This window comes from Bubalus bubalis, chromosome 14, assembly GCF_019923935.1.
Source record: "Bubalus bubalis isolate 160015118507 breed Murrah chromosome 14, NDDB_SH_1, whole genome shotgun sequence".
Classification (NCBI taxonomy): Eukaryota; Metazoa; Chordata; class Mammalia; order Artiodactyla; family Bovidae; genus Bubalus; species Bubalus bubalis.
Genome location: NC_059170.1, coordinates 18,779,382 through 18,849,689, shown reverse-complemented (window position 1 = coordinate 18,849,689; position 70,308 = coordinate 18,779,382). Strand labels below are relative to the sequence as shown.

At 45.4% G+C, this 70,308-nt stretch overlaps 3 protein-coding genes across 22 annotated transcripts in view; 1 reads left to right on the top strand and 2 right to left on the bottom strand.

The window, feature by feature from the left end:
• LOC102394519 (fer-1-like protein 4) overlaps positions 1-20,593 on the bottom strand; it is a 45,655-nt gene extending 25,062 nt beyond the window's left edge. The window contains 29 exon segments of the mRNA XM_045162619.1: positions 552-713; positions 803-919; positions 1,365-1,538; positions 1,664-1,798; positions 2,013-2,137; positions 2,286-2,439; positions 3,620-3,772; positions 5,595-5,686; positions 5,689-5,710; positions 5,784-5,867; positions 11,940-12,044; positions 12,429-12,549; positions 12,645-12,819; positions 13,006-13,114; positions 13,495-13,856; positions 14,719-14,905; positions 15,022-15,205; positions 15,326-15,485; positions 15,745-15,890; positions 15,892-15,971; positions 16,249-16,380; positions 16,497-16,557; positions 17,103-17,261; positions 17,525-17,566; positions 17,735-17,826; positions 19,410-19,509; positions 19,606-19,694; positions 20,061-20,116; positions 20,397-20,593. Of these exon segments, the coding sequence (XP_045018554.1) occupies positions 552-713; positions 803-919; positions 1,365-1,538; positions 1,664-1,798; positions 2,013-2,137; positions 2,286-2,439; positions 3,620-3,772; positions 5,595-5,686; positions 5,689-5,710; positions 5,784-5,867; positions 11,940-12,044; positions 12,429-12,549; positions 12,645-12,819; positions 13,006-13,114; positions 13,495-13,856; positions 14,719-14,905; positions 15,022-15,205; positions 15,326-15,485; positions 15,745-15,890; positions 15,892-15,971; positions 16,249-16,380; positions 16,497-16,557; positions 17,103-17,261; positions 17,525-17,566; positions 17,735-17,826; positions 19,410-19,509; positions 19,606-19,694; positions 20,061-20,116; positions 20,397-20,475 (3,657 nt within the window). The 5' untranslated portion in view covers positions 20,476-20,593.
• Positions 20,594-23,881: 3,288 nt separating this feature from the next.
• Positions 23,882-29,113, top strand: SPAG4 (sperm associated antigen 4). Its single transcript, XM_025263567.3, has 12 exons — positions 23,882-24,804; positions 25,349-25,432; positions 25,761-25,827; positions 26,012-26,073; positions 26,308-26,351; positions 26,660-26,685; positions 26,814-26,922; positions 27,165-27,240; positions 27,386-27,501; positions 28,062-28,229; positions 28,730-28,819; positions 28,936-29,113. The coding sequence occupies exons 1-12, from the start codon at positions 24,495-24,497 to the stop codon at positions 29,083-29,085; spliced, it is 1,302 nt and encodes a 433-aa protein (XP_025119352.2). The 5' UTR covers positions 23,882-24,494; the 3' UTR covers positions 29,086-29,113.
• A 3,155-nt stretch (positions 29,114-32,268) lies between these two features.
• On the bottom strand, positions 32,269-68,481 carry LOC102411911 (copine-1). Of its 20 annotated transcripts, none has more exons than XM_025263561.3 (18): positions 68,232-68,412; positions 62,897-62,981; positions 57,423-60,294; positions 38,991-39,119; positions 38,712-38,891; positions 38,493-38,567; positions 38,337-38,408; positions 38,109-38,189; positions 37,852-37,941; positions 37,652-37,738; positions 37,434-37,520; positions 37,281-37,340; positions 37,067-37,200; positions 36,909-36,963; positions 36,599-36,650; positions 33,189-33,322; positions 32,805-33,041; positions 32,269-32,594 (listed from the first exon to the last, which is right to left on the bottom strand). In XM_025263561.3, the coding sequence occupies exons 3-18, from the start codon at positions 60,270-60,272 to the stop codon at positions 32,454-32,456; spliced, it is 4,464 nt and encodes a 1,487-aa protein (XP_025119346.3). In that variant the 5' UTR covers positions 60,273-60,294; positions 62,897-62,981; positions 68,232-68,412; the 3' UTR covers positions 32,269-32,453. The 20 variants fall into 20 exon arrangements, 19 of the variants coding, with proteins under 19 accessions (XP_025119346.3, XP_044783635.2, XP_025119340.3 ...); XM_044927700.2 differs by lacking the exon at positions 57,423-60,294 and adding an exon at positions 66,087-66,196 and having other exon boundaries at positions 68,232-68,406; XM_025263555.3 differs by lacking the exon at positions 57,423-60,294 and having other exon boundaries at positions 68,232-68,406.
• Positions 68,482-70,308: the final 1,827 nt, after the last annotated feature.

Below are 70,308 nucleotides of genomic sequence, written 5' to 3'. Positions count from 1 at the left end.
GTTCATGGATTAATCCAGGGATCGGCTAATCATTGCCTGTAAACCAAGTCTAGCCTGTTGCCAGTTTTTACAAGCAAAGTTTTCTTGCAACAGTCATACTCATTCATTTCCTTGTTTCTTAAGACTGTGTATAAAAGCAGAGTTGAGTAATTGCAACTGAGACTATAGCCCACAAAGCCTAAAATCTTCACTAACTTGCCGTTTATAGAGGAGCTTCCCTGGTGGCTCGGTGGTAAAGAATCCACCAGCAATGCAGGAGACACAGGAAATGTAGATTCAACCCCTGGGTTGGGAAGATCCCTTTGAGGAGGAAATGGCAAACCACTCCAGTATTCTTGCCCGAAAAATTCCATGGACAGAGGAGCCTGGCAGGCTGCAGTCCGTGGGGTCACAAAAGAGTCAAACACAACTGAGCAACTGAGTACACACACCCTTATAGAAAGTCTGGTGACCCCTGGGTTAATCTAGTATAACCAGCCAGGAATTCACCATCTCACTGCCCTATTCCATTTCCCAGCCCAGCACTTCTTGGCCCCAGCCCATGTCCTCACCACCGTCAGATGCTTGACGAGCTCGGTGAAATTGGGATTCTCACGGTAACTGGCCAGGACCTCGGACTCCACTCGCCGACCCGCCACCTCCAGCACAACCTGGGGCTGCTCCACCTCGAACAGATGCACGCGGCCAAGGCCCCTGAGACCCCAGAACAGTACCTGAAGTTGGGAAGGGGGAGATTCAGGGGCCTGTACCTCACTGAAGGACACCCAGACGGGGGGAAGGCAGGAGGATGTGAGTTCACTACCTCAACGCGGAACTCCCTGAGCACCGGGTGCACATGGGGTGGCAAAGACAGGCGTCCAGAGAAGGGCTCAGCCAGGAGGCTCAGGTCCTGGGGCTCCACATCACTGGGCACTGAGGGCTGCAGGGAGGCGAGATCAGACCTCAGAGAGGAATCGGGCAGGAGGAGGGGAAGTCTGGACTCAGGGTAAAGACATGGAGGACTGCTGGTGAGATAGAAATCCAGAGGAACCTGGCAAGGCTAGATTGGCAGGAGGGGGTTGTCTCGGGAACAGCAAGGTACAGGGAGAGGATGGGTGTCTGAGCAAGGGGATCGACCCATAGCCTGGGTCCTCTGGGGTTGGAGGCCTGGCAAGGTGAACCGAGGGAAGGTCTACTTCGAGTATTCCCTGGAGTCAGGAGGTCCAGTGAGGTGGCCCCAGGACAGACCTGCAGCCTGCATTCTCTGGGGGTACGGAAGTTGGAGGAGTAACCCTGGGACGTGCCCACATTCCCGCAGCGGGAGGACCTGGAGGAATTGCAGGAGTGGTCCACGGGGTGTCCCAACTAGACCCCAGCCCTCTGACCTCAAGCCCACCACTGTAGTCCAGTTCAATGAGCTCAAAGGTGGCGATGAGCTCCCCTGCTGCCTGGGGTCCCTTCCTCAGGGGGAAGAACTGCAGTTCGGGACGTTGGTAAGGGTCCTCCATCAACTTCACCCTCGGGGCGGCCAGGGCCCTGCCCAGAAACACATCGGGGCCCTGCGGGGAGCAGAGCAGTGAAGACAAAATTAGAAGAGGCTCAGGAACCCCGGGAGGGTGCATCGAGACGAGGAGAGGAGGGTCCTTGGGGGTGGGAACCCAGGTGGGGCCCAGGTCACACTCACGAACTTATTGTGGTCAAAGACATTGACAATCACTAGCGGGGGCTCATCCTGCAGGTGCTCCCTCCTCCCGTCCACTATCAGTTGATCAAATACCAAGAGCTCATTCCACAGAGGGCTCAGTGTCTGCTCCAGGACCTTGAGGGCCATGCAGGAAGGGAAGTAACAGCAGGTAGTATCAGGAGAACCCGTCACCCCTAAGACCCCCTGGTTCTACACCACCCCCTAAATCAGGGCAATCTGATCCAACATCCCATCCTGAAAATAGAGGGCAGAAGAGAGACTGGGAGCCTTGGAAGAAACTCAGTCTCCCAGTGCCCCTCCACCACCCACCTCCCAGCCCAGCCCTCACCCGCGTGGTCTGGCAGTGCGTAGAGATGAGGACTCGAGCAAAGGGGTCCGAGAGCCCACTGTCATCTGCCGCCAGCACCCCCCAGGCTTGGTACAAGTGGGCCCGGAGCTGGAAGTAGCTGAAGTCTAGGGTGGAGGGAAAGAAGGGGCAGTGTGAGCTCAGGGACCACTGGAGTCCCTGACCTCAGACCCCTCCGAATCCCCAGCTGAGCATGTAGTCCCACACCTGAGGCAGATGGAGAGCCAGCCCGCCCACCTCACAGCCTGCACTCACCATCCCGGTACAGGCTGTGGGGCAGCCCAGCTGAGGGCTCAGGCAGCAGGTCCACGGGGAACTCTGCAGTGCAGGCCTTGGCTTGCTTGCCCAGCCCCAGCCACAGGAAGAGCTCCAGCTTGGCACAGACCTCGCCAGGGGCTGCCCCTGGTGCCTGTTGTGGGAGGAGCCATGTTAGGGCCCCACCTCTTACTACCCCTGCGAGACCAATCCTCTTGCTCCTCCAAGGCAGGGCTCTGCTCTCTGTATCACCAGATCCCTAATCCAAAGAGCACTCCCTGGGGACCTGCCTGGTGGTCCAGGGTCAAGACTCCGCACTTCCAATGGAGGGGACATGGGTTCGATCCCTGGTCAGGAACCTAAGATCCTACTTGCCTGGCAGCATGGCCAAAATAAAAACCAAACAAAAAAACAAAGAGCACTCCCTGTACCTGACCCTCTTCATGCCCTCCACCTGAGGCTCCATTATCCTTAACTTCCATTCCCTGTCCCCCCTGTGCCAACACTGCCACCTCCTATGCCCCAAACCCCAGACCCCAAACCATGCTCTGAGTTCTGCACTCTGCTACCCCACACTCAGCCCTGTGTCCCCTCATTCCCAGCACATGAGATTCCCTGTCCCTTACCCAGAAGTCACAACTCACCACCAGGGACCCCTGCTGGTGTCTATCCCAAGGACGCCTCATTTAGAAATATTCTACCCCACATCAGCTGGACTTATCAGCAACTAGTCCCATTTTCAAAACCCAGCCCATCTGTCAGAGCCTAGTCTGGGCAAGTTCATGCTCAGAGCCAGGGCAAGTTCATGCTCAGAGATGACAAGATCTGCTGTTTATCGCACATCAAAACTCACCTGGGTAAAGGCACAATTTCCTTTTGGCATTTTAGATAATTAAGAGTTTGGTATCCTTTTTTAAATTTTTTTGCCAGTGGCACAACATATGATATACTTTTTTTAAATAATAATAAATTTCTAATTGAAACATTTTAATTTGTTAAAAGTTTAAAAATCAAATAAAAATTTTTAATTAAAATTTTTGACTAAAAAATTTTAATTAAAAAAATTTAAAAACTTAAGTAAAGAGTTTTAAGGGAATTCCCTGGCAGTTCAGTGGTTAGGCCTCAGCACTTTCACTGCCAAGGACACGAGTTGGATCACTGGTCGGGGAACTAAGATCCCACAGGCAACATGGTGAAGCCAACAATTATAAATAAAAAAATAAAGAGTTTGGGACTCCTACCGTGCATCGTGTGGCTCCGCCCCAATGCCTGTGCCACCCTAAGAGCCTCATCCCTCTCCAATCCCCAGCACCCTACCCCCCAGGACCCCTCACTGTGAGCAGCAGGCTCTGGATCTTCCCACAGTCCCAGCCCCGTTCCTCCTCCACCACAGAAAACAGCACATCCTGGGCAGGAATCCGGGCCCAGGCCACACGGCACCGCCCACTGAGCATCCAGACCAGCACATCCGGGAGGGGCGGCTGGGGCTGCAGGCAGAGAACTGGGTTACAGCAGTGAACTTGGAGTTGAGACCACCTGCTCCCACAGCTTCCACTGGATGGACGGGCCAGATGTCCATCTCCAGCCCTGACCTCTCCCCAAACTGCAGGTCCATCTGGCCACCTACGTCGTGGACATCTCTCCCCTTGATGCCCTACCCCTACAGGCCTGACTTTTTTTTTTCCTGTTCTATTTATTTTTTTTAATTATGTTAAAATACACAAAACATGGGCTTCCCTGGTGGCTCAGGCAGTAAAGAATCTTCCTGCAATGCAGGAGACCCAGGTTCAATCTCTGGGTTGGGCAGATCCCCTGGAGGAGGGAATGGCAACCCACTCCAGTATTCTCGCCTGGAGAATTCCATGGACAGAGGAGCCTGGTGAGCTACAGTCCATGGGGTTGCAAAGAGTCAGACACGACTGAGCAGCTAACACTGCCACACTTTCACTCACACATAATGTAAAATTTCCCATCTCAAGCACTGTTAAGTGTACAGTTAGGTAGGACATTGACATTGTCGTGAAACTATCACTGTTGCCCACCTCCAGAAGCTTCTTCAACTTTCTTCATCAGTAGGACTGACACTCTGTAGCCATTAAACACTAACTTCCCATTTTCCCCTCCCAGCCCTGACAATAACTATCTTACTATCTCTCTATGAATTTGACTATTCTAGGTACCTCATATCAGTGGAATCATATGTATTTGCCCTTTTCTGATTGGCTTTTTTCATTTATCATAAAGTCTTCAAGGTTCACCATGTTGGAGCATGTGTTAGCTTGATTTCCTTAGTTTTCCCTCCTCCCAACCTGATTTCTCTGCAGTGATCCCCACCTCTCCTTCCACCACTCTGCTTTCCAGCTGTCCCTTTGCACATGTTCTTTATTCTTTCCTACTTGCCAAACTCCAACATGCCCTTCGAGATCTGAGACCAAGGACTTCCCTGGTGGTCCAGTGGTTAAGCATCTGCCTGCCAATGCAGGAGATGTTGGTTTGATCCCTAGGTTGGGAAGATCCCACATGCCAAGGAGTAACTAAGCCCATGTGCCATGACTTCTGAGCCCACACTTCATGCTCCACAACAAGAGAAGCCACCGCAATGAGAAACCCATGCACTGCAACTAGAGAAAGCTGATATGCAGCAACAAAGATCCAGCCCAGCCATAAATAAATACATAAATATGATTTTTTGGAAAAAAAAAAAACAAACAAACAAAAAACCTGAGACCAATATCCAGCTCCTCACTCTTTGACCCTAAGGACATATTGGTTCTGGTGGTCAAAACTTTCTGTGCCTTTGGAATGACTGAGCTTCAGAGTGGAGCAGAAATGGCTTTGAAGTCTAACTCTGCCACTTAATCAGCCATGACACGGTGGATCCGTCACTTTCCTTCTCTAAGCCTTAGTGTCTGCACTTGTCAAATGAGGTACGTCTTCCCAAGGTTGTTGAATTACATAGGATAACACATGCAGATACTTAGCAAAGGAAACTTTCTGAAAATGTGAACTTCCTTTACCCTTCCCATGTGTTGTGTTTAGAGCTTCAGACCAGGGAAGTCATGCCAAGGAATGTACTCTCAAATTTTCTTCCGAAGAGATCCTGACTGTTCCCTGCATCCCTGCTGGGTCCTAGAATGTACAGTACCCTTAGCTGCTCCAAATGGAACTTGGTCCTCTATTCAGAGCAACGGATCCTATGGCCGGGCATGGATCCACAGGACTAATATTAGGTCAGTCCTACCCAAAGGCCCCTGGTAGGCTTAGGAGAAAGGGTATTCAGGGTGGAAAAATGGATGCATAAGGCATTACCTCCTGGGCCAGGAAGCGCAATTTCACCAGGAGCTTCTTGGCCAGCGCCACTTTCTCTGGCATGTTTCTCTGCCTCAGGCCCCGTAGGACCACAATCCTTGCTTTGCCAACAGGTTCTGAAAAGTCAGGAAGAGAACGTGAGTGGCGGGTCTCTGCTGGGTGCCCCTGATCCCCTTCCCCAGATCGTACCAGGCTATACACCAGCAGTTTCCCTCGGCATCAGTCCAGGGCGTTGGGCCGGGTCATCGTCCTGCGCTCAGCACCGTGGCAAAACTGTTTGCATGAGCAGGGGCAGGCGTGGCAGGTGGGAACGCCGTCCGTTAGGGGCCACCTTCCTCAGAGCGGGCCTCCCACACCAGCCTCCCTCACAGCTCCTCTCAGTCTTGTTCGCAAACAGGCATCCTTGGGGCTTCCCTGGTGGTCCAGCGGTTAAGAATCCGCCTTGTAATTTTAGGGACGTGGGTTCCATCCCTGGTCTGGGAAGATCCCACCACGTGCCGTGGAACAACTAAGCCCGTGAGCCACAACTACTACTGAACCAGTGCTCTAGAGCCCACAAGCCGCAACTACTGAGGCCCCCAGAACCCATGCTCTGCAGCAAGAGAAGCCACAACAGTGAGAAGCCTGCAGGCCGCAACCAGAGCCATGACCAGAACCCATGCTCTGCAGCAAAAGAAGCCGCAACAGTGAGAAGCCTGCACACCACAACTAGAGCCACTGAGGCCCCCAGAACCCATGCTCTGCAGCAAGAGAAGCCACAACAGTGAGAAGCCTGCACGCCGCAACCAGAGCCATGACCAGAACCCATGCTCTGCAGCAAGAGAAGCTGCAACAGTGAGAAGCCTGCACACTGCAACCAGAGCCATGACCAGAACCCATGCTCTGCAGCAAGAGAAGCCGCAACAGTGAGAAGCCTGCATGCCGCAACCAGAGCCATGATGATCCACCACAGCCAAAAAATAAAGTAATCTTTAAAAAAGAAAAATAACAGCCCTGGGACAACCCAGAGGGATGGGTGGGGAGGGAGGTGGGAGGGGGGTTCAGGATAGGGGGACTCGTGCACCTGAGGCTGATTCATGTGGATGTATGGCAAAAACCACCACAAGATTGTAAAGTAATTATCCTCCAATTAAAATAAATTAATTTTTTAAAAAGTAAAAAATAACAGGCATCCTTCCTTAGTTAAGGATGCCTTCTGTATTTGGACCATTTCCTAACTCATCAAGGCCAGCATCGCTCTGGAGCCCTAGAATGTACTAGAAATTAACTATTTACTGCCCTGGCTACTCAATGTAGCCCAGGCCCAACAGGACTGGTATGACTTAGTTAGAAACACAGAATCTTAGCCCCACCCTGACCTTCTCTGTCAGAAATCTGCATGTTTATACTCAGAGGATTCAAGTGCATATTAAAGGCTCACATGGGCTGTACTTGAAGTTCCAACATGGACTAAAGATAGTTCCAACAATGCATGCCCAAACCAAGGGCAGGAGTTCCAATGACTGCCCCGCCCTATCCGTCTAAAAGCAAACCCTGCTTCACTTCAAAACTTCCAAGTCTCCTTCACTGCTCTTTCTCTCACTCACATTCCACATCAACCCATCAGCATATCACTTCTTGTTGTTCAGTTACTGTCATGTCTGACTCTGAGACCTAATGAGCATGTCATATCACTTAGCATATCACTTAGGCTCTATTTTCAAAATACATTCAGAATCTGAACACTTTGCTCCTTTTCCAGGCCCACCCTGGTCTAAGCCACCATCACTTCTCACCAAGATTATTGCAATAGCCACCTAGCTGTTCTCAGTTCTTCCACTCTTACCCTCTGGCCTACAGAATGTTCTCAATACAGCATCCAAAATGAGTTATTCAATGCTTTTCAGACCATTTGACTCCTCCCCAGAAGTTTCTCATCTCAGAGTTAAAAACAAAATACTTAAAATGGTCTTAATGGGGAGATTTCCCTGGTGGTCCAGTGACTAAGACTTGGCGCTTCCGATGCAGAGGGCCCCGGGTTCAATCCCAGGTCAGGGAACTCGTTCCCACCTGCTGCAGCTAGGAGTTCCCATGCCACAACTAAAGACCCCATAAGCCAAAATGAGGACAGAAGATCCCACAGGCCTACTAAGACCTGGTGAAGCAAAATAAATACATAAAAATATTTTTTAAATGGCCTAAAAGGCCCTACATGCTCTATTTCTCTTTAGTTCCCTGTCTTCATCAAATATTACTCTCCCCTCAAGCTCAACCCTACAGTCATACTGGCCTTTTTGCTCCTCCTTGAATACCCCAAGCCTATTACCTCACGGCCTCTTATCAGCTATTCCCTACGCTGGAATGTTTGGCCCTAGACCTTTCCATAGCTCATTCTCCCCTTCTTTGTTAAGGCTTTGCTCAAATACCTCTTCACAGACCTTCCCTGGTCATCCCATCTCAAAAACCCCTCCCACTTTCTCCATCTTCATCTCTGCTTTTTCTCTCTAAATAGAATGTAAGCCATGGCAGGGACTTCATTTTGATTACCACTGTATCCTCAGGGCCTGGAACCTAATAGATGCTCAAAAAACACTTGTTGGGTTAAGTAAAATGATTTTAATCCATGGAATTTGGGCCCCTTTTTGACCCCTCCTCAATGATTTCTTAATTTTTTATTGTGGAAATTTAAATATATATACATATTTTTATATATATATATATAATATGTATATATAAAATAAGTGACTCCAAGGATTTTTCACCTAATACTGCTCCCAGAGCTTATCTTTTTAACTTATAATGCTCTTTACTCCAAGACTGCTACTGACAGACACAATTTGACTGACAAGGGTCAAAACTGCACCTGCCTCTTGAGAAACCTATATGCAGGTCAGGAAGCAACAGTTAGAACTGGACATGGAACAACAGACTGGTTCCAAATAGGAAAAGGAGTACGTCAAGGCTGTATATTGTCACCCTGCTTATTTAACTTACATGCAGAGTACATCATGAGAAATGCTGGGCTGGAAGAAGCACAAGCTGGAATCAAGATTGCTGGGAGAAATATCAATAACCTCAGATATGCAGATGACACCACCCTGATGGCAGAAAGTGAAGAGGAACTGAAAAGCCTCTTGATGAAAGTGAAAGTGGAGAGTGAAAAAGTTGGCTTAAAGCTCAACATTCAGAAAACGAAGGTCATGGCATCTGGTCCCATCACTTCATGGCAAATAGATGGGGAAACAGTGGAAACAGTGGCTGACTTTATTTTTGGGGGCTCTAAAATCACTGCAGATGGTGATTGCAGCCATGAAATTAAAAGATGCTTACTCTTTGGAAGGAAAGTTATGACCAACCTAGACAGCATATTAAAAAGCAGAGACATTATTTTGTCAACAAAGATCCATCTAGTCAAGGCTATGGTTTTTCCAGTGGTCATGTATGGATGTGAGAGTTGGACTATAAAGAAAGCTGAGCACTGAAGATTTGATGCTTTTAAACTGTGGTGTTGGAGAAGACTCTTGAGAGTCCCTTGGACTGCAAGGAGATCCAACCAGTCCATCCTAAAGGAGATCAGTCCTGGGTGTTCATTGGAAGGACTGATGTTGAAGCTGAAACTCCAATACTTTGGCCACCTGATGCGGAGAGCTGACTCATTTGAAAAGACCCTGATACTGGGAAAGATTGAGGGCAGGAAGAGAAGGGGATGACAGAGGATGAGATAGTTGGATGGCATCACCGACTCAATGGACATGGGTTTGGGTGAACTCCAGGAGTTGGTGACGGACAGGGAGCCTGGCATGCTGCGGTTCATGGAGTCACAAAGAGTTGGACACGACTGAGCGACTGAAATGAACTGAACTGTATAATTTTTAAAACTTCACTTATTAACATTGCTATTGATTAAAAATTGACAAGAGAAAAATATCTTCTTGACAAGATTGAGATCCACAAAATTGGATTCAGGAAAATTAAATGTGGTAGAAATAACAGCGGCATACACACATACACACACACAAAATCACACTGGATAAAGCTATAAAAAGTGAAATATTATATTAGTAAATCTTTCATTGAAATTTCCCTCCCAAAGAATAATTTTAGTAATAAAATAACTAGGACTTCCCTTGTGGCTTAGATGGTAAAGAATCCTCCTGCAATGCAGGGGAAAATGGTAACCCTCTCCAGTATTCTTGCCTGGAGAATTCCATGGACAGAGGAGCCTGGCAGGCTACATTTCCATGGAGTCACAAAGAATCAGACATGACTAAGCAGTTAAAACTTTCAAAAAAATAAATCAGTGAAGTGAAAACGGAAATAGTTTCATTGCATCATATAAAAAAATCAAGCAAGTAATTAAACTGGATTAAATATGGTTGCTCTTTTGGAGACATAGAGAACATAGACAGAGAAGAGAGCCTTACAGTGAAGCCCAGGGACACAGTACATGAAATTTGTAACATTCAGAGGTCAAGAAGATAGGGAACCAGCAAAAGAGATGAGAAAGAATGGTCAGGGAAGCCCAAGGAAAACCAGGGACATAGAAGTCAACAGGAGAGTCTTTTAAGAAGGAGGGTGGGGTCAACTGTGTTCACCTCAGTGTTTCACTGAACTGAAAGGTTGATTGAGATAAAGAAAGAAAAGTAACCACCAATAACCAAGTCTTTAGCTGAGTTCTCCTCTTCCTCCCTCCCTCTAAACGCTGGAGCTTGCCAGGTCCCTGGAATTTTCTTTTTCCCTTTTTTTGCTCTCTAGATGATCTTATCCAGTCCCATCTCTGTATTAACATCTCCCAATTTTACATTTTAAGCTTTGAACTCTTCCTAGAGCTCAGTTCAGTTCAGTCACTCAGTCATGTCCGACTCTTTGCGACCCCATGAATTGCAGAACGCCAGGCCTCCCTGTCCATCACCAACTCCCGGAGTTCACTCAAACTCATGTCCATTGAGTCAGTGAAGCCATCTAGCCATCTCATCCTCTGTCATCCCCTTTCCTCCTGCTCCCAATCCCTCCCAGTATCAGAGTCTTTTCCAATGAGTCAACTCTTCGCATGAGGTGGCCAAAGTACTGGAGTTTCAGCTTTAGCATCATTCCTTCCAAAGAAATCCCAGGGCTGATCTCCTTCAGAATGGACTGGTTGGATCTCCTTGCAGTCCAAGGGACTCTCAAGAGTCTTCTCCGACACCACAGTTCAAAAGCATCAATTCTTTGGCTCTCAGCTTTCTTCACAGTCCAACACTCACATCCATACATGACCACTGGAAAAACCATAGCCTTGACTAGATGGACCTTTGTTGGCAAAGTAATGTCTCTGCTTTTGAATATGCTATCTAGGTTGGTCATAACTTTCCTTCCAAGGAGTAAGCGTCTTTTAATTTCATGGCTGCAGTCACCATCTGCAGTGATTTTGGAGCCCCAAAAAATAAAGTCTGGCATTGTTTTCACTGTTTCCCCACTCAACTCATAGCTAATAGCCTAGCAGACATATCCATTTATAAGTCTAACAGAAGTCTATCTCAGGGACTTCCCTGGTGGTCCAGTGGCTAAGACTCGGCACTCCCAATGCAGCGGACCAGAGTTTGATCCCTGGTCAGGGAACTAGATCCCACATGCCACAGCTAAAGAATTCACATTCCGCAACTAAACATCCCACGTGCAACTAAGATCCAGAGTAGCCAAATAAATAAATTAATATTTTAAAAACAGAAGTCAGAGTTAACAAGTCAAAAACAGAAGTCAGAGTTAACAAGTCCCAAAATGAGCTTTTGATATTCTCTCCCCTCCCAACAGAACTTCTCCTTCTCTCATTTTCCATAGCTCAGTAAATGGCACCATCTACATAGTTATTCAAGTCAAAATCATAGGAGTCATTCATAACTCTTCTCTGCACATTTCCGAAGTCCCCTAAGACTATTCATTAGTGAGTCTTGAGATGTCACATTCACAGACCCACACTGCCTTTGAATCCAGTCCTGTCACTCTGTCCATCCTAGATTCAATTCAACCATCACCTCAGTTGTTACAAGGCCCTCTGCTTCCTCTCATATCATCCTTCCCCCACTGATCCTTTTTAGGGATAGGTTAGAGTATATCCCTTTTATTTTCAAAATCTTCAGTGGCTCCTCATCTGAGGAACTGGAAGGTGTGTGGAGATTAGAGGAGTGGGGGGGGGGGGGGGCGGGGAGAGTTTATTGAAGGGGAGTGGCCTAACATCCAATAATTTCCAGTAAGTTCCCTCCACAATCATCTCCTCACTCTCCTGTAAAGTGCTGATCAGACTGCAGCATCCAGGGCCCTTGGGTCCAGACAGCTATCATGGGTTTCCCTTACCCCAGCGTCTGCAGCAAGGAAGGGGAGGCTCTCCGCTCACCTGCTGCCTGCCACCAGCTCTTCCAGTGCCTGCTTCAGCCGTGTGCAGGCCCCAGGTCCTGACCGGCGCTGCAGAGTCTCAACCTCCTGCAACCCCTGGTCCTGAGCCAAAGGGAGAGGGTCAGACTCCACCTCCTTTAGACCACACCCTCATCCCAAGGCCCCGCCCACTCACGACTGTTCCTCTTGGTCCCACCCTTCTTTGACGCCAACTAATTCTGGGTTCTGTTTCTCAAGCCCTCGGCTGGCTCCATGGCTGTGAGTCCAGGCCCCCAGGAGCTCTACTCTTGCTCTTCCTGGGTCCAACAGTTCTGAATTCCAGCCCTCCCACAATTTCTGGCCTTCTCAGTTCTCCCGGAAGCTTGCACCTGATAAGGTGTTGGATAACCCTGGTGCTTTACCCATTAGACCCCGCTTCACAGGCCAGGGTGTCCGGAATGCCCCTCTATCCCGGCCTCACCCTGTGAGCACCCGCCTTGCTCTCACCAGCCTCTCGGCCACTCTCTGCACACAGTTACTGCTCTGCAGGCGCCACAAGTGATTCTCCCAGCGGTTCCATACGCACACACAGGGCTTGTGGTGACGTAGGGGCAAGCAGAAGTAAGGCCTGGGCAGGATGCAGAGGAGCAGAGTCTGCAAGGGGCAGTCCTATGCCGCTGGGAATCCCCCAATGCCTTCCTTCCAGCCACCGGAAGCACTCACCCACTGCCATCCATGGGCTCAGGCCGCTGAGCTGGGATTCCCAGCTCCTCCTCCTCCACTGGCCGGACTCCCATGTCTGACTCCAGCAGGAGCTGTTCCTCCCCTTCTGTGTCCTCTGCTTCCTCCCCCACCCTGGACCCTTGGCTCAACTGCTCCTTTCTGCGACCTGCATCACCTGCCGGGAGCCACAAGGGTCAGTGGGCACCAGCCTGAGGGTTCCCTCCCTCAACCTCTGTCTCAATAGTTAAGTCAGAGCCCACCCCTTACTGAAGGTCAACTGTTCCTTCCAGTGGCCTAAGTCTGGAACAAGAGTGACCACCCTCAAACCCACTGCCCTTAGGGCTTTGGTTAGGTCTCACACCAATGGAGATCTCAAAGCTGATGGGCTGGGCAGCCATGGCCGGGTCGATCATGGTGGCCTCGAAGAGCACAGCAAAGAGCAGGAAATCTTCACAGGGCGCCAGGGCATTCTGGAAAAGGCGGGTCAGGATGGAGTCAGCCCCCACCCTCCCAGTTTGCAGCCTGGACTATGCTTGGTCACAATGCCCACAGAAGGACATGCAACGAACGCCTAGAAGATTCGCTGCTGGCGTCCTGCATCCCTCTGCCCCTTGTTGTCCCAGTTCTTCGGACCTGGGACTTGGTCCTCTCTGGTTCATCTCTGAGTTGTCACCCTCCTCTTTCCCTGTGTGTAATATACATAGGAGCACATGTGTACACACAGTGCAGTCTTCACCCAGGTCACCAAGTTGAGACACCCCCCTGCCCCGGTGTTTAAAGCCTGGGAGCTGGGTACACACTCCAGAGCTGAGAATGTGTACCCGGCACCCTTACTAAACTTCAGCCCCACCTCTGGCAGAGGCAGCAATTCCTCCACTTCCACCTCCATGGCATTAGGAATCTCAGGCGCATCAACACTGGAGCTGGCATCTGGGTGCTGCTGTATCCCTGCAGGAATCTGGCCACGCCTGGCTTTCTTCTTTTTCTTTCCTGTGAGCCGAGACAACCTGGACCCCTGTGGGGTCTGGGGAGGCTCGGGTTCAGCTCTCCCTTCCAACACTTCCATGGACACGGCCACCAGCAGTCGGCCTCGGAAACAAATGCCTTGGCCAACGCCTTCATTGAGATTCTGAAGACCATCCCGGAGACCTGTACTGGGGGGTGAGCCATAGAGAGGTACCCAGGCCGGGCCGAAGGTGGGGTTAAACCCCGTTGTGGGGAAATGAAGGGGACAAAAACAGTGTTTTGGAGGGAAGCATGGAGCAGGTGGATACTAGTCTATGCTGAGGAAGAGGGGTGTCAGATTGAACCTCTGGACCTCTGGAAGGAAAGCCTTCGAACAGCTAGGACCCAAGAGCTAAGGACCAAGACCTGGGAGAACTATTTTTTAAAAACAACTATTATTTAGTTTTTTGCTTTTGGCTGCACTGGATCTTTGTTGCTGCCTACAGCCTTTCTCTAATTGCGGTGCTCAGGCTTCTCATTAGGGTAGCTTCTCTTGTTGGGAGCACAGGCTCTAGGGCGTGGGCTTCAGTAGTTGTGGTGCACCGGCTTAGTTGTCCCAAGGTATGAGGAATCTTCCCGGACCAGGGACTGAACCCGTGTCCCCTGCATTGGCAGGAGGATTCCCAACCACTGGACCGCCAGGGAAGCGCCCTGGGAGCAGTTCGACAGGAAAGACGCCCTGGGGGCGGAGCCAGAGACCTGGACGTGGAGTCAGCATTGGGATGGAGCTACAGGTGACCCGGTAAGGGTCCGGAGTAAACGGTTTATGTGGTCAGGGCTTGTTTCCCTGCAGGTCAATCTGTAAGAAGAACTGGGCTGAAGGGATTACTGGATATTCAGCTGTAATTAGGATTCTTGTCAACAGAACCAAACCAAGGGTAGGGTCTGTAGTCTGCAACAAATGGGACTGTGAAGGGAGGGGTCGGCTTGGAGCGAAATAGTCACTTGGCATAGACCAGACTTTCTAAGCGGAGTTGGGTCGGGAGGATGGAGTTTGCGGTCGGGGGCGGGACCCTGGGCACACAGGGCCAGGGAGGAGGCGCGGCACGCGTCGGCAGGATGCACTTACCTGCGCGGCCGGAATGCGAGATCTGTGTCAGGTCCAGCACGTGCGTGGCGAGGGCCGCATGGACGAGGGGCGCGTCGTCCCGTAGCTGCAGACGAAGGCCGCGCGTTAGCGGCGAGAAGAGCTCCACGAAGCTCAGCTGCTCGTTCCACTCGGGCGCAGTGGTCTCACTGCGTACCGAAGTCTCGCCCTGAGCATGCGGTGAAGACAGGCGGAGAGCGGTCTGTGCGGATCCCGGCCTGGGCCTCCGCTGACTTGTAAGACAGCTATCTCTTTCGTCCTCCGCTGGGGACGGGAGGGACTTACCTGCTGCCCCAGGAAAGACACCCTCAGGTAGGGGTCCACGGGGACGCGCTGGTCCAGCAGGGCATGGGCCAGGCTGCCCAGCAGCCCGGGGCGCAGCGCCGGAAGCCCCTCCGCGCGGTACACGCGCACTCGCAGGCGCGCCCACGGCCTCTCCGCTGGCACCCAACGCGGCAGCAAAAGGTTCCTAGGGGAGCCGGGCGCTGAGGGGCCCAGAAGCCCTAGGCTCGGCCCCTTGCCTTTTCCGCATCCAGGAAACCTCGCCGGGTCCTACTCTTCCCCCTCCCCACTCTCCACCCCAGCTCACTTCTCGATGTTCGAACTGTGGCCAGGGTCCGGGGGTGGCAGTGGAGGGGGCAGGTCCCCGCGCGCCCTCACGGACAAAGTGACCTTGACGAAGCCTTTGGTCCCAGCGCGGGTGTCCCGGGGGTCATGCAGTGGGGCCCATTTCTGATAGAAGTGGCCATCTGGGGACAGAGGAGCGGGCCCAGGGGTCAGGGGGCCTGGCGGGATACGCAGGGTGGTTGTGGAGGCTGGGATTAGAATGCTGGACAATAGCCGGGGTTCAAGTCTGGCTCAGTAGGGAGGAGCAGGAGTACATGCCAGTCAGACGTCAAAAGAGATAGCTGTCTTACAAGTTAGTACTCTGGGCTCGGTGCCCAGCGGGTCTGCTTCCCTTGTCCACGCAGAGGAGTCTCAATGACGGGGGCGGGGGGTGTTCAGTACCTGGCTGTTCGAAGATCATGCCCAGGTCCATCCTGAAGGTGCCAATCCGAGTGGCCATAAAGGGAAGGGTCTGCGAATGAAAAGCCTGGGGAAAGGTGGCTTTAGACTGGATCTTCGGCATCTCTCCTTTTCTGACGGCAACCTCTCACCCCTAACACTCTCACCGTGATCTCCAGGAGCAAGTTCTGGAGGTGAAGCCGGGTCTCGTGAAATTCAAACAAGAAGTACTGGGTTAAAGTGGGGAAGCAAGAGGATTGACAGCAGGTTATACGTGAAGGGTTCACACCCTCTGGCCCCTAGCCCTTGTAAAGAGAACGCCCTCTTTCCCCCTTCCCCACTCCACCCCAATTCGGTGACCATACCCCTTTGAACCCTTTCCGGCACCGAGCGCTTGGCCCCAGGCCAGCCAATTTTCCCCACCCCCAGGCCACGTCCCCTCCAGCACAGTTCTTCCCCTGGGTCCCGCCCACTCTCTCAGGCTCCTCCTTCCCTGGTTGCGCCCACCTCATTGTAGAAGGGGCAATTGGTGCCGCCCTGCGTGGCGGTCACTCGGCGTTGCCCTCCAACGCGCACGGCCACATAAGGGTTAATGTTGACTCCCACCAGCTTCTGGGCCTTCAGCACCGTGACCCCGATCTGAAGGGTGAGGAAGGAGGAGGAAAGGAAGCCAACCTGCCATGGTTTGAGGGAAGAATGTGTGTGGAGAGCTGATGGTACTCCCCAAGAGTTTGGGCCTGGAGGGAGAGCGGTACCTGGAAGTCCTGGGCCCTGGACACCTGGAAAGGATCCCCGCGGGCCAGGCCCCGAGCTCGGCTGCAGAGAGGGGTTAGGGTCAGCTCTCACTTCACTTCCTCCCCCTCTGTACACACACTCTTGCTTGGTGCTGGTGCTGAGATTTCTCCCCCTAAACTTTTGGTTTCTAAGTCCTTCCAGTCTTGTCTGGCCTCCATCTCAACTCTACACTCAGAATTTGACTCATTTCTGGAGCCCTAAAACCATTTGTTCTTTCAACAAAGACTGATGGGGCGCCTGCTATATGCAGACGCCTAGAACCAACTCTGTTCTAGGCACTGGAACGCTGCAGAGAACAGAAGAGGTTAAACTCCTTGCCCTCATCAAGCTGGCATCACCTTCATGGGTTCCAGAAGCCATGTGTGAGTCAGTGTAACTGTCTGAATGTGGCAGTGTCTATGCCGAAGAGTGAATGACCCTTGACCCCAGGATATCCACTCCCCACCCATACCCTTGGAACCCTGTGTTTGTGAGGGTGGACAGGCATGGGCCTGCAGGTATGAGCAGGTGAGGTTGACAGACACACTGGTAGGCTATGGGAGCAGGTGTGCAGGGCTACAAGTTACCTTTTGAGTGGGCTGAACACGATGCCAGAAAGCTCCACATCAGGCTCATCATCCAGCTCCAGCGCCAGCTCATCGTCCTCATCGTCCTGCTGACCTGCTCCTCGAGCTAGCCTGCGGCCCAGTGCCACTGCCTGCCGCTCCAGCTGGGCCTCCCCAGGCCTGACAGGAAAGGCCCTCCAGGAACATGTCTGGGACCTCTCACCCATCTCTGGACACCCATCTCTGATGTCCCTGACTCTAGGACCCATCTCTGACTCTGAACCTGAGAGCCCTCTAATTCCAGAATTGACCCCTTATTCTAGGACTGACTTCTCACCCTGGAATTGGTCCAGTACTGATCCCAGACCCAGGAACTGACCTCATATCACTGGGTCCCAATCCCAAGACTGACCCTGTAACCCAGGTCATCCCCACATACTTACTCCAGCTCCTGGAAGCCCACATTGGGGATGATCAGCTCTGAGCTGGGAGAAAGAGGAATGACAGGAGAGGGCCAGGTCTGACTACAGAGTTACAAACTGGGCAGCATGGGTCCAAGAGTCATCACATCCAGCAGATCCACAGGGGAACTGGTTACCATTGTCCTTTACTGAGGCCTGCCTGGATCTTGCTTGGGTGGGTGGGAGGTTTACCTGTCCCGAATGGGTGCTCCAAAGTCCTCTTGTGCCCAGACTCTAGTTGCAACCTCTGGAGGCTGGTACTTCAGGTCAAGTTCTACCTGGACCTAAAACCAGATCCACAGTGGGCCTCAGGCTACTGAGGCTACCCTGAGGCTAGGAAAACCCCAAAGACAGTGCCTTTTTCTCCATCTATAAACAGAGACCCTCCTGGCCTCATCTGTGGTGACTTTGGTTCCTCTCTGATCATGACTAGTAGTGGCTGAAAGTGTGAAAGTGTTAGTCACTCAGTTGTGTCTGACTCTTTGTGACCCCATGGACTCATGGACTGTAGCTTGCCACGCTCCTCTGTCCATGGGATTTCCCAGGCAAGAATATTGGAGTGGGTAGCCATTCTCTTCTCCCAGGATCTTCCTGACTTAGGGGCAAAACCCAGGTCTCCCACACTGCAGGCAGATTCTTTAGCATCTGAGTCACCAGGGAAGCCCCAAATAATAGTGACTACTCATAAGCTATTAAGAACTTACCAAGTGCAAGTAACCTCTTGAAGGGGCCCAACACAACTCCAAAATAATCTCATTGCTCTTGGAAATACACTAACGTGCCTTCACAGCTCTGCATGGTCTGGGCCCTGCCAAACTTTCCAGCCGCATCTGTTAGGGGATCTGCTTTGCCCTGCACCCCAGTTATGCTATCTCAGGGTGCTGGGCTTTTGAATATGCTGGTTCTTCCGCCTGGAACAGTCTCTCCTCCCACGTATTTAACTCCTATCATATCTTTCAATTCTAAGCTCAAACACTACTTCCTCAGGGAACCTTTTTTGAACCCTATATAGGTCACATCTCTCCGTTATACATTCTTCTGCCCCCTATCTGCTATTTTGTAACATCCTTCACAGGCATTTTTACATTCGTTTTTGTGAATATTATTTTTTAACTCTTTTTTTTTTTTTTTTTTACTGTGCCAGGTCTTCATTGCAGCTCACAGGATCTTTAGTTGCAGCATCTGAACATTTCGTTACAGCTTGTGGGATCTTGTTCCCTGACCAGGGATCAAACTCCAGCCCCCTGCATTGGGAGCATGGAATCTTAGCCATGGGACTACCAGAGAAGTCCCTGAATATTTGTTTAATGTTTGCCTCTCTCTGTAGATACGGAGTTCTAAGAGGGCAAGTCCTTATCTGGCTTTGCTCACCACTCAATCCTCATTGCTTAGAACTGCACTTGCTTGTAATTGGAGCATAACAAATGATGGCAGGCTGAGTGAAAAGCTTGACATTTTGTAGGACTCCACATAAGGTAAGTGAGGAAACTGCCTAGAGAAGCTGAATAACTCGGCTAAGGTCTCAGATGGGAAGTGGAGAACTTGAGATTTGAACCCAAGTTCACTTCTATGAGGCTACGCTGACTCCCCATGAAACACCAGAAAAATCCATCCAGGCTCATCTTTGCATCCCTACAAGGACTGCGCCTGGTGCAGGGTCATGGGGCCAGAACTTCTTATCTTCTCTCCTTGCCACACCCCTGGCCCTCAGAGCAGAACCTGATTCTTGGCCCCCAGAGCTGTAATCCAAGACACCCTGACTCGGGGGCCATGTTACCACTCCTGTCTCAGTCTGAATTTTCCTCTCTGAGAAATGGAACCCACTTCTAGAGGGACCCTCAGGCTCTGGGGGGCTGGCGGAACTCACTGGAGACACACGCAGATTCTTGTCCACTAAGGCCTCCCGCAGCACCAAATGCCCGGCAGTCTGTAGCTGCTGAAGGGAGATCACAAGTGTCCCCAGAGACCTGGGGGTGCGGCACGAAATAAAAGAATGACCCAGGAGAATGGCCCCAAGGCCCCCTCTACCCTGTTTGCATCCTTGGTTCCCCAGGCCTACTCACCTGGGGCTGAACACACGGCTACAATTGACCACCTGAACAGACAGACACTCCCCAGCCAGAGGAGCCCCATAGTGTGGCCAACGGAAGAGCTGGGAATAGGAAGAACCTTGTAACACCCAATGCTGGGCTGACACTGACCCCCAATCCATAGCCTATTCCCAAACCTGAAATAGGAGCCAACAAATTGAGAGCTAACTCCACGGCTGATCTCCTAAACCAGGAACCAGTCCTCCCCAATTAGGGCTGATCTGGGGCTAACTATCAATCAAGAACTAATCTCCCCAGTCTTGATCCTGACTTGTCCCATACTGAGTCTAACCTCTTGAGCATTAGACAACCCCACCTCCTGAGACTGTACCACCTCCCCAAATTCAGGAATAAGCCTCCCAGCCCCAGGATGGACTCAGATGGGGTACAGATCAGCTTCTCCCCATCCAGAACCCAACCCTACTCACCTCACCTATATCTGCTTCTCGATCACAGTGAATTCTCCTCGTTTTCTGGGTAAAACCTACTCAGAATTGAATCTAGTCATTTATCACCTCCTCCCCCTACACACACATAAATTATCTCTCCATCCACTCTTGGCCCAGAGTCCAAACTCCCTGGACTCACCCTCAAAGAGCCATAGAAGATACGGAGGGAGGGAGGCAGAGAGATGGAGACATTGGGCTCAAGGACAAAGGAGACAAACTGTAGAGATGCCCAGAGATGAAGTGGGGGACCTGCGGATAGGAGGGGTCAGAGCTCCCCATATCTAAAAATTCTCAGAGCATCCCTGCAGACCTCACCTCGAAAGCTGAGTCTCACTTGTCGGTCGTGGGTGCCTGGCAGCCCTGTTAGTCGCCGCACACACACAGTCAGAGCCATTGTCCCAGGGCCACTGGCTCTGCCTCTGCCCACCTGCCCTCCTGCCCACCTGAATCGCCTTTGACTCACTGGACTCACCCAGCAGGTTCAGCAATCCCTGCCCTTTAGTCAAACACAAAATCAGCAGGCCTGGGGGTCAGTAGGGAGGGAGTGAAAGAACAGAAAGATAGGGGTAAGTAAGGTCCCTGTGGTCAGTTTAGTCCTCTTTGCCTTCCCCAGCCTCAGCCTCTGTCCTGCATCCTTATTGGTGGGGGCAGATGCGACCAGGTGGGGATGGAGGCAAGGGGAGAGGGCTGGACCCAGTCTGGCCTCTGCTAGCCTGTGAGGACTCAAGGACATGGGGCCTCATGTTGTTCACTGTTCGCCTCTCAGTCAAACAAATTAAAACATTAAAAAAAAAGAAAAGTAAATCCCCTAGCCCCCAACATTAGTATGTAGGCACTCAACATATTTTTTGAATTAATGAGTGAACGTGTGTCCCTAGCTTGCATATAGCAGGTATTCAAAACGCTTCTTCTTTTTTTTTTTAAGATTTATTTAGCTATTTATTTTTATTTTTTGGCTGTCATGGGTCTTTGCTGCTGCATGCAGCAAAGTAGTTGTGGCACATGGGCTTAGTATGCTCCACAGCATGTGGGATCGTCCCCAACCAGGGATAGAGCACATGTCCCCTGCATTGCAAGGCAGATTAACCACTGGACCACCAGGGAAGTCCCAGAACATTTCTTAACCAGAATCTTTGGGTTTACTGGTGGGACCATAGATGGTCTCCAGAGAGTGTGCAAACACTTGAAATTGTCTAAAATTTTGAGCATGTGTGCATTTTTCTGGACATAGTCCTCCTAGCTTAGGTTATTAATCCTGAAACAGATGTGAAGTACTTTGAATGAATGAAGAAATGACTGTGTCTCACAGTCTGAACCCATGAGTGACGGTAACTCTGTGTTGAGTGCATCTCATGGCCATCGGTGACGCTGCCTATATACAGAACACATGCTGTGTCACTCTTGGCGGAGGCGGGGAGGAGGTGCCACCACAGAGGTGATTCAGGCATTTCTTCCAAATCGCTTCATGGACTCCAACACCAAACAAAGCCTAGATCCCCATCGGAGCAGGAGAGGGTCAGGGCTACACTACTCAGGGGAGGGAGGCCAGAGGGGCTTCCTTGAGGAGCGACTGCTTAAATTGGGCTTTGAGGACAGCAGTTCAGCAGAGAAGGGCATCCAGGAAGTGGGAAGGAATGCAGGACATGTTCCAGGACCTATGATTTGTTCAGTTTGGCCAGAGTACAAGGAATGTATCAGGCGGCAGCAGCAGATAAGAGGAGGCAGTCAGAGAAGCCGGGTCTTGCTGGTTCCTTGAACCAGACATGGTCACTTCCTGTGCTTCGGCTGCTCCATCTCAGCACAGATTTCCCCTGCTGTCCTAAGGCAAAGTGGCAGAAAGCGAAAAAGCAGTCACCCTAGGATACATCTTGTTATTGGATGTTCAAAATAAATCTGAATGAAGCACAGACGCTCACAGACAGTTCAAGGCTATGGAGGCTTTATGCTGAGATGCTGAGTTTGTAGTTCTTGGGGAAGGAGCTTGGCGATGCCAGTCTTGCAGCTCTGGGTGCAAGCTGCCTTTGTAACAGCTCACTGGGAATGCTGTCTTTGCTTTTTGCCTTTTTTGTGAGAGTGAAAATCTTCGGGTTTCTTTTGGTCGGCAAAAACCAGTATTAAAATAGGTCTTTTGTAAAAAGCAAGGGATAACTGTACTGAGGGAGAGTCTCATTCTGCCTATTCCCCAGGTGTAACATGCTCAAATGAGTTTTTGGGCCTATACAATACCAGAGAAGAGGCATGGATGAGTCTATTCCTAAACAAGGTTACACCTCAAAGCTCTCAGACATTAAGAGAGGGCTTCATCTCCCCATTTGACAGACAGAGACACTGGGACCCAAAGGAGGGTGGAGAGGGGACCAGAATTATTAGGTGTCACTGCTTTGGCCTTCTCTTCCCTCTCTCCCTTGAGCTCTGTGGCATCTAGTCAAGCAAGGTATTTTTGCTTTGTTTTTTTTCTTTTTTAAAATTTATTTTATTATTTTTTTTGGCTGGATGGGGTCTTAGTTGCAGCACACCAGATCTTTCACTGCAGTTTGTGGGCTTCTCTCTAGTTGGAGTGAGCGGGCTCTATAGTTGCAGAGTGTAGGTTTAGTTGCCCCACGGCATGTGGGATCTTAGTTCCCTGACCAGGGATTGAACCCGTCTCCCCTGCATTGGAAGGTGGATTCTTAACCACTGGGCCACCATGGAAGTCCCTCAAGTAAGTTATTGATGCCTCTGGAAGCTAACACAGGTGCCTCCTCTTTGGGTTGAAACACACCGTGGCAGGTTCCCTGGGCCTCGACCCTTTAAGAACTCCTACATCCACGTCCTAACATTCCAACAAAAATAGGATGTGGTGGAAAGAATACTAAACTCCAGGGCAAGGTTTTGGAATTCCAACTGCTGTCACTTATTGTGTAGTTTCCGGAAAATCCTTTCTCCTCTCTGGGCCTGGTTGCCCACTGTGTAATATGCAAGGGATGAACTGCACTGCTTTTCAAAGTGTGGTCAGGATCATACGTGCTTGTTAAAAATGCACATTCTTGCTCCCACTCTAGAAATGCTAACGTAGTATCTTAAGGTGTGGCTGGGACCTGAATTTTCAGAAGCCACTTTGGTACTATTCTGCTGCACAGCAGGAATTTGGGAACATCTGGTCTCTTGACTGTGACTAAGTGTGATTCCTTTCTGTTCTAGGTGACTCAGATGATCTGAGTGTCTGTATGGAGATTGTTGTTGTTGTTTAATCACCCAGTCGTGTCTGACTCTTTGCAACCCCATGGACTGCAGCACGCCAGACCTCCATGTCCCTCACCATCTCCCGAAGTTTGCCAAGTTCTTGTCCATTGCATTGGTGATGCCATCCAGCCATCTCATCCTCTGATGCCCTCTTCTCCTTCTGCCCTCAATCTTTCCCAGCATCAGGGACTTTTCCAATGAGACGGCTGTTTGAATCAGATGACCAAAATACTTCAGCTTCAGCATCAGTTTTTCCAACAAGTATTTAGGGTTGATTTCCCTTAAGATTGACTGGTTTGATCTCCTTGCTGTCCTAGGGACTGTCAGGAGTCTTCAGCATCACAGTTTGAAGGTATCAATTGTATAAAAGAACAAAAAGATATGGTGATTGAGGGGTACTGAATTCCCCAAAGACCCCTGGTGAATATGGGTCCAGAAGAGATCACAGATCCCTGAAGTCAGAGTTCTCTGGCCTGATGACTAGGATGAGAGGAGGAGGAACCTGAAGTGTTTTTAGAGCAAAAGAGACTAAAAAGACTGTATTGAGAAGTGCCACATGGGGGTGATCCCTTGCCCCTTCTTAACATCTGTTCCTTCATAGATACATGAGTACCTACCACATGCTATATTCCATGGGGTCACAAAGAGTCAGACCCCACTGAGCGACTGATCGACACTACATGCTAGATAGAAACTATCTATCGCGGTGCTGAAAGATACAGTAGTGAACACAACAAAAATCTCTGCCTTCATAAACTTACTGCTCTACTGGGAGTGACACGTAATGAAGAATGACATAAAACACCTAAGTGCTAAGGGGAAAAACAAAGCAGGAAGGGGGACAGAAATTCTTTCATGTGAAGCAGTAGTTTTAGACAGGGTGTTTTGGGAAATGCTGTAATGTCATTGTTTGCTTTAACTTGGGAAAGAATAAGGGAGACTGCCAAGGCTCCCAGGGACGTCACGACTGGCTCTGTGACGCCGGCCAGGGCGTTCCTCGGAGACGGTGGTCTCCTCTATGAAGTCAGCAGCCAGGCCCAGTTACAAAGGACAGGGTTGCGGCAGGCCACGGGGCCCGCCGGCTGCACGCAGGGTTGAGGGGTCCGGGCGGCGCGCACCAGCTGGAGGGCTGAGGGCCTTGGAGGCCACGACGGTGCCTTTGGCGTCAGAAGGCCACAGCCCCGGGTCAGGATGCGGCGAAGCCCCCGCCCGGGTTCAGCCGCGTCCCAGCACAAGCACACGCCCAACTTCTACAGCGACAACAGCAACAGCTCTGTGAGCGTCACCTCGGGGGACAGCTGCGGGCACCGGTCAGCTGGGCCGGGGCCCGGGGAGCCCGAGGGCAGACGAGCCCGGGGCTCGAGCTGCGGTGAGCCCGCCTTGAGCGCTGGAGTGCCCGGAGGAACCACAAGGGCTGGAAGCTCTCGGCAGAAGCCGGCGCCTCGGAGCCACAATGGGCAGACCGCCTGTGGCGCGGCAACCGTGAGGGGCGGGGCCTCGGGTGCGGGCGGGGTCGAACCCGGGTGAGCGGAGGGAAGGGCTGGGACCTAGAGGGTGGGGTTTGGCGCGGAAGTGGGATATAACTATCTGGGCAGCACCTAGGGGGCGGGGCCTGAAGGGGGAAAAAAGAGTAGGCAATGAATAAGAGGGTCTTGGTGAGGTGGATGGTCCTGGGAAGGGGCGTGGAAAAGCTTGTGATTGGGCACCGCCTAGGAGGCGTGGCCTCGGTTGTTAGCTTCAGCGGCTATCAGGCAAATAGGACCGCATCAAGACCTAAAGCTGGGGGTGGCACCACCGTTTGCGGGTTGGGACAAAGACTAGACAGAGCTTCCCGGGGTGGTGGGGGGTGGTTTGGGGGTGGGGGTGGCCTCAGAGTGCTGCAGGACCCCAGGGTTGTGGATTCTGTGCGACCAAAACCTGTGAGGCTGCCCTGCTTCTGGGCTAAGAGAACCTGCAGCCAGGTCCTGAGCAAACAGTGGGCCTGCGGTGCACAAGGCCCCAATGGAGCCCTTGGGCTCCCACAGAACAGGCTGGCTCTCCCGCAGTCTCTGAGGAGCAGCTCGACCTTCTCCCGATTCTGGATCTGAGGCAGGAGATGCCTTCCCCGCAAGTGTCCAAGAGCTTCCTGAGTACGGGTCAAGCCAGCCCAGATCCCCTCTGACCCCTCTGGCTCCCTTCTCCGAACTCCATTTCTCACCTCTGAGGCCCTGTTTTCAGTTCTGAGCCCCCGGCCCATATCTGATTGTCTAGCCCCTTCCCAGAGCCCGACCCACCTTCTCTAAGAATGAGAATCCATTTTCCTTCTCCCCATCTAAGTCTCCTAGCCCACCCCTCTCTTCCTGAGTCCGCTTCCTAGGTTTTTCTGAACCTCCAACACCACTCTGTGAGCTCCTCCCCCACCATCTCTTTCCCTCCCTAAGCCTAGTTCCTTCTCTGAGCCCCCTTTCTTCTTCTCAGGCCTACTCTTCCAGGTGCTGAGCGTGTTGTTATCCCTGGTAGGAGACGTGCTGGTCAGTGTGTACAGGTCAGAGGGAGGGAAGGGGGAGTCCCAGGGGCTGCTCTTTGGAGGGGGTGGGGAGCAGGGCTAGACCCAGCTGAGGCTTGAGCCGATTCATACCTGTGTTCACAGGAGCTGGGTCTAGGATCCTGGGGTGGGGGCTGGGGATTCTCTGGGGTCTCCCAGCCTCAGCCTCCCTTCGGTTCCTCAGGGAGGTCTGTTCCATCCGCTTCCTGCTCACGGCTGTGTCACTGATGAGCCTCTTTCTGGCAGGTGAGAGGGTGATCAGTTCCCGGGGCCCCAGCCCTGGAAGCTTTGAAGCCAAACCTGGTACACTTTCCTTCAGCCCACTCAGTCCCTTCAGAGGCTCACAGTTCTTCACATTCCACTTCAGAGCCTTCCCTCCTCAGACTGAGCTCCTTCAAGCCTCTTTGCCCCCACTGTCCCCTTTTCGACTGAGAAACCTCCTCCCTTCCCTTCCCCTGAGACCACTCCTTCTTTCTCCAGCACTCTGGTGGGGACTCCTGTACCTCGCCCCTCCTTTGGAAAATGTGAGTCGGGTAAACTGTCCTGGGGTTGGGTGATTGGCAGGCTATAAACCTGGAGGTTGTGGGGAGTCCCCTGAGCCACTGGGGAGGGGGGCAGTGCCGGAGGCTATCACCCTAAGCAAAGGCTGGCTATAAACAGGAGATTTCTGGGGGATTGTGCCCAGAGGTGCTGGAGGGTCTGTCTTGGAGAGATGCTGGAAGATCAGGAAAAAGGGGTAGGCAGTCCTCAGAGAGAAGGCCTTTTGTATCTGGCCACTCCCACTCTGAGGTGGGAGCTAAGCATTGCTGTTTTTTGTCCCTCCCTTCAATAGGAACCAAAGCAGATGCTGACTCTAAGGTGAAAGAGGGCACTGGGGTGGGGAATTGGGGGCCTCAAAGGTGCTTCCGTTGGGGGTGGGGAGATCCTACGGGAAGTGGCCAGGGGGACAGGGAGCCAACTGCAGCGTGCCAACCTTCTGCCTGCAGCGAATACCACGAGCGCGTGCGCTCCCAGGGGCAGCAGCTGCAGCAGCTCCAGGCTGAACTGGTTAAACTCCACAAGGAGATGTCCAGCGTTCGCGCCGCCAACAGCGAGGTGAGTTCCGCAGACGCAGCCTGCGCTCAGAACCGGGTCCAGGAGCTCGGCAGCTGGGAGCCTGGCCCCGTGGCTCCGCCCACCGTGCAGTCCCCGCCCACCTTGGAGCCATGCTCCCTCCGCCCTGAGTCTTAAGGCCCTCCTGAGTGTTAAGGCCCGGACCAGAGCCCCCGAGAACTCCGCCCCAGTATAAAACCTGCCCGCAAGCCCGCCCCTCCAGGCTCCGCCCTCTCTCTTTTCAGAGAGTGGCGCAACTCGTATTCCAGAGGCTGAGTGAGGACTTTGTGCGGAAACCCGACTATGCGCTGAGTTCTGTCGGTAAGACCCAGGGAGGGACTGAGACTCAGAGACGCAGACAGAACTATGCACAAGATCGGCCCAGACAGACCGACCTCAGACGGACACTGCCTTCGCTGTGGGTCTGGCCTGGGAGCCCCTGACTAGTTGCTTCTTCCTGCTCTAGGAGCCTCCATCGACCTAGAGAAGACATCCCAGGACTATGAGGATGCGAACACTGCCTACTTCTGGAATCGCTTCAGCTTCTGGAACTACGCGCGACCGCCCACGGTTATCCTGGAGGTGGGCCTGGAACGCAGATCCCAAAAAGGAACCAGGGGCGGATTCTGGAGAAAGGATCCCACAGCTTCCTGGGGTTGGACCTGACTTAGCTGAGGGCGTGGCACCAGGGAGACCCTGCTGGGCATAATTTGGCCGCCCGGAGGCGGGCCTGGCTTGCCTGTGGTGAGACTCTGGGTGAGGTGGAGGACAACATAATACTGGAGAGACCTGGCAGTGCTTCCCTGGTGGCTCAGACGGTGAGGAATCTGCCTGCAATGCCGGGTTCGATCCCTGCGTCAGGAAGATCCCATGGAGAAGGGAATGGCTACCCATTCCAGTTTTCTTGCCCGGAGAGTTCCATGGACAGAGGAGCCTGGCGGGCTACTCCATGGGGTCACACGACTGAGCAACTAACACTTTCTGGCACTGCTAGGGACTGGAGTCCTGGGTGGAGTTCTGGGCGGGCCCTTGATAGGGTCAAGCTGATGGAGGGGCCTACCAGAACAAATGCCCAGGAGGGTGGGGAAGGGCCACAGTTGCTCAGTCCTGTGGTTCTGAAGATCTATCCACCCCCACTGCAGCCAGATGTGTTCCCTGGAAATTGCTGGGCTTTTGAGGGCGACCAGGGCCAGGTGGTGATCCGGTTGCCGGGTCGTGTGCAGCTGAGCGACATCACTCTGCAGCATCCACCGCCCACTGTGGCACACACCCGGGGAGCTAACAGCGCCCCCCGGGACTTTGCAGTCTATGTAAGTGGGGCTGAGGCCAAGGAGGTGGGGTATTTTCCTACAGAGCACAAGGCAGGCATGAAAACTGGGGCTACTGAGTCTTTGCTTGCTCATCCATAAAATGGAGATACTATCACTTGCCTCTCAGGGTTGCCATAGGTCTTAAATAACCATACAATATTCAAATATTGGTTATGGTTTATTGAGTCCTTAATCTGTTTTGAGTACTTTACATGGATTCTATCCTTGCATCCACACAACCTATGAAGTGCTATCTCCCCCTTCACAGATGAGAAAAAGTAATTCTCAGATAGGGGAGGTAACTTGCCCAAGGTCACACAGCTAACAAGTGGTCAGGCTTAAATTTGCAACTTCATTTCTTTGAGCCCAGATTCCACACTCTATCATCCTAACACTGAAAAATAAATGAGAGTGTGCATACAACTACTGAACACAAAGTAGGTTCTCAACACCTCCACTTCCAACTGTCTCTGTTCCTCCGCTCATTCTTCACTTATCAGGGCCTCCAAGTTGACGACGAGACTGAGGTCTTCTTGGGGAAATTTACCTTTGACGTGGAGAAATCTGAGATTCAGACTTTCCACCTACAGGTATGTTGGTCTCTGGGAGGTGAAGGGTCTAAGACAATAGGACAGTAAGGGAAGATAGGGAAGGAAGGCAGCCCCTTGGGAGAGCAGACACTGGCATCATCCATTTTTCTCTCCAGAATGACCCCCCAGCTGCCTTTCCCAAGGTGAAGATCCAGATTCTAAGCAACTGGGGCCACCCTCGTTTCACATGCTTGTATCGAGTCCGAGCCCATGGTATTCGAACCTCAGAGGGGGCAGGGGACAGTGCCACAGGGGACGCCCATTAAACATGCTGATTGTTGGAGTAGAGTGGAAGTCTGCTGAAAGAAGCTGGATCAGTGCTGGGAGGTCTGTTGTGGGCAGGGAGGTTGGCACTCTAGTTGCCTTTGGTACATAAATGTGGTGGGGGCCGTCTATCAAAGTGCCTTCTTGGAGAAGCCCAGATCAGTATAGCAGCAGCAGTAGTTCATGTGTGTGGAGTGTTTACCATGCACCTAAGATAGTACTCTGGATGTTATATGCCTTCTCTAACTAATCTTCACAACCACAGAGGGAGAAACTGCTCAGATCAGGAAAGTTGCAAGGTCACACAGCTAGTGAAGAGCTGAGCCACAGTGGGACCCTGAGCCTACCTTTCTCTGCTGCTGCTGCTGCTAAGTTGCTTCAGTCGTGTCCGACTCTGTGCGACCCCATAGACGGAAGCCCACCAGGCTCCCCCGTCCCTGGGATTCTCCAGGCAAGAACACTGGAGTGGGTTGCCATTTCCTTCTCCAGTGCATGAAAGTGAAAAGTGAAAGTGAAGTCGCTCAGTTGTGTCCGACTCTTAGCTACCCCGTGGACTGCAGCCCACCAGGCTTTGCCATCCATGGGATTTTCCAGGCAAGAGAACTAGAGTGGGCTGCCATTGCCTTCTCCGACCTTTCTCTAGAGGTTGCCTTCTTGCAGAGCCACCAGTCGGCATGAAGCTATGCTGTGCTCCTCACTTCTCACCCCAACTCTTGCTAGGTGCAGGTGGAGGCAGAACTTTCCCTTTTTTCAGGTAAAATCCTAGGGAGACTTGAGAACCTGTAGGGGGCATTTGAGTCAGAAATGCTGCAGGCCTGATTGTCCCTACTCAGGCTGTTTTCACTAAAACTTGAGTGTTCAACTATACTAGGAACAGTACAGGTGGTAGAGTGTTGACCAGTCCCTGCCCTCCAGGAGCCTGACAGGGAAGAGAAGACGCTCCAGAAAATGGGACAATTCATTTATTGATCCAAGAACTCTTCATTCCAAGGGTCAAAAGTAGAATTGGAGGGAAAAAGATGGAGGAGACGGACATCAAAGGATTAATGAGTTCTACCCGGGCAGAGGGCTCGAAAAGGGGAAGAAGCGTCAAAGAAACACATGCAACATCTTGACTGTTAGGATCCTTTCCCGTGTGTTCATGTTTTGGAAGAATCTACAGACTATGAACAGTGCTGTACCTCTAGGAGGTGGAATGCAAGAGTATGTGTGAGGATGGAACATGTATCCCCTTAAGTTTGGGGATTATTACTTTTGTAATTTGAAGACAGAGGGAAAAGAATCTATTGAGTACTCTTAAAAGTCTGAAGTTTTCTAACTAATGAACTAATACAACTTTTCTGGAGGGGGCATTTTCACAATAGGTGCTGAAAAGTCTTAACTTTTTTATACTTTTTAATCACAGCAATTACATTTCTAAGAATGGATCCAAAGGATACACAGATATAATCTAAGTTACTACTTTAAGGATGTCAAACACACTATTGTTTATAAAGGAAAAAATGGAAATAGTATCTAAGAAGATAAAGTACACTATAAAAATAATATGTAGCCAATAGAAATGGTAATATAAAAGACTTTAATGTCATGAAAAGTAAGTAATAATATATGGATAATTTTTTAAAAACCAAGCTAGGTTACATACACAAACATACACAAAAGCAAGCTAGGCTGACATACATAAAATTTTTCAATTTTCATATCAAAAGAGTTACATAGACCAAAAGACACTATAACTGAAAAGATAATAGCCTGGGAGGAAATATTTTTGACATGTATAAGAGATAAAGAGTTGCTGAATAACTATAACAATAAAGGCTGTAAAGGACAACAACAACTTATAAAAAAGCTATTCATGAGATACAATTGAAAAATAAACATATAAAATGATACCCAGCCTTTGTAATTCAATAAATTCAACTAAAACTGAGGGGTTTTTTTGCCTGTCATATTAATGAAATGGGTAAAAAACTGTTATGAAATGCAATTTACAGTATCTATTAAAATATTAAGTATTCATATCTTTTGATTGAACATTTTCACTTGTAGGAATAAAATTTTCAGAAATATTACTATATAAACGCACAGATAAATGTATTAGGATATTCCTTACAGCACTGTTTGTTGTAATGGAAGAAAACCAGAAGGGACCCAAATCTTGATAAATTAGGGATTGGCTAAGCTATCACTCCAGTACTCTTGCCTGGAAAATCCCATGGACGGAGGAGCCTGGTAGGCTGCAGTCCATGGGGTTGCTAAGAGTTGGACACGACTGAGCGACTTCACTTTCACGCATTGGAGAAGGAAATGGCAACCCACTCCAGTATTCTTGCCTGGAGAATCCCAGGGATTGGGGAGCCTGGTGGGCTGCTGTCTACAGGGTCGCACAGAGTCAGACACGACTGAAGCGACTTAGCAGCAGCAGAGTAATCTATAGGCATTAAAAAGAATGAAGTCAGTAATAAGTTCTAATGGGTAAAATACCCAAAATACAATAAAACAAAGTGCAAACAGTGTAGTAATCTAGAGAAAAAAATTTGTCAGACATAGGAAATATACCCTGCCCATTATCTATCTCATACATTTGAAGTAATTTTGTACTAACTAGCATACATTTAAAACACATTTAAGGCATACTAAAACAGTACATACAGTATGGTCCCAATTCTGTAAAATAAAAAACATGCATCACTGTAAATATGTAAAAAGTATTAAAAAGTATGTACCAAATATTTTAATGGGACATGGGAGTTTGGGTGGTATTTTTCCCTATAATGAATATACATATTAATTTTCTAGTAAGAAAAAGAATAGCTAATAAAAAAAGTGAGGCTTGTAGCCTATTTTTAGAACTAGAACCATCACTGTTCCACCTTCCAGGGAGTCAGGCATAGCCCTTGATCCCCTCCCCTAACACTTTCCACCTTGTCTGTGTTCCCAGCTCAGCTCTGCTCTGACGCAGGTTGGGCTAGGTGTTTGGCTTATACTCAGTCTTTGCATTTTCCAAAACAGAGTCAGTGTCTCTAGATATCTGGCCGGGAATACCCAATTTCTTTGAGTGGGGGCTATTATGTCAGAGGACTCCTTCGCTCCAACAATCCCTAAAGTCAACAAGTAAGTTCAGAGAGGAGAACTAACCATGGCTAGTAGCAGATTCCCACCTAAAACACAGAGTAGTAGCAAAGGAGGGGTCTTCATCTTTATTGAATGAGGGATTCCAGGGGCAAGCAGGTGAGATCAAGGGCAGCAACAGCAGGATTAAGTATAAAAGTATAAAACATAAAGTGCAAGCATGAGGGAATGTGTGTTCAGGGCTGGGGACCTTAACATGGGACTGAGAAATGGCCACGGTCGACCCCTTCAAGGGAATCTAAGCCTGGGGGGCCTGTGCAGGGCCCTTGGCTGCAGATGGAGGTGGCTTGAATGGGGCCCAACCTTGGGCCCTGAAGTAGGAGACCAGTTGCGTGGGTACTTCTGCAAGTACAGTCTGCGCCAGTGCCTCTCGAGGAGCCTGCCAGGAGAAGAGGGGCAAGTTCAGTGATGGGCCATAACGGCTTCATTTGTACAAGGTCTACATTTCACACCCAAGAAAGGATACAGAATCCAACACCTAACCCTGCCCCAGGCTCAGGTGAAGGGATAAGTATCCCCACACACATCAGGGAGAGCTGGAAGGCTGAACTCCCAGCTCTGTTCTGTCCCCAAGCTTGCCCCTACTCACATTCTGGAAACGCCGGTAGGGCACAAACTGCACTATGTCACGAGCGGCTGCCTCCCCAGAGCGTGTGTGCAGGGGTCCACCATCAGCGTCCAGCTGCTCCATGGCCTCGAAGTCAGCACAACCCACACCCACTATGATCACCGACATGGGCAGGTAGGAAGCACGAACCACAGCCTCCCGTGTGGCCTCCACATCTGTCACAGCACCATCGGTCAGCAGCAACAGCACGAAGTATTGCTAAAGGCAAGTCCATTCATATACTGATGCAGACCCTCTAAACATCCCAGCTACACATTCCCACACTGACAAGAAGTCTCTTGTTAAACAGTCCTCAAGGGAGCACCCCCGTCCCCTTCCTCGCCCACTACCTCCCATAACCCTCACCGAAGCATTCCTCTGATTTGCAGCCTGGGCTGCAAACCTAGCCACATGGTTGATGATGGGTGCAAAGTTGGTGGGACCATAGAGCCGAACTTGGGGCAGGGCCTGGCGGTAGGCATCCACAATGCCCTGGATGCCTAGAGATGAAAGGCAAAAAATACCATAAGATACTGGGCCTCTTGGGGTTCTGCCAGCCCTGACGACACTTTATCCTGGCCATGGAGATTTGGGAACTTGGGAGCATTTCATTCACTCGCCCCTGTAACTCAAGGTTCTTAACCTTACCCTACAGATGAAAAAATTAGGGCCAAAGAGAGGAAGGGCACGTGCCCTGAACCACAGCTTGAATTAAAATCCAGATTGGGGGAATCCCCTGAACAAATGCAGGAGAGTTGAGCATCAAATTATAATGCACTTAATGAATTATAACCCATTTTATAAAACAAGAATCCACAGAGATATAATAGACACGGAAAAGCTCTTAATGTAGAAGAAATTATAGAATCATTTGACAGATAATTGATTACGGCAAGGATTATCAATGGATGCCAAAAGGTAAAAATTGATGAGTAATTGGATAGTTATATAGTCTTAAAGTATCCTCCCAAAGGATGATGATTATTAGTTTTAAAAACAAAAAAATAAAAAAAACCAGGCCCACTCACCCACAGTCAATTAACAAAGGAGGCAAAAACATACAACAGATAAAAGACAGTCTCTTCACCAAGTGGTGCACAGTCTCTTCACCAAGTGGTGCTGGAAAAGCTGGACTGCCACAAGTAAATGAATGAAGTTAGAACACTCCCTCATACCATATGCAAAAATAAACTCTAAATGGCCTAAAGACTTAAATATAAAACATGACACCATAAAACTAAAAACGAATACAGGCAAAACATTTCTCAAGGAAATAGGAATAAAAGCAAAACTAAAAAAATAGGACTTAATCAAACTTACAAGCTTCAGTACAGCAAAGGAAACTAGAAACAAGAAGACAAACTACAGACTGTGAAAAAATGTTTGGAAATGATGTGATCAACAAGGGCTTAAATTCCAAAATATACAAATAGCTCATACAACTCAGTATCAAAACCCAAATAATCCAATCAAAAAGTGGGCAAAAGACCTAAATAGACAAATCTTCAAAGAAGATATAGATGGCCAGTAGTCACATGAAAAGTTGCTCAACATTGGTAATTATTAGAGAAATGCAGGGAATTCCCTGACGGTCCAGTGGTTAGGACTCTGCTTCCACTGCAGGGGGCACGTGTTTGATCCCTGGTAAGGAACTAGGATCCTGCATGCTGTGTGGCATGGCCCCCCACAAGTGAAGAGCTGCAAATCAAAATTACAGTAAGGTATCACCTCACACCAGTCAGAAGGGCCATCATTAAAAAATTTACAAGTAACAAATGCTGGAAAGATGTGGAAGAAAGGGAATTCTACACTATTAGTGGGAATGTAAAATTGGTGCGGCCACTATGGAAACAGTATGAAGGCTCCTTAAAAACCTAAAAATATAGTTGCCAAATGATCCAGCAATCCCACTCCTGGGCATATATTTGAAGAAAACACTAATTCAAAAAGATACATACACCCCATTGTTCATAGCAGCATTATTTACAGTTGCCAAGACATGGAAGCATCCTAGATGTCCATCAACAGATGAAGAAAGCTGTGGTATATGAATAAGCTGTCTATGAAACAGAAACAGAACCACAAACAGAGAGATACACTAGTGGATGTCAAGCGGAAGGTGTTGGGGGAGGGATGCGAGTGGGAGGTTGGGGTTAGTAGATTTAAGCTTTTATATACAGAATGGATAAACAAGTCCTACTATTTGCACTTATTACTATATTAAATATCTTATGATAAACCATAATGGAAAAGAGTATTAAAAAAGAATATATATATGTATAACTGAATCACTTTGGTATACAGCACAAATTAACACATTGTAAATCAACTATACTTCAATTAAAAAATACTAAAATAAAAAATAGATTCAAATAATTTTGAGAAAGATAATGTGTCTAAACTGTTTCTTTAAAAAAACAAATAAAGGGAATTCCCTGGTGGTCCAGTGGTTAGGAATCCACACTTCCACTGCAGGGTGCCTGAGTATGATCCCTAGAATCTAAGTTCCCGCATGCTGCATGGCACGACCAAAAAAGAAAATATTTTTTAAATTAAAAATGAATAAAAATGAGTTAAATATGTGTATGTGTGTGTATAAAGGAATGAAATATTGCCATTTGCAACAACATGGATGGACCTAGAGATTAGCACACTAAGTAATCCAGAAAGACAAATGCCATATGATGTGTGATATTTAGAATCTAAAATATGATACAAATGAGCCTGTATACGAAACAGAAACAGACAAAGAAAACAAATTTATGGTTAACAGAGGAAAGAGCGTAGTGGAGTGGTAAATTAGGAGTTTGAGATCAGCAGACACAAATTACTATATATAAAATAAACAACAAGGTCCTCCTTTATAACACAGGGAACTATATTCAATATCCTGTAATAAATGATAATGGAAAAGAATATGTTTATATATATATACTGAATCATTCTGCTGTACATTAGGAACTAATACAACATTGTACACCAACTATCATTCAATTAAAAATGTTTAAAATTACATATAAAGAAAAAAACTGTACTTGTATAGAAGAGAAACCTGGTAGATTCTGCCTCAACCAAATGATCAAAGTTAGTAAGACTGGTAAGAGGAGAAATCAACATGTGCCTCCGGAACATACAGCATGGCTTCTGTGGTATTCCCGCCAAAAATGCGTAACTTGAATCTAACTATGAGTAAATAGGTAAACCCAAACTGAAGGACATTCTACATATTAACTGACCTGTAATCTTAATAAAAATCAGATTAAATCAAGTCAAGTTTTCAACTTCAGCTTGTTTACGTGCGGGTGGCTAGGAAAACATGGGGTTTGGTCCTCTCTAGACAAAAGAACCTGGGGCAAAAAGTACCCTGAATAGAGCTGCAAGGAGGCACCAATGCTTCTACTGATGCCCAAATAAGTACCTGTGAGCCTCTAGGCAAAGATAATAATGATAATATAACAGCTACCATAGTTTAGAGAGCACTTATGATGTGCCAGGATTACTGCTTCAAGCTTTATATGCATCTTCCTAAAATATTCAACATCCTATAATATTTCTTACTATGAAGCCAAAGCACACAGAAGCTAAGCAACTGGCCCCAAGTCACATGATTATCAAGTGGCAGGATGACGATTTGACTCCAGAGGCCTAGTTGTAAAATCCACTCCTCTAGACAATGGAGTCAGGTATCTGTCTCCCCACCCTCATTCTCCCTTGCCCACACGAACTCTTGCAGAGATTGGACAGATACATCTTATGCTGGAGCATGGGGGACTTACCTGCACAAAAGGGGTTACTGGGGTTGAAGTTCAAAGCAAATTCATGGGAAACCTGAGGGCAAGAATAAAACTGAGGTAATGAGGTTCTTTCCCCATGACCACTTGTGTGCTAAGAAAAAGGGCACTAGAATATGTACAAAGTGTTATCTAGGAGGTATTTAGTCCTGAGTGTCTGTTGTATACATGCCTGTATGGATGAATCCCTGCAATTCCACATAAAGCTGGGTGCCAAGTAGAAAGTTTACCACATCCCCCCTGATCAGGACCATGAAACCAAAAACAGGAGCAGTGGAGGGGAGAAAACACTCACCTGCCAGTCAGGGGGTACCTGGGCCCCAAATCCAAATGCTGGGAACAGCTTGTCCCTGTGAGTAGACAGCAAAGGGGGGAAGAGGCAGTGAGAGGACCACGAGCCCGGAGCTAACAGCATCTGCAGGGAGCGGCGAGGAGTAAGACAAAGCTGCTTACGAGTCATAGTCCTGAACCACACTGCCCACGCTCCACAGTGCTGTAAGGTACTCATTGACCCCTGTTGGGCTCAGGTAGTGCAGAGAATCAGGTGAGGAAGGGTCTCCGTTGGAGCCTGTGAAGTCCACGCCCACCTGTGGGAAGGGGAGGAGCGGAGTTGAAGGCCATCTTCGAGCCCCAGATCTGTCTTCTTGCCCCTGATGAAGCAACTTACAGTGAAGTTGATTTGACAGCCTCCCATCACATAGTCCAGGAATGAATGTTCTGTTTCTACCTGTAGTTGAAACCAGGGTTATAGCTGGAGTGAAGGGATTGGGGTCATGGAGCTTAGGAGTCAAAGGCTGGGTCGCATGGGCTATTGTCTCACCTGACACATCTTGACACAGATAGTTCCAGAGTTCTTGTAACTTTTCTTTTTCTGCTGTTTCTCAGGGTGAATGCATTCAAACTCAGCCTGGTAAGGAAAGAAAAATTAGAGTAGAAAACTTCCAGAGCCTCAGCCAGGATGGGAGCTGCCTTGCATTCCCTCTATTCCTGAGGCTGTAGTCCCTAAGTCCACCTCAATATCCCTGAGCCAGCACTCACTGGGGCTGCTTGCAGCTGAGCCAAGCTGGTGTGGAAGGTACCAATGAGGTCATGTGAGCCATCCCTGTCATGATCGGAGCATCGCACCTAGGAGGGAAGGTGTGTGTGTATGTCAAGACCAGGAGGCGGGTGGCAGGTGAGAATAAATTCCTCCCTAGACTCTGCCCCTGCTCAGTCCATTCAGGAGGCAAGCTCCTCACCTGGATGGGTGTACTGGGGTCTCCCCCACAGAAATGTTGAAGGGGAACAGAGAACCGTTTCCAAGTAGGATTCAGGTTGTTCTTGATGACCTGAGGGTGGAGTACAAAGCTTCCAGTGAATGCTGGGTTGGCATGTGGGGAGCTGCCATCCTTCCCTAGCCATAAGCAGACTCCTCCCTGTGCTCCAAATCTTGGTAGTCACAAACCCCAGGAGATTCTCTCCTGCTCCGTCACACCCTATCCCAGGGGGCTCACACCTCTGATCTGTATGCCAGGTGCCATTTCCCATCACCCTGACGGAAAAACTCCAAGAACGGATCCGATTTTCCCAGGAAGTCCTGTCAATGTCACAGAGACCCCAGTTATAAGACTCAGGCAGAGACAAACACTATGAAAGACCTCTATCCCCTCCCACCCTCCCACCTCCAATACACCACCCCTGTCTGCTTAATTCTTGAACCCCCAGGGCCTCCTTCCATACACACCTTCTTATCCAGGTTTCTGGCTTCCACCTCCATGGTCACTACACGATTATCTTTCAACTCCTGAGCTGAGACCTAGGTAGGGGAGGCAGGAGACTGTATCGTCTCATGAATTCCTCACTGATATGAGCACACTCCCCCACCAAACCCCAGCCTTACCGTGATGGTCCCCCGCCCAGCAGGCTTTCCAGGCTTCAGCATCAAGGGCAGAGTTAGCATCCGACTGGATACAATCTAGGGCAGGGGATGGGGGACCAAGATCTCAGACAAGGTTAGGTCCTGTTGACCCCCACCTCCAAGTTCTAAGCTTTCTGGGTTATCTTATAGGGCTCTGACTCAACCTGTGTCTGAAGGATTCTAATCCTTGGACCTACATACCTGTCCCAGGGAACACTCAGCTCCTCCTAGGAAGTCATCGTCCCCCAGCTCAGGTGTCTTGTTGTCTATGTCATAGATGCCAAATCGGAGCTTTTGGACTGTTTCAAAGTGGTACTCAAGCTGCAGAGTCTTGGAGAACTCAGGGCTCGAGCAGTTCTGTACTTGCTCAGTCCGGCCAAGCTGTGGGCAAGAAGCCAATAAGCATCACAGTCATGCACCTTCCACCCCCAAACAGTCCTAGCATCCCTCCATGACTTTAACTCCCATAGTCCTTCTTACCTCAGTCCAGTTACCCCCTCCCACATCCTGTAAAAGGACACAGAGTGGGTCAGACTTGGAGCCGATGTCCTTGTCGATGAGGTGGTCACATGAAACAGACAGCTGAACCAAGGTCACACAGTGGGCCATCTGGGGGCGGGGGGGAGGGGGGGTTGGAAAAGACACAAATTAGCCACCGAGGACCCTTTTCCACCTTTCCCTGACTGTAGGTCCCAACTTGTAAAGCCAGTCAGCTTCAGCCAGGCAAGGCTGAGCCTGTGTCTATCCCCATGACACCTAAGGAAAAGAAGGCCCTATAGGTTCCAAACGCCTCCAATCCCCTTGGGTAGGCTCAATGGGATGGGAGATGGCGATTACAGCCAACCCTGATCCAAGAAAATGACAGCAAAATGCAGAAACAGTGTACTTGCCTCCATCAACAACTCTGACCCGAAACTAGTCCTCAGCCCCAAATTGGGTCCTAATCCCAATAATGCTCCCTGGACCTGGACCCCAAACTTGATCTTCTCAGAGAGCAATCATTCTCACTCTGATGCCTTTACTGGCCTCAGATCAGACCTGAGTCCGAGTTCTAAGCCCAACACTGCCCAAAATACAACCGTGATCCAGATTCTGCTTCCCAAAGTCTCTTCCTTCAGTGATTCCCCACTAACCCTGGGGATCTACATCTTGAGGTAGCGTTACGATCCTCATGCTGATTCTCCTAGCCTCTAATCAGCTGTTCAGGTCCAGCTCCTATTTGTACGACCTAGTCCAAGCCCATCATCTCTCACCAGCCCTACTGCATCACCTTTTAAGAGGTCTCCTTAGCCTACCTATGCCATTCTCACCTCTTCTCATCCTCACACCAACAGGTTCCTCTCAATACAGCAACTATGGTGACCCTGTTAAAACATGGGTCATGTCATACCTCTACCAAAACCCAATAAAGATTTCCCATTCCTTAGAAAAAATCCAAACTCTGTGTTGGCCTACAAGGTCATGTAATGGTAAAGAATCTGCCTGCCAATGCAGAAGCTGCAGGAGATGAAGGTTCAATCCCTGGGTCAGGAAGATCCCCTGGAGGATGGCAATTCACTCCAGTATTCTTGCCTGGGAAATCCCACACAGAGGAGCCTAGTGAGTTACAGTCCATGGGGTTGCTCAGAGTCGGACACCACTGAGTGCACACACACAAGCACACACTAACAAGGTCTTGAAAGATCTAGATCTGACTTGACCCCTCTTGCTCATTCTATTCTGGCCACACAGTCTGCTTGTCATTCCACAAATATGCTTGTTTCTACCTCAACACCCAGAAGGTTCTTCCCTCGTATAATCCACATGGCTTGCTGTTGCCTTACGATGTCTCTAGGTCTCTATTCAAAATCATCTTCTCTATTTTGAATGAAAAGGTTCTCCTTTTCTGGCCATTCTGAAATTTCAACTCTGCTTCTACTGATACATCACGTACTTATTTCCTGCTTTTTTTCTCTTTAGTATTTATCACCAACATACTGTATATATTTATATGCTTTGTCTTTCCCATTAGAATGTACACTCCATGAGGGAAGGGATACTTATCTGTTCTTTCCACTGCTCTATCTCAAGCACCTAGATAATATTTGTTGAACGAAATCTTAAAGGCCATCTCCAGCCCCTGCTTCCATCTCAGCCTGGTCTAAACCGATTGGCTGTCAAACAGCACCAAAGCATCTCCAGTTCATCCATCTCCTTTGCTAGAAACACTATCTTCTTGCATGGATCACCATGACGTCCATATAAACCCATTTTCCTAAGTCACCATAACAGTTATCCTCAGACTCTTCACTAACCCTCTGTCCCCGCTGACCAATACACCTGCAGACCATCTGTGCCAAGAGTGCAGACGAGGTCAGATCCCTCACCTAGCCTCATCTAGCATTCCAGGTTTCCCAGCACTATTCCCCAGGATGCCTCTAGCCTCAACCTCCCCTAAATCGACCCTGAAGTCAATCCCTCGCCCAACCCAGCCCACAGTCAGTGCTATTCCCATCTTGGTGCCTCATGGTCTCCATCTCAAATGCTGTTATCAAGCAAAACTGGAATGATTTTTAAGAGTTCAATCTGCTTCATATACTGTCCTTCCATAGCATCTGAGCCTTTGCTTGAATGTATCCAATGATGGAAAACCCACCACTCTTATAATTCAATTATCAGAAAGTCCTGCTCCATCAAGTTCTATCCAAATCAACCCAAGTGAATTCTCACTTCTACACATTATTCCTATTTCTTCTTCAATCTAAAATTTGACAAGAAAGCTTTATTTCATCGCCCTCTGAGAACCATCGAAAACCTGGAAGCAGTGAACCCCAAGCTAAAATCTGGAGAAATAGCCCTAGTTCTTTTGAATATTGCCACCAAAATGTGGAGTTTAGACTTCTGACCAGAAGTCACTGCTTTGCAGGTCTTTGCAGAGAACAACACATACTCCCTAAGGGAATGGGACCGTAACTTAAGCCCAGGTCATAACTGGACCCCACACTTCTCACTTTACACGTTCTCTCAGGCAGTGTTTGCACAGTACGGAGACAAGGAAGAATGCTCATTTCACTACTGCTAAACAGTGGAAAACGTGAGACAGCTTAAAGGTCTATCAATTAGGTGGTGACTAAGTAAATTACGGTAATTAGTCAATGGAATGCCGAGCAGCAAGTAAATAAACAATTAAGGCAGAAGTATATTGGTAGCATATGAAAAAATAAAGTTGCAAAAAATGGTAAGAAAAGTTAACCCCATTTCAAACTTCAATTGTATGTGTATACATGATAGATTTAAATATATATGCAAAATAAATACAATCACATTAAAAAATGGAAGACACACCAAATAAATGCAACTTTTAGGTACACTTCAGAGGAATGGAATAAAGGTGGTAATTTTACATACTCTTAGACACTTCTAAACAACCACCTAGGTGGCACAGTGGTAAAGAATCTGCCTGCCAATTCAGGAGACGCAGGTTTGATCCCTGGGTCAGGAAGACCCCCTGGAGAAGGAAATCGCAGCCCACTCCAGTGTTCTTGCCTGGAGAATCCCATGGACAGAGGAGCCTGGCAGGCTACAGCCCATGGGGTCACAAAGAGTTGGACACAACTGAGCAACTCTCACACACAGACACTTCTACATTATTTCAATATTTTAAACTATTTTGTATTTTTTAAAGGGACTCACCTTTTCCCCCCAATCCACTCCTCCAGGTCCTCCTGACAATATTCTAACCCCAAGCCTCCACACACTTTGCACATAACTTCAGACCGCTTTGTTTCCTGCCTCGTTTTTTCATCCTATCAGTGTCTTACCTAGTCATCCTTGATGACACCTTCCTGCAAGTCTCCACCCTAACTAGAAGCCCTATACATATCTGCTCACGGCCCTTAGGTTCAAAGCCTAATTCCCTAGCACAGCCACAGGCACAACTCTAGAGGACCAATCTATACAGAATTAACTAACTGTGTAATATGATGATTTTGCATCTATAATGCAACCTCCAAAGCCTTTTCTGACTGTTCTACCTCCTGTCATTCCACCACTGACCCAACTAGTCATTGAAGGCTATTTCTTGATCCTCAAACACACACAGCCACACAACTTGCTGATACCTCTGAGTTTCTTCCCTAGCAAATGCCTTGTCATCCATGGTTATGCTATGACATTATTCCTTTCCGAAGTCTTGCCCACCTTCCCCAGGTCGGATTTCTCTCTCCTGTGGATGACTGCAGCAGTTTCTTCAGCAGCTTTTCTGTATATACGTGTGCACACATGCACACATACACACACACAAAATTCATCAGCCAAACAGAAACCAGCACATGCCATTTCTCTGCTTAAAACTCTGGAATGGCTTCCCAAAATGCTCAAAATAAAATAATCCAAAGTTCTTACCACAGTCTACAAGGTCCTGCAAGAGCTGACCCTCACCTAACTCATCATCTTGTTATGTACCTTCCAGACAGGTTTCATTTCTGATCCACATACACTCAACATCCATCTCATTCTTCACTTCAGAGCCTCTCTGCACTATCTTCCCCCCGTGAAAGTGTTAGTCGCTCAGTTGTGTCTGATTCTTTGGGACCCCATTGACTCTAGCCCTCCAGGCTCCTCCATCCATGGGAGTTTCCAAGCAAGAATACTTCCCCCATATATACTCCAGAAAATAAATAAGCTGTATTAGAGTAGGAACTATGTCTGGTTTGCCTATCTCTTTATGTATAATACCTACAACAGTACCCAACCTATAGTAAGAACTCAGCAAATATTTAGTGACTTAATGTTGAAACCATTACAACAGAATTTTTACTTTTGTCTGTCTACCTTCATAATCTGGACTCCTTGGAGCTAGGGGTATTATTTCTGCATCCTTAATACTAGTGCTTAGTTGGTACTCATAACCATTCACTGATTAAAAGGCACATTCACTGATTAAGAGCTTCTGCTCAACTCAAACTTTCAGGCCTCTTCCATTTGAACTAATGTCCGGCAGTAACACACAAGTTGTACTCTTCTACAAACTAGCCTTTACAATTTAAAGGCAGGACTCCTAGAATTCAATGTTAAATGACAAGTCAACTTAAAAAATGGGTAAAAAAAAAATTCTGATCTGATACTTCACAAAGGAAAACATATGAACTGGAAATAATCTAAGGAAGAAGTCATTAATAGCACTGGTTACCAGGGAAATAAAAATTAAAACCACAGTGAGATATTATTACCTACCCGTCACAATGGCTACAAGTAAAAAAAACTGACAACGCCAAATCTTGGCAAGGATGTGAAACCCTCACACGGTGTAAGTGAAGGTGTGAAAGGTACTGCTTTGATTGTCTGGGAGCTTATTAGAAAACCAAACACATACCTAGTCTAAGAGCACCCACATCCTAGTCTTTTATCCACAATAAATAAAAACATTATGTTCACAAAAAGACTTGTACATGAATGTTCATGGCAGCTTTATTCATAATAGCCAAAAATTTGAAACAGCCCAGGTATCCATCAGTATAAGAACGGTATGTTTGTATATGTAAGAGAAAACTGCTCAGCAAAAACAGCAACAGACTATTCATATCTGCAACATAAATGAATCAGAAGCATAAAATGCACTTACACTCTATCGAGTTTTAGGACAGGCAAAAAAACTATTGTGAAAAAAAATTCAGAATAGTGGTTGTCCTTCCCCTGTTGCCCAGGGGAAAAGCAGGTATTAACTGTGAAGAGGCAGAAGAGAATTCTAGGGAGAATGTAAGTTCTTTACCCAGATGGGAATGTGGGTCACAGGTGTATTTACCCTTTTCATCTAATGGTACACTGAAGTTATATTCATCTTATTATATGTAAATTTTATCAACCCCCTGTCCCAAAACTCATTAAATATATTCAACTCAAGGCATACTGAAATGTTTATGGGTGAAGTACGCTGATGCTTGCAACTACTTTGAAATGCACCAAAAATTAAAATGATTTATGGAATGCACAGATGTAGTAAAATATGGGAAATTTTAAACTATACAATCTAAGCGGTGGGTATATGGGAATTCACTGTATAATTTTTTCAACTTTTCTGTTTGTTCCAAGTTTTCGTAATAAAATGCTAGGGAGTGGGAGAAAAATGGAAGGGGACTTCCCTGGTGGTCCACTGGTTAAGAATCTGCTTTCCAATTCAAGGGACACAGGTTTGATCCCCAGTTGGGGAACTGAGACCCCACATGCCATGGGGGAACGAAGCTTGAGCGCCACAACTAGAGCACCCTTTTGCCACTCCTGAGCCCGCATACTGCAATCAAAGATCTGCACGATGCAACAAAGGTCCTGTGTGCTGCAACTGAGACCTGATACAATCAAAAGAATTTTTTTTAAATAAAAAAATGTTGAGGGAAAAACTTAAATGGAAGACTACAGGTTTATTCCTGATAAAGACTCTGAGTGAACTATAAGAGCATTAGCAGCAGTTAACTGTGGTGGTAAGATTATAGGACAACAACTGGACCTGTGGCTCTTCCCCTCTATAACTTCTTAAAAGATCCCAGAAAAAGATGCTTTTGAGCTGAGTCAAACACATGGGGAGAGTAAGGAGCTTCCTTTTGTGCCAGGCCTCAATTTCTGGTAGGCCAGAGCCTTCTATTTCTGGTCTGTTACCAAAACCACCTTCTTCACAGCTGGTCCTATTCTTGTTTGTCTCTTCTCTGACCAGACTAAAACCACAATCGGAGTGCTGAGGGCCCGTTATCTGTCTCAGAAGCATACAGGGCTGGCTTTCATTCTGAGAGGTCAGAGCTTCCTGGATAACTAGTTTTATTTTTTCACAAATCTGATTTTTACTTTCTCATAGTGCTTCTTATAAGCTAATTTTATAATGTGCAGTTTTCCATCCTTTGAGTCATATTGCCTTTCAACTTTCAAATGCATGGGTTTATTCTCCTAAATCCTGTTTATCTCCCTTAAATTTCATCTCCAAACCTGCCCATTTGGAAATTTTCTACAGTTAAAACTAGTCCGTGTCAGTCTTCTATCTCATTATCCCTTTAACAGCCACATACTTTACACCAATCTCATTTACTTTTCATCTACGGTCATTAATCTCATGGGATTTTCAGTATCCTTTATAGAGATTGGAGTTTTATAAAACTTTATTAAATATAACATTTAAGTGAGTCAATAAAAGAATCTCAAGAATTTTTTCATTTATTTTTGCAACAGATCTGGCTAATATTTGTCAGGTCTTTTGTGTACTTGCTTCTGAATCAGCACATCTTGCCTGGATGTCTGTAGTCATCTTCTAACTGGTCTTGCCATTTCCACTCTTGGTCCTTTCCCATGTTTTCCATGGTGAAGTCAGAAATCTTCCCTGACTCCAACCAACAAAACCCAGCTTCTCACAAACCTATCAAAATGTGTAACTTACTTGCATACTATCTATTCCCCCTACCAAATTATAAATTCAACAAGGGATGGACCAGATTTGTCTTATTTCCATTCCAGTGACTCATACATAGGAGGTGCTTTATAAATAACTGCTAAGTTAATGCTAAAAGAAAGGAGTGATAACTTAAGGATCCTCAGAAATAACCCAAATAAAGCCCTGGCCTGATGCTAAAGCCATCAAGGGAGAAGTGAGTAGTCTAGGAACATCCAATACAAAAGACTAGCTTGTTCTCTCTCTGTGCACCCACAATTCACATCTTTCCACCTGGGGAATTGCAAATGGAAACAACTAAGTGTTCAGCAACCACGTTTTCTGCTTCTGCTTTCCACCACTTGGGAGTCTCATTCCTTTCATTTGCCCTTGTAGCTCGCTTTCCTCTGCTTACCCCATCACCAGCCTAACTTAGAGCTTCCCACGCCTCATACCGACAGGATACTTTTCCCACTGCTCCTTAAAGAAACTATACTCTCATTTTTATAACTTAAAACTCACGTTAGAAATAAAAAGGAACTGAGTGATCATCTGATTCTCAATTCAAGACGAAGAGGAAAGGTGTGATTTGGTAAAGAGACATCCAGGGGTAAGTAAAATGAGGACTAGAACTCAAATATGCTGACTCCCACCTAGTCCCAAGACTTTGGGCTGTAGTTATACCCTTCTCCACTGAAAGAACCTTCCTTCTTCTATTAATAGCGATATGATACAGTGGGCAAGAGTATGAGTTCTGCAGTGAAGTGACCAGGCTCCAAGTACTGGCTTTACTCCTTTCTAACCACAATGAGATACTACTACACACCCACCAAAATGTCTCACCTATGCAATTTGGGCAGAATTCTTTTTCACTAAGTCTTAGGTTCCTCATGTGTAAAGTGGAAGGTATTATCTATTTCTAAAAAAAAAATAACATCATAAATAATGTATGCAAGATGCTTAGTACAGACTCAGATACTATTATTACCAATAAACGTTAGCTGTTACTATTATCCTTCAAGTCTAGCTCAAATGTCCCCTTGTCATGATCTTTCCAGCACTCAACTTCTCCCTCTGGACTACTATACTCGATCCACACCTCAACTGTACCCTGTCAGTGCTTCCAGCTCCTGGCCTGTCAATGAAATAACAAATTTCCTTAGAAGACACTGCTTCAGTATCTATGTCACAGGGCACAGATCTGAGCACACAATGGGAATTCAAAACACCTGAGGGAGGCTTGCAGTAGTGTGCTGGGGCAGGGTCGTATAGTTTACAGGAGAGGACTGTAAACAAATTTTCCAAGTAGCTGGCCTCCTTAAAAGTTTGAACCACAGAAACCGGGCAAACGCTAAAAATCAGGGCTTCCCTTCCCCTTCGAGCCAGTTAACTAGCATTCAACTGTTGATAGGGAATCCCACTGTCTGCCAACAGGGAGTAACTCACTCTGTATTTTCTTTGGCTTCCCCTACCCCTACCTTGTGAGATTTTAACTTGGCTCTTCATAAACCAAGAACAGATCTTTCCTCCTGGATCCAGATGGATTCAATTCAGTGCCAATCGAGCTGAAACTCATCAGTCCTTCACACTCGGGAGTTATTACACTGCCTTCCTCCATTCCCAAAAGCCTAACAAGGCAAGGCACCAGCCTTCGACCCTATTTCCAGGCTGTGAGGAAGAAAAGAGCACCCATCTGTATGGCAGGATCACTCATTCACAAACCAGGGCCATGCTCTCACTCCTGTTGCCTACCTTGGCACGCTGCAGCAGCTCACGTGCTGGATCAAATCTTGAAAACCCATCAGGAAGGTCTCCATAAGCTCCCAATGGGGAGAAGACCACTCAGAATACTCTCTTCTCGTAAGATTGAAAAGACAAATTACACCCACCGCCACCACTCTTCCTTTCCTTTCTGCGTCAAGGGACATGAAGGAGGACAAGTATTTCTACCCCTGCCTCTCCCTCTATAACTCAGGAATTCCCCAAATTTAAATCAGTAGCCTAAGGGACAGTCCTCTTGGGTCACAAGCTGAACCAAATAGGCAAATCCTTACTACAAAATTCTTTATTCACTTAAAGGCTACTAAAATTATGTTTATAAACTAAAATCATAAACAATAATTTTGTTTAGATCCATATATTAAGAAGCCTGGTTGTCATGCAGTACTTGGCAATACTAAAAAGCTTAAGATATGCATGTTTACATAAAAAGTGAAAAATGGGAAAATGTGGTATAGTAAATGGTCACAGGGTTTCTCATCCTGCTATTATTTCTGCAGTCAAAAAAGTTTGAAAGCCACTGATCCAACGCCAACGTCCCAAAAAGACTTGTCCAAATATGGGCAAATCCAACCATTTGTGTCCAACTCTCCAAAGGGAATCTAACTTAAGGAGAGAATATGGGGAAGGAATCAAACCAAGGAACACACAGCCTTCAAAGCAAGATAAGGCTGTATCAGAGTGGAAGGTTTTCCTCATGACTGAATGAGCTTAAACAAAGCCTCCACCTTCTAACTTCAAAATGAGCAACTGGAGTACGGGCACAAGGCTGGAGCCCCTTCCCCAGCTGGCTCAGGATCCATGAGAAGAGTGATGCCAATGGCATCGTGTACCTCCCTGCACCCCAACCCCCAAAGGTCAAGGAGAGGCAGGAAACAGCTAAGGAAAGGAGGGGCTCTGCCTCGAGTCATACAGACAGATGATCATTTAATTCTTTTCCTTATCAAAGAGACTTTGGGCAAGTAATTTTGCTTCTCTTTGCCTGGATTTCTCCATCTGTAAAGTGGGGATAATAATAACATCAACTTTACAGGATCGTTGTGAGACTTAAATGTGATCAACTGTGGAAAGTGCCCTACATGTGTTGATTGCTCCTCTGTTCAGTGCTCATAAATGGTTCCTTTTACTGTTTCATTACCTATTTGGTGGTTGACATCTCTGGTCTACCTGCTCCAGAGAACTTAACTGGTAGGAAAGGAACAGCAAGGGAAACGAAGACCCTTTCCTTTCCTAATGAAATCTTCAAGCTTAAATGTGAAAATGCTATCACTCAGGAAAAGCCATAAAGCGATAGCCAGACCAATATTTTTAGTTCCACTGGTGTTTCATTCAAGGTTCAAATTAACTACAGATTTCCAGAAAGAAATGAAATGGCTGGGTTCACAGAAGTTTAAAACCAGATATAATGAGATTATCTAACTTAATCCCACTTTGTTAATTAATCCTATTAATCCCACTGAAGACAGAGAAAGGAAATGATTAGTCCTGGGACACAAAGTAACTTGGGTGAACCACAACTTGATTCCCTGAGGATGCGGTTTCCACCCATTTTACCAACATCCCACACTTTGTAATCCAATTCAATCCAAAACCCACTTGGCCACTAAAAGAGCAGTGGGCTCATGTGGCCACTCAAACAGCAGTGGGCTCATGTGGCCTCGATCTACACTAACTTCGCACACAGATCGAAAATAATTCTGCATCCACCACACGTTTTCTTTAGCTATTTGTCTGCCAAGGCAGGAATGGAGACACTGTGGTACTCCATATTTATTACATTTTTTCAAAGGAATAAACTTTAAATAACAAGCATGAATATAGCACATAAAGTAGAATTTGCTTCAGAAAATGAATTATACCAAAAATTTCAAGAACACCAACTGGGCAGTCACTTCTGCCTTCAACCTGCCCTGCTGGAATCTATGTATTAATCCATGTTCTTTAAATGAGACATCTGCCTCTATTGCCTGCAGTGTATGTCTGAGACAACAGTACTAGACCACCTTCCTCAGCATCTCCAGGACAAGGACATCAACAAGAACTTGTGCATCTCCAGTGTGCAATGTGACCAACGGCACAAAAGGAGCTTAGTTAATGAACAAAAGCAGCAGAACCAGAGCCTTTGAGTCCTACCTACAGTTGATAATGTAAGCCCCCTCACTGGAATAAATTTACAAGGCATACAGAGGAGAACTTAAGATGGGTGGATCTGCAGAATTTCTATGTTAGGGAAGTTGAGAAGTTAAAATGAGGATTTCAAAAATGAAAACACATTACAGACACACGCGGATTTGCCCACTTGCCATTGTGGATGGGGTGTGGGTGGAGGGAGATTCTAGCTCTGTGGCTGCTGCTGGTTGCAGGATCAGGGCTTTTACAATATAAAGCTGTCACCTAGTTAACCTCCAGTGCAACAAATAGGAAAGGTAACTGAGGTAAGCTCTCAAAAACAAACCTGCGAACACAACAGGAGGGGTAAAAGTGAGCAGGAATGCAACAACATTTGAACACCCAAAAGTGAAGAAACAGCTGAAAGAGGCAGCAGAACTAAGAGAGAAATGACAGGGAATAACTTTTTTTATACTGTAAATCTGGGCTGTCCGAAAGGGTAGTTTTGAACCACATGTGGCTATTCACCACCTAAAATATGCTTAGTTCAAGTCATAATGTGCTATAAAATATACACTGAATCTTGAAATCTTAGTACAAAAAAAGGACTGTAAAGTAGTTCAATAATCTTGTATTGAGTATATTTGAAGAAATTTTAACATTTAAGATCTACTGGGATAAATTATATCCTTAAATTTCACTTGTTTCAACCTTTTAAATGTGGCTACTGGAAAATTTTAAATGACACTGACTCTTTTTTCTATTGGACAGTGCTGCCCAAGATCTCTACACTTGTGCTGCTCAGTACAGTTGCCACTAGTCACATATAATTCAATTACTGCATTAGTGCAGATGAGAACACTTCCACTGCAGAAAATTCTACTGGACAGTGCTGGTTAAGAAGAACAAGAACTAAAAGGTAGACATTTTACACAGAAAAGCTAAGACTTTTGAAATGTATCTAAGCCCAGAAAGGAATGCATAACCACTATGCATGTAAGTGGTTAAGTTGAAGGAGAAATTCACAATTCTGAAGTGTTTATCAATGTCTTCTTAGACCGCTTGTTTATAAAAAGTGTAATCTGGCAGCTACTCAAAGACTGTTAAAAAGGGAAAAGATTCTGGCCTTCGGCTAGGTCAACACATCCCTAGAACCAACCCTTGCCTTGTCTGCCTGCCCTGCAGACAATTCAGCTAAGTCATACCACTTAGGCTGCTGGAACCTCAAGCTATGCTGTTATGGGATAACTTAAAAGCTCTCAGGACAGGCAGAATTTGAGATACTGCCACTGTGTTGCCTCACACAATCATTTCATTCTGCTAAACTAACAAATATTGTGTCCCCAAGAACCCTAGTTAAGAGATCACACATAAGGCTTCCATTACACTTGTTTCTGTCCCACCATTTAGCAACTGGTTAGGAATCCCTTTATCTATTCAAAGTTCCAGTGGGTCATGAGTATATACCTTGTATATATACAAGCACAACTGAGCACTTGTATCATTTAAAACTTAAGTCTTTAGACTTTTTTTTTAAAAGTCATTTAGGTCTTTTTTTTAAGACACTGAAGAACAGGTTATCTTTTATACTCCCTTTTCCAACACAATGTGTAAGTGCTAGATGCACAACACTGCTCAAAACACTTACTTAGCATGAGTTAAATGGCTAGGCTGTATATCCATGTGAAATTGTCGGTTAAGGATGTTTCCAGTTCCAACCTGCCAATTCAGTGGTCAGAGAAGCAAAGGTGATTAGCATTATTTACTTCAATAAGAGTAATGCAACTAATGCAAGTCTTTCTACCACCTCAGCCAGATTTATAGCAGAGGGATCCTCCTGGGCCCACACCACAGAAAGGAGTTATGTATAAAGGATATGACATTTTTTGTATTGCAACCCAACACATAGGGAAGTGCGGAACAAAAGAGGAAATTAGCAATACCACCTGTTAGTATGGTTTAAGACCCCCCTAGGTAACTGAACTTCCTTACCCTTAAGACTTTCCCACTCTGCAAGGGCTAACAAGTGACTTCTTGTACAATGTGGTGGTTACATTTGATGTGTAGCACAAATGCATAAATGCCAAATCTTATTTCACTAATCAAGAGCGGTAGGTGAACTCACACTCACTCCAACTCAATTAAGTTAGGGTTACAGAGAGAGCGGTGAGGGGGCTTCAGTCTAAGTAAAATTTAAAAAGTGCTGGTTACTAGGCAAGCTTACTGTATAAGCATGTAAAAGGGGAAAACTGACAGCATCAAAATAGGGAATCGAACACCAAGGAGCAGTGTGATACTGGAATACTGGGATGTGTTATGATCATTTAACATCTTTGACTCTGTCCATATTGAATTATGTTCTCTGCCTGGTCATGGCTCTATTTTCCCCAAATAGGCACCACCTCCTTCACTTGACATGAAATGGCAAGCCATCGGTTGACTAGGAAAACTGATAAGAAACTATTAAGTCGCTAAAGTCAGAGTCCAGATGTCTGGAGCAGCTAGAGGGCCAACTCCAATGTTCTGCTGTGCTATTTACCCACTTCTCTACAGCTGGTGTTTGCTTAGTCTCTATGACCTAATGGTCAATATTTTTGCTAGGGAGAGGTTCCTGGGGCTCTCAACAGAATTCATGGAATATGGTTAATTAGCACTACTTTCCCTTCTCCGGAGTTTTAAGAGTGCTGCCCTTTGGTCACTGGGGCTGGAATGTTTGCCCCAGGTGGCTTTTTGCCCCTTCAATAGAACAATGTGTAGAAAAGCAGTGCCTTGGTTGCTAGTTGCTAGTTATGGTGATGCAGAAAAGGAGCCATATGCTTGTGAGATCCTCTGGCACAAAATAGCTAAGGCACCAACAACAAATCCAAGAACAGCACAGTGAAGAACTAAGATTTACACAAGCAGGCACCAGCAAGAGATGAGCCCGCTTATTGGTTGAACAGAAAAGTTTCCCTAAAGTCACCACAGCATCAGAGGATTGTGCCACCACCAGAGTACATTCTTCCAAGAACATTTTAAAATAAGTTAATGTCATCTACCAGATTCCATGCTAAAAAGAAGTAGAATATCAAGCAATTTTTTTAATTAAAAAGAATAGCCATTAAGTTTGGAATCTACCACATCCCATAAAAACTCCACTTTTTGGGGTAAGGAGAATGGTGGAAATGCACATAATTGACAGATAGTTACTTGCTGTAAAACAATGGAAAGCAGACAACCGTGAGTTATAGAAATTGAGTGATCTCTCCTGAGCAAGAAAAGGAGACATATTAGCACACAGTCCACCCTTTTAAGATGGTAAAGACCATTCTGGATATTTCTGGATATTCCAAACAGCTGATTTCATTCTGTAATTTTTCAAATGCTTAGTCAAACTGTCACGATTTTAAAAACAGCTCAGCAACTATCTGGAATTTATTACATCTAGTCTAAAACTTTCTCAAACAAGCTGGGAATTCAAACTCAAATTCAGGCTAAAACTTTCAAGATAAAGAAAAAAGTTATAAACATTTTTCAAGAGTTCTGGTTAAAAGGAACAGCCTGATAATTTCTCTGCAACTCCAATTCAGTTTTTTGTTTTTTAAAGAGACTCTATGGAGTTTATGCAAACTTTTTATTTGCTAATTTTTTTCCAGAAGTTGAACAAACGTGGAAAGGACAAAATCAGAGCATCAGTGTCAGAAACCAGCAATATTTTTGATTTCTAGCCCCACTTCCCCACTTCAAATACCTAACATACTCATGCAAAAACAAAGAAGGAAAACAAAGTTTCAAAGATATGTGCAAGTGACAATATATTCTGAATATGTCTTTTCCCATTTCCTAACCATTAAAAAAAAAAATTCACAGCCCCCTTTAAGACTCCTTTCATGAAAAGGAGCATCTGGTTTCCAGTTCCTTCTCAGTCCACATTAAAAAAGTGGCTTGCTAGCAAAACACACAGTAAGTCTGAAAAAGTGGATACCACAGATTTGACCTAGAATCAAGATTCCTCCCTGCAGTTCCAGGTATCCTCTTCTTTCCATACTTCAGCATTAGCAGACAAGGATAAGCAACAATCATTATCTCCAAGTTCACCAAAGCCAAGTTTCCAAAGGCACAAAATATTTTCAAGAGTTTTTAAAAGACCCCAAAATATCTAATGGTATAGCTCAATAGAGTACGTCTGTGCAGTTAAAGCATTAAAAGCATCAGCCTGTTTTATTTCGTGACAAGTTTATTGAACAATATTCAAGAGTTCATCTATAAAAACAAAAGTCTCTGCTGAATGAAGCCAAGGCAGTATTTTGCTGGCAATGTTGTGGCCATATTGGCAATAAGTCATTTTATTGTGTCTGCTTTCTAAAGTTTGGACTACTATAGAACTGCCAGTAAAACAATTTAAATGTTTGCAAGAGTGGGAAGTAATTTTTTCAAGTAATCACTGCCAGAAATTCTTCTATAAAATTTAACTAGCAGCAATTTTACATCTTCTTTACTCATTTTTAAAGTGTTCTTCAACTGATTAGTGGATTCATTTTTAAACACTTGACCCACACCTATACACAATGACAGAACCCAATAAAAGGGACTCAGCTTGATTAAGACTTTTGTGTATCCTTATTTTCATCCACGGTACTTCCATCCAAAATGTATGTCTGTTTACTTCCATACACAGCCCTATATTTTCATCCAGTGGGTTAAGACTGACCTAATTGCACTGATTATTACTCTCTGAAATTCCAAATAAAGTTTCCTAATGGAATTTCCACTATCAATGCTTTGACAACTTGAAGCACAAAACTAGAAACTTATCACTTAATAGTGTTGTGTTAAAAAAAAAAAAAGCCACTAATTCTACATCCAAACTACAGTGCACACAGAACACACCTCCAAATGTTGCTTATGAACTAAATGTTTCACTGAAGTTCAAGAAAAGTTTACAAGTTTGCTTATTTATAAAATACATTTTATAGATTTCACTAACCCTTTAAACTAAAAAAAAAAAAAATAAAATAAAAAATAAATGGAGGGGGGACCCACTAAATCTAGAAGTTTCTCTTCTATTAATGTCAGAGTCACCAAAAACAGGCAATAAAGTTTACACAGAAGATTGAAAATATCATGATAGTGTTAACAAATGCACAAAACTTTGAGCAAAGCTTTACAAATCCTTCAGACCATACAAAGCAAATGAGAAAATAATGTAAATTTTCATCCCAAACCTTATTCTTAGGAGAAAATTTGCAGGAAGAGAGGTATGAATAGTTTCACAGAACATATTTTCAAGAATTTTTTAAAAACTCAAACTCCAATCAGAACTAGATGAACAGTATGCTTAGCAGTTAGCACTATGTTAATAAGTCTCAGATACACAAAAATCAAGTTCCAGAGGGCAAAGTATTTAATTACATTTCACAACAAGAGAAGCACTGTTGTGATTGACCAAATATGAAACACAATTCTCTCCAATTTCTACACAAACCACTATTTTTTAAATTTATTTAATTTGGTAAACAATGAAATCAAGTTTTCCTTTTTAGCATTTATCTAAAATGTAGGAATAACAAAGTAGTTGCAATGAAGTATATGAAATATTTAATAAGAATTTATGAACACATAACCAAAATAAATTGTGAAAAATAAAAAGACTTTCATCTTCAAACAACCCATTTTTCTAAAATGAAAATAGCTTTCCAATTGGGAAAAAAATCTGCAGTTGAAATAAGATTCCCAAGCAGTGATGAAGTTTTCTGCACTCTGTCTTTGGAATGAGAAATGATTACTTAACAGAAAACTTAAATTGAACAGCATATACAAACATATTGCTTTTTTAGTTGAGGAGGCAATTATCTAGTGATCTGTCAAAGCAAATTTGTATTCGTGAATTACCAAAAGACCCACAACACAGCCATTTCGTCTTCGAAAGTCTAAATAATCCTTTCCCTAAACAAAAAATCCTGTACTGTCAATCCTCTAAGATTGTAGTGATGAAAAGGCTTTCCAAATCTTACCACACAAATGAAACTGTTGCCATTCTTACCTCTAAATTACAAGAGGCGCTGTATTTAAGCGTTCTGCTGAATTGCAACACCAAAAAGGCACTATTTTTCTTAAATAGAAAATACTTCTTTTAAAAGGCTGACCCCTTTACAAGTACATTGATTTGTAGGAAATGTTGGGGATGTTTCAAACCAAGACAGAGGCCCATGTAAAGACAAATTTGTTTTTCATGATATCTCACCAATCTCCCATTCCGTTTATCATATGTGACACATCTTTAGAGCATTTTAAGAAAAGTAACCATAAGTAGAGCCTTCTGCGGCAGTGAGTAGGACGTTGTAAGGCAAATGTTTTCATGACAAGGACACTCACCAACCAGAACCCATGTGGTCCTCCTGCCTTAGTGTCCTGAATGCCAAAGTATGAAAGGGCAAGGAGTCTCAATTCTCTCCCCTCTAACAGCGGCACTTGTACTCTTTAGAATTTTTGTAAACAGGCTCCTGATCAAACAACTAGACCAAAAAGCCTCCAAGTAACAGGATTAAGTATGTATCAATCTATGGGCTAGTTTATGGATCTTTTCCTATCACACTATAAATAGTTAACAAAACTAACTAACAATTGCAACTTCAATTTTAAAAACCTATATATAATGATGCTTTCTTATGAATGGACGCTTATTTAGTTTTACAAGTCATTTCAGATAAATTTGGGACAGGAGGAAATTGCCAGAACATTAGAGTCCATCTTGGGCAGGATTTCAACTTAGGCATCTTAAACAATGATTACTGAAAGTGGTTTCTGGTTTTTTATGCCGTCCAAACAACAGGCACGATTTTTAAACTGACTAAACTACAACTCGGCGGTCAAACCAAAAAGGCTCTGGTAGGTAGAGGACTCTGTTTTACTTTTGTGGCAAATGTCTTATTCCACACAGTTTTAAGTGTGACAATAGAAATTAAAAGTTCAAGGTTATAGCAAAAACCAAGTGTGGAGTTTTATAACAGAAAAACAACAACAAAGCAGTTCTGCTCATTTACAAATGAGTCAATGAGGCAAACAAAGCAGCAACTTCAGAAGCAGGACTGTCTATACAGCAAGAACCCTCAAGAAGCAATAAAGGTACATACAGTGAATCTGTATACAGAGATTTTATTCAATTTTAAAAGAAAACGAGAACTTTAGACAATGCTTTGACCCTATAACAAAGCAAATCTGTCCAGCTTTGAACCAAATTCCAAGAGTAGCCAGCTTCTATTTTTCAGCAGCTGGCAAGAGCACCCTTAATGAGCTCTATTGACATTTCTATCTTCTTCATCCATATGGTATAAAACAAAAACCAATCTAGACTCCTTGATAAGCTTTATGTGGTCATTTGAGTTTTACAAATGGTTTCTCTAATGGTATGCCAAAATCATTTTTGTGTTCTCTCGAGACAGCTTTACTATAACATACAGCAATGTTTATCTCGGTAGTGAGTCTTCTGTAAACAGTCAACCAACACTCTATGTCATGGAAACCAATCTATATGCAATTGAAACAATCCACAGGTTCTAACCTGGAAACACTAGAAAAACAATCTGAATGCATTAATCACAGCACTATGAAGACTATATCTACCCTATGAAGAATGATGTGAACAGCTACCCTAATACAAGTTTTACTTTTCTAGAGCCAATAGGTCTGTCATTTAAGTCAATGACAGCAGCTGTGGCTTCATCCCGAGATTCGAAAGCCACCATAGCTTCACCGGTGGGCATACCTTTTTCATTGTACTTTAAACACACTGAGCCCGGGATCACTTGATAACCGTAAAAGAAATCTAAAATCTCATCAATAGACACAGTGAAGGGCATGTTCTGTACTTTAATTATTGTTGGTCCTGGTTTTCCAGAACTAGATCCAAAGCCAGGAGGACCACCAATGTGGATTGGGCCAGGGCCAGGACCAGGACCAGGACCAAAGGCTGGAGGCCCACTCAAATGCCCAGGGGCATTTCCAAGGCCAGGGGGCCCACTTCCAAAGCCAGGGGGGCCACCTAAGCTACCAGGGCCATTTCCAAAATTCTGAGGGCCCCCTCCAAATCCTGGTCCACTTAAATTATTTGGTCCACCTCCAAAACCTGGAACATCCAGTCCTAGACCAGGCAAACCACTACTTCCAACTGAAGGCATTCCAGGCCTAGCATCACCAAAGGCCCCTCCTAATCCTGGAGGAGGGAGTGGTGGTCCAAAGGCATTTGACCCACCAAAATTACCAGGAAAGTTAAATGGAGGCCCACTGTTGGCCTCCTTAGATCCTACAGCCAAGAAGGCATGCTCTTCACCTCCTGCACTAGGCATTCCCGCACCGGGCATTCCCACACCAGGCATTCCGGCAGCAGGCATTCCTGCACTGGGAATTCCTGCATTAGGCATTCCTGCAGCAGGCATTCCTGCATTGGGCATTCCCGCAGCAGGTATTCCTGCATTGGGCATTCCCGCATTAGGCAGTCCCGCACTGGGCATTCCTGAACTGGGCAATCCCGCATTGGGCATTCCCACATTGGGAATTCCTGGAACTGCAGGATTACCTGGCACAGCCATCTTTAACCCCTTTTTTCCTTGGGCAGGAGGATTTTTCTCAATCTCTCTCATATCTTCTAAAGTAACTACATGAACAAAAGCTTCTCTCCCATTAAGTTTTTTACGGTGTAAGCGTTCAGACTTACGTGCATCATCTTCATTTTTAAACTGAACCAATGCCTGTCCTAGACCTTGCCCATTGTTATCAACAAGAACATGTACAGCATTTTCATCCACTGGGATTCCTTCTAGGAACTGAAGAACATCCATCTTGGTAATGCTGAAGGGAATATTTGTTATATGGGCACAGACTTTGGCAGAGGTGACATCCCCCTCCGGATTTAAGATCATTTCCCTCTGGTCATAGCTGAAGTTCTGCAGTCTTTTTCGAATCATATCTATCTTTTCTAGCATACCTTTCTTGGTAATTGGATGAACTTGAATAAAGCGATTACCCATGTATTGTTTATGACGACACAGAGCAGCCTTATAGTCAGCCTCATTCCTGAACTCTACGAAGCCTTCACCCGTTGCTTTCCCATTGGGTCCATAAGCAATATAAATACTATCTTCCACAATATCCAACTTTTTAAAAAAATCAATGACATGTTTGTTTTCTGCTTCAAATGGCAGCCCTTTCAAGTAAACACAAAAACCAGCCTCATGTGGTGATCTTGACCTTGACCTTTTCTGCCCACTGGGCGATTTTGACCTGGGAAGTGGCTGAGGAGGGGGATGGGTTTGTCCAGAAGGTCCTATACTTTGCTTAAAAGTGATATGGCCTCCAGCAGCTACCCACTGTCTCTCTGTGGCAGGACTAACTTCCACATAGCGTTGAATCATCAGCATTCTGTTTCGTTTCAAAGCTTCAAATGTATCTTGAGGGGAGAGAAACTTAACCAATCCATTCCCATTATTTCGACCTACATGATCTTTCAACAAATGCACCGCATCAACACGGAGCCCATGGAAAAAGTCTCGGACATCATTTTCCATTGCAGAAAAGGGCATTCCATGCACACTGACATACAGATCATCAGGGTTGATGGGAAGTGGTTTCACACTGCTTTGCGAGTTCATCTGGACAGGGTTAACAGGATTCAATGGACCCAGAAACACAGGGTTCAGGTTATTGTTCAGATTCACAGGTGCTCCAGAGCCATTCATTCCAGCAGGTAGAGGCGCCACAGGTGGCGGGTTCAAAGGTGGCATGCCTGACATGGGTGGCAGTGGGGTCATGGGTGGCACAGAAGGGACTGGGGGAATTGGGGGCACAGGAGGCACAGGAGGCATTGTAGGTACCGGAGGAGGAACTGGAATTGGGGGAATAGACGGCATTGGCGGCAAAGATGGCATCGCTGGGATTGGAGGAATTGGTGGAGGTGGGACTGTGTTCATCGGAGAGGCTGTGCTCGGAACAGTTGAGCTAAACGTTGGGCTCCCAAAGGAAGCCCCCATATTTGGAGGAGCCGTTCCTACGCTGGCTGTGGAAAATGTCTGTATGTTTTTGCTGCTTTCATGAACAGAAGTGGTGGCAGTAACTACACTGGGTGAAGGATTATTAAAGTTGGGTACTGTTGTAGGCAAGTTCACCCTGCCACTCATTCCTGAGCTAGGTGGCGGTCCTGATCTACTAGCATTTGCCGGTGGTATATCTAGGTTGGCAGTTTCAAAACGCCTACGACTCAGTTCAATCATATTCTGCATTTCCGTTTTACTACTCAACAACAGTGTTACTTTTGACCCTTTAATTGTACCACCTGTGCGCATCATACCAAGCCTTGCATCTTCATCAGTGGCAAAAACGATGAAAGCCTCACCCAGTTCACCCCCTACAATATGCACGCCCCCATCAGGAATGGTCAATCCAGAGAAGAAGTGGCGAATGTCCATGGTCCCCGCCACAATTGGGAGACCTTGCAAACGGATGACCACAGCCATGCTGCGCTGAAACCACACACACCTGCAGATGAGAAAAGGCAACGGCCAGGTCAGACTCCTGTTTATCACACCAAGTTTTCAGCTATAAGAATGACCAGCTACCGTATTAGGCCCTCAAGTAGTCCCTTCAACTATCACAAGCAATGTCATTTTTTAAAATGTGGATATTCTAAAAACTGGGTACTATATGCCATTTACAATGTAAAACCCAATTTCAACGTCCAAAAGACATTAATTCTGAAAACAATTAAAAGTTCAAGACTCAAAAGTTTCAGGGGAAAAAACCACCAAAGGACAATAAAATCACCAATTATTTCATCAGTCCGGCCACTAATTATTCAGTAAGATTTAAAAGAAATGTGCATGTCAAATCAGGAAACAAAGTTTATCTACAGGGGAAAAGATACAAAGAATGTGTCAAAGGTAATAGTTAAAACTGGCTCAGAATCTTCCTTATAAACTTAATAACTTTGTACAACTATTGTAAAATTATTCTATATGGCTTGATCTCATAACAGTGAATTTCAAATAATAACACTAAAGCAGATTCAAGTCTCAAATAAGTGATTCCATATTTCACCCTAGGATGAAACAATTTATTAAAAAAATATTTTTATTAAAAAAATGATACATGGGATTATGCATTACATATAAGGTTAACACATACTAAGTATCCCAAAGAAATACTGAATAAAATAGCCAAAATGTTAGATATCTGAAGTCATCACTCCAAAAAGTAGAACCTGGTTACAGCGCCATTCAACATGGCAGTTCCAATTAAAACTCAGGTCCAAGGACTCATTCTCAAACCCTCATTTAATAAGGTCTTGTTTATCCCACAGAGAGGGCTGATAATGAAAAAGAGCTATTTTTTGTTTCTGAACTAGTGAATGAACTTTATTCAGTGATTGTGACCCAACATAACTCCTATGGTATTTCTGGGTGCTCACTAATCTCCATAGATAATGTCCATTTTGATATAATCAAAAAGAAAAATTTCTCCCAGACTTAAATAAAATTTCAGTATCTCAGTTCGTATAGTTTCTAAGAATAAGTGCAAAAGCAGCCATTTTTAAAGTGATCCAAAACAAATTCTTGGGGCTGAAAAAAATATATTAATTTGAAATTTATGTGGTCAACAACATAGGATGTTTTCCAAGCCATTTTAAAAATCGACTTTGAAACATAAATCTATTAAACTGGCTCTGTGATCTTAGGAAAATTATAAATCATGTGAGCTTTGGCTTCATCACTTCTCAAATAAGAACAAAGAAGAGCAAAGCTTCCTGCTGCAAGTTCTAAGGATACTAACTCCATGAAAGCAGCTTTCCAATGTCAAATATTACATGAACACTAATTTGAGGCAACAAAATCTGCAATTATATCTCAATATTACGACTGCTGTACACAAGAGAAATACATTGTTTGGCTTTCAGACACTTTTCTCACACACACCTACACAAAAATAAAAGCCACCTTCAAATTTAACCCAGAAAGATGGGCTGGCAAACACAAAATAAGACCATATAAAACACTAGAAACCTGAAAGAGGGGGAAGCTTTTCATTTTTGGTCGAAAGATCAGTAAGAAAAATTAATACTAAACACATCACACTGATAGACTCTTTTGCCCTTATTTACTATTTAGCAGTCTCTAAGAAGTTCATCAAGAAGGTTCTGATTCATTAAATCAAATTCTCGTTCCTTACTAATTCTAAAAGATTGGCTATACAGCAAAGCTAAGACAATAATCCATTCAACTTCAAAAATCACTTAATCACTAATTGGGGGAAACATCTTGGGTAATCTAGATCCCCAAAACTTGAGAGAGAGACAAAGAGTATGTTAGTTTGCATTAGGACAGTAAGATGAGAATTTTAATATGTCCCAAGAATTAAACACAGGGCTAAAGTGACATACACAGTTAAGTCTTCAAACCATCTGCTGCTGAGAGATGGGATTTAGTCAAAGTCTGTACAAGGTACACACGAAAACATGATACTGAAGGTCTGCCCAGATTACCATCTAGAAAAGGGCTGAGTAAACCAAAGTAGCGCACAAGATTTATTCATACAGCCACTCAAAAGGGAGAAGGTTTTAGGTTCTGAAAAAACATGAAATAAAATCTGCTATTCTGCTACAAAGTACCTGTCTGAAAGATGAGTCATTTCAATCTATCTTGCTTGAGCATATCCTAGTTATTTAACAAGAGGGTCAGATTCCAATCAATAAGGTTCCATCTAAAGTCAATTTGTACTCTAAAACATATGACATATATACTTCTACCATTTTCTCTACCTATTCCACAAAAGAATATTAAAAAAACCATACCAATAATAAGCACCTCTATTTGTAGGTGGTCTAAAATGATACCGAGGAAAGAAAACAGAGACTTACTGCCTAATAATGAGGAATTCAGCAGGAGAAATGCATCCATAGGAAACTGACTCCCAAAGGAATCAACAATGTTCAAGACACCCATCCACCCCAAACCCATCCCTCAAATAAGCTTGTTTAAAAACAAAAGATTAAAAAACACAGTTATTATATGTATTTTCATGTTATTTAATAAGCTATCTCATTTTATTTTGTATAAAAACAAACCCTCTATTCAAATTCTCTTACCTGATAAAACAAGAGATGTATTTTCTTAACAAGAAGTAGAGGTCAAGTCAATCCTGTGGGCAACCAATTAAAACCAACTTTTAGACTGCAATAGAGAATAAATGGAGGCAAAAATCAATGCAGGAAACACAAAAATACGCACAGGCCACACTGAACTGTATATTACGAAGGCGAGTATGAAACCACTGGAGTACATCATTATGAAGTATTAGAAAAATATATATATATCAAAATCCCACATGTTTATTATTTATTATTTGGTATTGCTTTCAAATGCTTTCTCTCAAAATATTATATATTTACACACATCAAGAATGTGTCATAAATTAGCCCAAGAAGAATGAATCAATTGAAAACTAAAACAGTCACAAAGCTCAACTTCACATCTGGTAATTGCTTTAATCACTTGATGATTAAACCAGTCCAGAAAATTCCATAACACAAGTCCAACTGCAATCTATCTCCTCAGATTCCCACCAAATTTTTATGAAAAAGCACAAATTCACACAGTAACAGTTACTGGACAAATTAAGTCATCAACTCAAGCGTATTCATGGAAATTACTGCAGTTACTCTTTCAAGATATTTTCCTTTGCACCAAAATAGCAATCAAACAACAAAAAAACACAAATGAAGTAAAAGTTCTGGCTGTAGGAGTAATTCCTAGTTAAAACCACCTAGTTAAAACCACCGGAGTCCAAAATATTAAGGAAAAGTTTTTTTCTTCTAACACACCAAACTTGCTCCAAGAAACTTGTTAAAAAAAAAAAAATCCAGCATATTAAGAGTACTTCCAAAGTAAAAACACATCACTCATCTTTCACTGCAATTTCTCCCAAACTGGTGAAGTTATGAACAGTTCACAAGCAATTTATATGACCAAACAATTAGACAACTATATTCAAGAGTAGAAGAAAATCGTCACTGTTAGGTATTAAGATTACCCACAGAAGCCTACTTAGAATGATGATGCCTATTTTTAGCTATCTGTCAAGATCAAGATACCACCATTGAGCTTAATATGCATCACTGGAAAGACATATTCAAAAAGTTTGTGTTACTCCAAACTTTTCTGAAGAACAAGCTAAAATAAACATCAACATCCACTCAAATTACTAAAGAACACTGAGATTGTTTTGCCACAAAGTAATGCTATATATCACAAACAACACTTACAAAAGTCCAGAGCATTGTGTTAAATCTTTTAATAGTTGTACAATCAATACTAATTTGTGAATTCTAAAACTCTTTACTTAAAAAGCCACATCCAGTAGTTTAACAGGTCACAAAAGGCAATGTAAAACAGAAAAAAGCTTGCTTTACATAAAGTTTATGTTCAAAGAAGAGCATGAATTATTGCAGGTTTTTTCCCCTAAATGTACAAGTTTGACGAGGGTAATTTTCTAGTTAAGCACTTGTGATGATTCCTACTGGAGATTCCAATTCAAAAGGTCTGGTATGAGGGTCAGGCCATGTGCCCTGAAGGCAAGAGAAACAAGTTCCTCAGCCTCCTCCCTTTCAGACCAGAGAAGGTAAGTAAGATATGTCCACCCACAGAGGAACAAGCTTGGTATCAGCCAGTTAAGCCCAAAGGGAACATGCTATATCTACTCCCAAAAATGTCTACAGGGTTGCCAAAAATTACTAAACAAGGAGAAAAGTTAAAAGAACCAGCTGAATTTGACAAATCTCTAGCTGAAGTGTATGTAACATGTTGAATTTACATGTTACAAAATCAATCAAGACATAAATTGTTAATCTTCACTATTTCAGCAGAAGAGAAGCTCCACCTCATCCCATACCAAAGAAAAGTACACAGGAAGCTCAGGCTAGAAGCCAGAACTTCAGAACTCTTCGTATTACATCCTTTCCTTCAAATAGAAATCCTGAGAACTAAAGTACTTTTGTTTTCAACATCTCACTTGGAAAGGGACTCAATGATTTAATAGAAGCATTACTGTTTAATATAAGCATTAGGAACCTACTCATTCCTGCATTCTAAATGTCAGCAAGCAACTAAAAGTAGGATACCAAAATGAAATATTCATTCCAATCACCTTAAGCTTTAATGAATTTTAGAAAGACTGAAACAATTCTAAGCAACGAAACAATTCTAAGCAACAAAACATCTAAAATTCATGTTTTACCTTCTCATAGAGCTAAGGGAAAGAGAAAATGGGCTTGATTTGCCATTAAATCCACTCATATGTTTTAGAACTAAAACAAAAAGCTTGCTTTAGTATACTTTTGCACTTTATCTTGAGGATTAACTCACAGTGGCTTTGTTTCCACTTTACAAATACCAGATACATGCACAAATATTTGCTACAAAATTTTAGCATATTATTATGAGAAGACAGATTTTCTTATTTACTAGCCATTCCAAAAACTTGGAATTTCAGGATAAAATGTCTGACAACAATCTTCTTTACCAGGAAGCCAAGGCACAGATAGGAACTTGACCATTTCCACTATTCATTTGGTAATAAACATCCAAAAGTGAATTTAAACTTGGTTTAATCAGTTTTTGATCACAAGAACCAGGGTACAGGTACAATCTAAGATCTTCAGATTCAAAAGAAAACAAACATCAGCACCCTTTGAATGTTCACCACAAAGATGAGTAATAGAGAACCAATTACAATGGGCACCCTGCTACACGCAACATAACCACATCATGGTATGCATTATGAAAAAGAACATAGCTTCATAGACTTAACTTTGTCTCCATCCCCAAATGGATCACATTTCAGGTTCTGGGACCGGTCTTAAAACAAATCTTCTGACATTGAGGGAGATATAAACCTTTAATAGCATATTTCTCCACTTTCTCATTTATCTCCAGTCAGTATTCAAAGGCAGTGAATCAAAAAGATTTCTAAATATGGTATTTATGCTCTTGCAAAAAAGACTATATTATTTTTTATATCCCCCCAAATGCCAACAAAGTTCATTGTCTTACTGGCTTTAGACTTCAAAGAAACAATATTTCTTCTAATCTAGCCAACCACATTCACCCTCACTACTGGTTTCAAGGCTTTAAATTTAATGAACTAAACTCTATGCAAACCAAAAGGTGTATGTGTGGTGGTAGTAAAATCTGACAAAACTATAGGTTAAGTGATTTTTCTTAGTTGACCTAAAACACAACAACATTCACTTTTCCCACAAACATTTATCAAGCGCTTACTGGCCAGGCAGAAGATCAGAGAAATGGAAGATAGTCACTGCGTTTTAGGCAGGGATATCTAAAAACATCTTTTGCGCAACCATTACTGACAGAAGTTCTTCCTATTTCATCTAGAGAAGAAAATATTCAATAGAAGGATGGAGTGACTATCTACAAAATGGAATAAAAACAGCATGAATACTGTCGCTGAATTTCAACACCTAGAACACACTGGCCCACAAAATCAAGTTTAACGTCTAAAAATTGTACCAACAACCCCCAAACTCACCATGCAAAAATCAAGTCATTTGGTATGTCAAAAAAAATGAAAGAAGCCTGGAGTTTTCTGGAATCAGCGTATAACAATATATTCCAAGTAACTACCATGATGGTTTCTAAAGCTTCACATTTTTCTCCTAACAGATATGAACATAAAAAAACTGAAATTATGCATCACAATCCATAAACAAAATAACCAATAATAGAGCATATAAAAGTGATATAAAAATGCATTCCCTGCTTCATTAAAATTTTCCAGTAATAATCCCGAGCACATCCTCAACTTTTACAAAACAAGCCAAACATATCATTTTCTTCAGGGATTAATTACCATAATTTTTTAACCTCCTGTAACAGTTCCTCCCAGCTTTTTAATATTCTTAGAAAACGGCTGAACACAATTTCCTTCCACTAAATCCAGAAATACTCCACGCTATCAAAACTACCAAGTACGACCCAGTCTGGTGTATGCCTATAATTAAAAAACAAAACGCAATGAGAACGGCCTATATGTCCAGACTTCTAAGATTATTTTTTTCAATTGCAAATGCTCTGAAATGCATTAACAATGTAAATTAGATAATAAAATCCAAGGAAATTCATGTTAGTACTGCATTTTACAAAAATTACACCATTTAAAAAAATACAAGAAGCTCTAAAACAAATACTTGTCCGAAGTCTCTCCTTCAACAAAACCTTCAGTTGCAATCAGTTTTTTAGTAGGTTATATCGACTGGCATCACCTTAATCTTGTATATTTTGGTTCCTGTCAACTATTCCAATTTACATTATGTCATCTCTGGGAATCCGAAGCAAGAAGGGTTTTAAGATCCAGAAATTTCCACTACACAGCTCTCGGTACGTTCAGAGCTGAATAACCCAGAGTAACCCTCACAGGAGCTCAAATTTTCCACTATACGGCAAACATAGTCCACGCACTTACAATCTAGCAACTAAGCCCCCTGCACTAGTGATCTTCCTGTCACTAACCTGTGGATTATCAAAGCCGCTCCCACTCATTTTTTTCACGTGGCCGCAAACTACCTTCTCCAGCCTTCAATCAAAAACTCAGTTCACTCTCCATCAAAATCACCCAGTCTCCGCATCCCATTGAACCTCCTCCACCTTAAATGCTGGAGGATCTCTCCCAAGGGACACGTAAAGTGATGCTCTTAGCAGACCCTTCCCTACGCGGGAACCAAGGGCCTAACGTCTTAACAATTCTCATAAGGCTCGCGAGGCGGACTCAACCCCATGCTACCCGTGCGGCCTTCTCAAATTAACTACACACCGGAGAACAAGCCCCGCCCCAACGCTGGGCCTCAGCAGCTTTTCACGGCAATCCCCTCTACCTTCAGGCCTCCATGGCGGCCGGCCAATTCTGACTTCCTTCCTACACTCAAGGGAGAGAACCGACTACAGCTCCCTCCCCACAGGTGTGTCCAGTCCCTTTTTTCAGGGGCCTCCATCCCACTTCCGGTGGAGGGAGTGTCCTCACTATGATCATCCCCTCACTTCGGGACACAGTTATAACCTCTACCGCACATGAGAGCATAGAGATTCTTGTTCATTCGGAATGTAGCGTGTTTTCACTGCAGTTGCCGTTCGTTTGCGGGCAGCTGGAGCACCCAGCTCTGGCTTCCTCCCATCTCAGACAACGGGGGCGTCCTCGCTATGGCCTCGGGCCCTGTTCGATAGGCAGACCATCCTCTCAGGACTGAGAGGCGCAAGTGGCGCCCCAAGACCCCCTTAGCTAAGCCCCGACCCTTTTGTGTAGGGCGCTCGCTGCGGCGGGCTCCGAGGCCTTCGAAGGCCCCGCCCCGGGCCACCAAGGGGCGGCTCGAGCCCCGCACAGCCCCGCCCGTTCCGGGGCTGCAGGAGTCTTACCGGCGAGAGCTGCGCGGCACCCGAACCCAGACCCGAGTTACCCCCCGCGCGAGTGCCTCCGCCCCGCGGCCGGCAGCCCCAGCCCGAACGGCTTCCCGGAGCCCAAAGCAGCCACCTCCTTCTTCTCCGCTTCACAAGATGGCCGCCGGCCCGCTCCGCAGCTCGGCGTTCCAGAAGGGGCGGGGTGGAGTGACTGATGTCACGGGGCGGAGCGGCGCAAGCGGGCTGAGCATCTCGGGAAGCTCCCGGAAGTTGCCTGTGTTTCTTGTGAGAAGAAGTTTGCGACGTTTGCGCACTAGCTTCGCCTTTAGGGCAGCGACGCTGCTTGATGGGATCCGCTCAAGTATTTGGCGCTTGGGTTCAAGCAGTTTCTTCTTTTCGAGCCTCTGCGAAAGGAGGAAAATACTGCCTACCTCGCAGAATTGTTTTGAGATTAAAAGGACCACAAAATGGTGGTGAAATTTAAAATTTTCAGCCCGGGGAGCCTTACCAGTCCTCGTTAACCTCTCCACGACTGCACTTTGGTATGGTTTTATTATAGAAAAAATTATTCTTGTGCTGCTTAGCTCCTAAGCCTCGCAGACTCCACTCGCTCGTATATATCCTATCTTGATTAATGTTACCATAATTGAACTAATCTTCCAAGGCAGAAAAAGAGGCAATTGATTAACAAAATCAGAGACTAAATTCCCCAAAACTCCCAAGTTTGGGGAAGATTTGTGTTGCAGACTAGCCTGGTGCTAGCTGAGTGTGACTTAAACAAAACAGATCACGCTTTTAAACAAATGTATGATGCTGGGAAAGACTGAGGGCAGGAGGAGAAGGGGACGACAGAGGATGAGATGGTTGGATGGCATCGCCGACACAATGGACGTGAGTTTGGGTGGACTCCGGAAGTCGGTGAAGGACGGGGAGGCCTGGCATGCTGCGGTTCATGGGGTCGCAAAGAGTCGGACACGACTGAGCGACTGATACTTCATTATATATACTTTTTGCAGGTAAAATGCAGTGCGTTAAGAACAAAATCTACTAAGTACAACATGGTACCCAGGATTGAATCCTGGAGTAGAAAAAGGACATTAGTGGGGAAACTGGGAAACTGAAATCTGAAGTTTAGTTAATACTGATGTATAGATGTCAGTCTCTTAGTTTTGACATCATAGTTTTAAGTAAGATGTTAAAAATTAGAGGAAATTGGGTGATAGACATGCAACTCTATACTGTCTTTGCAACATTTCTCTAAATCTAAGATTATTCAAAAAACTATTAATTCCATCTCCTCCTCATTTGTCTGCATTTACCATACTTTAGCCTAGTGGCCTTCAAACTTTGAGTATCACTCACATAAGAAATATATTTGCAACCTGTAAACTCATTAAAATATGTGATAAAAATAAGATACTTAACATATGTGCTATACTGTTGGTGGGAGTGTAAATTGGTGCAGCCATTACGGAAAACAGTATGGAACGTCCTCACAAAACTAAAACTAGAGTTGCCATATGATCCAGTATCCCAGTATTGGGCATATACCCAAGTAAAATTATAATTCAGAAAGATATTTGTACCCATATGTTGATTTTTTTTTGGGGGGGGGGGGGCCATGCCTGCAGGGGTTTGATCCCTGGTCAGAAACTAAGATTCCCCTCAGGAACATCCTCAACTCCCGGAAAATCTTTTGCTTCTCCTTGAGATGGCCGATGGAGAAACAGACACTGTTTCAGTTCATTTCTCCTTTCCTATGTCTGACTTGTCACAAGTCGAAACTAAATTCAGATCTTTTAGTCAGGAACCCACCAATTTTATTTGAGAATCCAGAGGACTCAGAGTGGCTTTCAGTCTGAACTGGCAGGACATAGATGTCATCTTGACCACCTGTTGTACACTAGAGGAAGATACAGAGAACAGAATTGCAGGTGCCAAGGGGGAGGCAAGTAGGGAAGAAAAAGATCAGGTGTTTGGGCTTAGCAGATACAAGCTAGTATATATACAGGATGGATAAACAACAAGGTCCTACTGTATTTCATAGGGAATGATACTCAATGTCCTGTGATAAACCATAATGGAAAATATGAAA

Coding starts and splice junctions, on each gene's coding strand:
- SPAG4 (XM_025263567.3), top strand. CDS start 24,495: ATGCGGCGAAGCCCCCGCCCGGGTTCAGCCGCGTCCCAGCACAAGCAC. Junction 26,074..26,307: donor GATGAGCCTCTTTCTGGCAG/GTGAGAGGGTGA, acceptor TTCTTTCTCCAG/CACTCTGGTGGGGACTCCTG. Junction 28,230..28,729: donor CCCGGGACTTTGCAGTCTAT/GTAAGTGGGGCT, acceptor TTCACTTATCAG/GGCCTCCAAGTTGACGACGA.
- LOC102411911 (XM_025263561.3), bottom strand. CDS start 60,272: ATGGCTGTGGTCATCCGTTTGCAAGGTCTCCCAATTGTGGCGGGGACC. Junction 33,323..36,598: donor CAGTAACCCCTTTTGTGCAG/GTAAGTCCCCCA, acceptor TTTCATCTCTAG/GCATCCAGGGCATTGTGGAT. Junction 33,042..33,188: donor CAAATCAGAGGAATGCTTCG/GTGAGGGTTATG, acceptor ACTTGCCTTTAG/CAATACTTCGTGCTGTTGCT.